Source organism: Triticum aestivum, chromosome 3B (assembly GCF_018294505.1).
Source record: "Triticum aestivum cultivar Chinese Spring chromosome 3B, IWGSC CS RefSeq v2.1, whole genome shotgun sequence".
Lineage (NCBI taxonomy): Eukaryota > Viridiplantae > Streptophyta > Magnoliopsida > Poales > Poaceae > Triticum > Triticum aestivum.
Window position 1 is genome coordinate 799,163,609 of NC_057801.1, and position 72,089 is coordinate 799,235,697.

The window sequence follows — 72,089 nt, forward strand, 5'->3', positions numbered from 1 at the left end:
AGAAAGTCATGAAAAGCTCTCAAGCTCTCATGATGATCTTCTAGTATCCCATAGTGTGCTAAAGATAGCTCATGAGGCCATGATTGCTAAGGTAACATCTAGTGAGCCTCATGTGGATACTAGCACTACTTCTAGTCAAAATAGTATATTGCCATGTGCTAGTCCTTGTAATTCATCTACTCACAATGTTGGTACATCTTGTGATGAATTGCTTTCCTTGCCTTGTTGCTCTAACGATGAAGCTTATACTTCCTCTAGTACTTGTGTTGAGACTAACCATGTAGAGGAAATCAAAGAGCTCAAGGCCCAAGTCACTTCTTTGAAGAAAGACTTGGAAAAGTGTCATGAAGGGAAGGCCACACTCAACAATATCTTGAGTGTGCAAAAATCCCCCAATGACAAAGGTGGACTTGGATTCAACTCCAACAAGAAGAAGAAGTCCAAGTTGAACAAGAAGAAGGGCCAAGAACAAGTCAAGAATTCGGCCAAGATTGTTTGCTTCAAGTGCAAAGTCGAAGGGCATCATGTTAGATCTTGCCCATTGAAGAAGAAGGCCATTAGTGTCAAGCAACAAGGGAAGAGGGCACAAGTTCAATCTCATGCTCAACATCAAGTTGAAGAAAGGCCTCTTCCCAAGAAGACTCAAGTTAATGCTTCTCAAATTGAGAAATCAAGTGAGAAGAAAGTGAAGAGTAGACGTTGCTACTTATGCCGTGAGAAAGGTCACGTCGCTTCTTCATGCACTAGTGGTAACTTATCCAACCCAATTATTATTGATGATATCTATTCTCTTGGTAAGGATAAGGTTGGCAATGTGTTTGCCAAGTTTGTTGGTACTCAAAGTGGTGTCAAGCAAAGAACCATTTGGGTAGCCAAACCTATTGTGACTAACCTCTTAGGACCCAACTTGGTTGGGGACCAACAAGCCCAAACTTGATCAATAGGTGTTGTTGGAGGTCATTGGAGACTTGGCTACATTATGAAGAATTAAGGGGACTTCATCTTTCTTGTTGTCTCAAGCCAAGTCAATTGGGTTGTCAAGTTTCTATCTTATATCCAATGTGCCTCCTTGCGGTAACTTGTACTTAAATTGTTTACATTGAAAGTTACTTGCCCCTTTGCATGTTTTGGTTTTGTTCCTTGCATGTGTTTGTATATGATGTGTCTCCAAATTGCCTTTGTGTATGTTGGTTTGCACATCATGTACTTGTGTGTCGTTCGTTGAGCCTTAGTGCATCTTGTTTATTTCTTAGTTGGCTCTTGTGAGAGATTAATGGAATATCCATTATGGGGGAGTGGTGTGCTTTGTGCACCTCACAATCCTATAAATGTGTGCACATGAGTAATACCATCTAGTATTGATATTTCAAGATTATCTAGTCGCTAGGTGGTATATCTCTCATGAGAAATTCAAATTCTAAAAATTCCATTGATTATCTCGTGTTGGATCCTCTTATTGCCTCTTGTTAAGTTTTCTTCATTGGTATCACATTATGGGGGAGTAATATGCTATGTATATTACTAGCCTAGAAAATGTGTACATTTGAGATGTTGTCACCTAGTGTTGATATTGTAGATTATCTTGTTCCTAGGTGGCATGTTAGCTCTACAAGTTGCAATTTGCTTGTGTGTGGTGTGAAGATGATGTTGGATATCCTTGCTATCTACCACCGGGAATTCTTTCCATCTACTTCTTGTCTTTTGACAATTGGTAGTCATTTATGTGTGGTAGAATTTATTGATCATCTTTACATTGGCTTTTGTTTTACTTGCCTTTTCTCTTGCCAAGGTTTGTGTCAACTCCCGTTGTCTTCCATACCACTTGTGGATCTTGTTTATTTCTTGTTCTTGTCTAGTGTTTTCTAGATATAGTGAAAGCGGTGATCCCACCTTGTGCATTTTGTATTCAAATACAAATCCTATATAATGCACAACTCGTGGGGGAGCTATCCTATTTTCTTTAGAACACTCTTCTTGTGATCCTTATCAAGTGTGTTTTGGTGGAAGGCAAGCCTTTTCTTTTTGGTACTTTGTGCCATCATGAAACTTTGTTGAGAGCTTGGTTTGTTTGGAACCATCCTCTCTTTGGGAGTTTGACATCTTTAGTTTAGTGTGTATCAATGGATATCTCATTCCTTGATGTATCTTTAATGATATCTTCCAAGTGATGATTTCTCCATTTGGTATCCTTTTCACTTGGCATTTCTTTGTCTTTTGGTTTCGGGTTTTGAAAGTCTTGAGCATGCATGTTTACTTCATGTATTTCATTTGGCATGCTTTCTTTCTTTGACTCAATATATAGGGGAAACTCCACCTAGTCTCAATTTGGATGAGATGTGCATGAAATTCATTTTCATATCTATATGCACATATTTATGTGGAGTTTGTCCTATGTATTGGTGTTTCTAACTATTTGGTCCCGATGAGTTTGGGTACCGTTTAGTTTGTGTTGTTCTTCTAGGAACATTTGGAGATGCATTGGATGCTCGGCTCACTCACAAGGAAGGTGTTGTCACCATGTGCATATTGGAGTCAAGCTAGGATGATCAATGAACTACTATCTACCTTCAATTGGTATCTACTACATCCTTCCAATGATATCTCGGTAACAAGTATCTATTCATGCTTTCCCTCTTGCATTCAACCTTGTGTAGGTTGCATCTTGGCATGATATTCATTTCATATCTTGTGATACTTGTTTCCTTTCTCAAAGCATCCCAACGATGATCTCTTGTTGCTAGTTGTGATGCCTTTGATGGATGTGTGTTGGACTTCATTTATATACAATAAGACCATATCTAGCCAAGTGCTATGCTTTCAAGCAAATATCTTATTGGTATATTTATGACTTCCTTGTGGATATCTTGTTCCTTCGTGTTGTAACTATTTCGGGTGTACATCCTTCTTTGTAGATATATATCATCATGATTTCGTCTACCTAGAACCTTATACACTTGAGAGAACTTACATCTCTAGTTGATATCCTTTCTTTCACGTCCACCTTGTCTTTCTTATGTTATTTCTTTGGTGGCTCCGTGAAAGCTTTTGCCTTGAGTGCGTGTCCTCTATCGTTGCATCTTGATGCACTCTTGTGTGGTGAAGATTATTTTCCTCATGCTTATCTTTACGAGGCTTTTGCCATCTTAATTGGTATCCCTCGTCTTGATGAGGCTTCCATCTTCTATCTTCACCACGGGTTGTCACAAGCATAGGTTCTCTTTATGCTTATTAGTAAGCTTGTGAACCCATTTGCTAGTTGTGTGTGGGAATGATAGGCCTTGCACCGTGTGCCTCATTCTTTCAAGACTATGTTGATGCTTAATGCTCATCCTAATTTTAGTCTTCTCAAGTGCTTCGCCATGACTCACACACATCATTTTGGTTGAGCCTATTCTTAAGTTGCCTCTTTTACTTGTTGCTCAACCATGTGCTTGTTGCAAGCGCTAGGCTTTGTTTCCTATATCCTCACTTGCACTGGATGTAAGTTTCTATTGATTTTGGGGGAGCTATGATCCTATTTTGTGCACTTTGTATCCAAATACAAATATTCTTATGTGTGCACAAATCATGGGGAGCTTCTCTAGCTTATTTAGAACACTCCTTTGCTCATATCATAATATCCTTCTTTCATGTGGCTCATAGGATCTTTGGTCTAGTTGGTTCAATTGATATCATTTGATTGCTTGCTTCAATTGGTATCTTTTGATTGCTCGATTGCTTGTTTCTCTCTTTGTTATGTCTTTGTGGCATATCACTCTTTTGCAATCTTTGGGCCTCAATATAGTTTTGTCTTCCTCCAAGTATTTACCATTGGATATGTGTATTGCATTCCACTCTATTTTTGAGAGATACACAATTTATGGAGGAACACTCTTTATATTGGCCTTCTAAGCTTTTCACCCATTTTGGCAATCGATGCCAATGGGGGAGAAGTTTCAGAGAGTTTTGTGGAGAAGTCTAGAGAGTTATCTCTTCTTGCTTTGTTTTTGTTCCTTAGCATTTGCATCTCATTCGCATGCACTATTAGTTGTTGCATTGCATGGTGATGCATAATTCCTTATATAAACTCTCTTGAAAGTGATTTTCATCAATTACCAAAATGGGGGAGATTGAAAGAACATACGGTGCCCCCATGTTTGGTTTTGGTAATTGATGACAATCTCTATGGACTAATGGTTGTCTTGAGTTGTATTTGAAGGATTTTTCCATAGGTTTTTCTTGAAGTCCATGTGTTGGTTTCAAGGAGTTTTTGAGTTGACCAAGGTGCTATTAAGGAATTATCCAAAGATTGGTCATGCGAGTGTTGAGCTTATTGCAAGCATGTCTTGAAGAAGAAGGTTGTGTGATCATTCATGTTTACCTTCAAGACATCATCCAAATGAAGAGAGTTGCAAAGATTCAAGGTTGATCAAGACTAAGTCAAGAGTGAATCAAGTTGATCAACTCACAAAGCGTAGAAGATGTACCGAGAGGGATCAAGTGATCCCATGGTATGGTAAGCATTGTCCATTACACTTCTTGTACTAACCCATGGTCTATGTGAGAGTTGTATGTGGGGTTAGGTACGTATCCATGGGCTTGCGTCAAGAGGAAGATATCATACAACCCATGGAAAGGATGACATCAAGTGGTGATCGTCATCAAGATTGCCGTGTGCAAGTTCAAGTGGAGCATCACGAAGAGATCAAGTGCTTGAATCTTGCCATCCATTGTGGTGTCAATGGACTTGTGAAGATGTGCCGAAGAGTGGCTCACCCATAGTGAACTATGGGGGAGCAATCATCTAGTCTTCATCGAGCCAACGCAATCAAGAAAGGTGGTCCAACTTGAGGGAGTCAAGATCGTCTTCATCTAGCTCGAGTGGACCATGTGCAAGGCAAAGGTTTTCCCTTGATAGGTTTTCTATTTTACCGGTCTTGTGGTGGTAGTTGGGAGACCGAGTTATAGGATTGTTTGCCGTACTATCAAGGGGGCTCTCAAGTTGGTAGCTTGATCGTATCGTTAGTAGAGAGCTCAAACCATTGCATCCTTGCATCATGTTTCTTGTTTCTTGTTTGGTTATCTTTTTGAGTCTTAGAGCTTATGGTCATCTTGATGACAAGCTTGAGTTCGTCGAAAACGGAGTTCGCATGTGTCTTCTATGATGTTTTCGGTGTTGGAGGTTTTACTGGTCTTATACGATGAAGGGTTCTCACCATTTTCTTATGGGACTTTTCTCATTTGCTTATTCTTGATATTTATATCAATATTGTGTTAGCCCATGTCGTTAGCTTTCCAAGAAACTTGGTTTCGTTGAATTCGGAGTCCGTTTGCAAAAGTTGTGGCTGTTTTGGTAAAGGCTGCAGCGGTACTACCGCGACTAGAGCGGATGTAATTTTTTACTACCGCTCTAGAGCGGTAGTACCGCTGCTCCTGAGCGGTAGTATCGCTCCAGAGCAGCACTACCGTGGCTCCTAAGCGGTAGTACCGCCCCGGACCAAAATCTCGTGTTTTCTCTCTCGTTTGGGCTGTTTTGGCCGTGCTAAGCGGTAGTACCGCTCCTCCAAGCGGTAGTACCGCTTGTGCACGACCTGAGCACATAACGGTTGGATTCGGGAGGTCCTATAAAGGGGGGTATTCTTCCCCAATGAACCTTATTCTTTGAGCTCGAGTTCTTCCCCCATTGTTGACCATCTTCGAGCTTGCTAACTCTCAATCCCTCCATGGATTCTTGCTAGTTTTTGAGGGAAAAGAGAGAGGAGATCTAGATCCACATTTCCACCAATCACTTTCTTTTCTATGTGAGGGGAACCCCTTGGATCTAGTTCTTGGAGTTCTTGGTGTTCTCCTTCTTGTTCTTCCTCTCATTTTCCTCCCTAGCATTAGTTGCTTCGGTGGGATTTGAGAGAGAAGGACTTGGGCACTCCGTGTGCCCTTGCCATCGCATTTGGTGCATCGGTTTGAGTTCTCCACGGTGATACGTGGAAGTTACAAGTTGAGAAGCTTATTACTCTTGGGTGCTTGGTACCCTTGAGCTTGTTCCTCTTGGGTGCTTGGGCGCCCTAGACGGTTGGTGGTGTTCTGAGCTCAATCATTATGGTGTAAAGCTCCGGGCAAGCGTCGGGGTCTCCAATTAGGTTGTGGAGATCGCCCCGAGCAATTTGACGGGTACCGGTGACCGCCCCCAAGGGTTGCCAAAGTGTACGGGTTCGGTGACCGCCCCCAAGGGTTGCCATTTGTACGGGTTCGGTGACCGCCCTCAAGGGTCCCTTAGTGGAATCACGACATCTTGCATTGTGCGAGGGCGTGAGGAGATTACGGTGGCCCTAGTGGCTTCTTGGGGAGCATTGTGCCTCCACACCGCTCCAAACGGAGATTAGCATCCGCAAGGGTGTGAACTTCGGAATACATCATCGTCTCCGTGTCCCTCGGTTATCTCTTACCCGGGCCCTTTACTTATGCACTTTACTTTGTGACAGCCATATTGTTTCTTGTCATATATCTTGCTATCACCTAAGTAGGTTTTCTTGCTTAGCATAAGTTGTTGGTGCACATAGGTGAGCCTAGTTGTAGTAGGTTTTGTGCTTGACAAATTAACCGCTAGGTTTATTCCGCATTTGTTCAAGCCTCAATCGTAATTATTTTAAAGCGCCTATTCACCCCCCCCCTCTAGGCGACATCCACGATCTTTCAGTGGGCCCAGCAACAGCAATCGTTGATCATTGGCAAGGTTCAAATATTCGTCTGCCGCTAGGTAGACGTTATCGCAATCACCAGAACCCTGTCATTCATTGTTGCTAGCCATGTTTCCTACGATTAAATCTAGTCAATTAATTCTAGACCTAATAAAATGAATAATGACATAAAAAGACCTATGCTTTGCAGGAACGCTGATTCCTTCCCAGTGCGGCAAATCCCGGGCACTCGATATGTCCTAGTTTGTAGCACAAGTCATCCCGAAGTTCACGGAAAATTTTGGCATGACCTTTGCTAAAAAGTGGACAAATCGAGCACCTGAAATTTGCCAAAACGGAAATGAATCAACATTCTGGCAAAACATAGGCCACTCGGCTTCATTCCCTGGAAACAACAAAAGGCCAGTTGTGCACAATCGAGGAATTTTCATATATCATGACCACTTCAATGTTTCACACTTCAAGAAAATCTACAACTACTTAAGCACCCATTGATGAACCCTAGGAATTATACAACTATATAAGTACTTAAGCAACTATATATACAACCCTATAATATATTTAGTTAACTACTTAAGCATATACAAGTCCCCCGTCAGCTTCCGAGGTGGGACTAAACTCCTTCGTCGGGCACGCGAGGCGACGGTGACTGGGCCGGGGAGGGACGACGCTGGGCCTGTCGTATTGGGCCGACATGGTCCGGGCGGCGACGTTGCACAAATTGAGCCTTGTCAGCATTGCGCCGACCGCATGTTGAGCCAGCTCTTATTTAGTCCCACCTCGCCAACGGAAGGACGCACCGACCGGCTTAAATAGCCGCGTCGGCTGGTACTCTCGAACTCCTCTCTTACAAGCTCCTTGTCAGCCCCCGTTGGGCCTCCTTGTGGGCCCTTGTGGGGTCCGCATCGACCGCCTGAGTCGCCTGTCGGCTATAATTTCGGTTCATTGCACAGTCCCCTATGGGCCCACAAGCGAAGGTCGGGCTGTTTTTTTCCCTAGTCAAATTTTTTTGAGCAAACTAGAAGGCGTCCGACTGCATTTATATGTGCATCTAAGCGGCGGCTGGCATTATTATCACATAATAATATTGCACATACAGCCAGCAGACGGCGGCATCATCATCACATAAGCATATAACACATAGCAACTGAACATATATAGTTGGAAAATAAATATTGTAGCTAGTACCGACGATGGCACCTTTATTTAGTTGGGGACGTGCATAATCGTGCCCATTACAATAAAAATGTCTTAATATCAAAATTGTTCCTAGTGCCGTCAACGGCACGTTTATTTAGTTGCGATAATAAGAAATAGAATGTCCTCGTAGCCAAAAACCCATCAACTGACTAATTTCTTGTCCATGATCTTCAAAATCTTGTCTTTCATAGTTTCCATCGTGTTAAACTCTGAAAAAAGTATTTCAGCTAGAATGTGTCCCCTTGAAGCATTCACCTCAGCTTGATCAAAGTCAAATATCCATTCATCTCCGTTCCAGTTTTGAATGCATTTCACCACAAACAGACCACAAGAAACTCTACAAAAAACCGTGAGTCAGGCATTGTTGTGTAAAAGAAGTACTTAGAACTTAAACAGTTGAACATACCCATCCTGTTGTAACGGCATATCGTACTCATTTATTGGCCAGGAAGATACGGCTGGATGTTCCATTTGTACAACGGAGTTGACCTCCAACGTATCTTTAGCTATTTCTTCCCTCTGAAATAAAAATGTGAAGTTCATATGAAGTACATAACTAATTACTACTATATATCTTGTTTCATGTAAAGAAAGAAATTTACCAGCTGCCTTATTTTTTTAAGAACTCCCTTGCTGCATTTACTAGTAGAATTTAAAACTTGAAACTCTTTTTTCTTGTTGTGCATGAGAATTGTTATCCAGTGATTTTCTTCCACATGAAAAGGAAAGTATGCCTACAACGGAGTTTATTCAAGTTCTTGGACACACAAATAGTTATGTACTATGAAGGATCATACAAAAGTGAAGTACCTTATCTGTAATGAAATACTCCTCATTAACTCTAGACACCATTTTAGTTTGGTTTGTGAAATGCTCCAGAAAATGGTGCTTAGAGTTCTTAACCTTTCCTTCAGCACGAAGAATAAGCCAGTGTGACACCCAAAATGATAAAATGTTGTTGGAAATATGCCCTAGAGGCAATAATAAATAAGTTATTATTATATTTCTTTGTTCATGATAATCGTTTATTATCCATGCTGTAATTGTATTGATAGGAAACTTAGATACATGTGTGGATACATAGACAACACCATGTCCCTAGTAAGCCTCTAGTTGACTAGCTCGTTGATCAATAGATGGTTACGGTTTCCTGACCATGGACATTGGATGTCATTGATAACGGGATCACATCATTAGGAGAATGATGTGATGGACAAGACCCAATCCTAAGCCTAGCACAAAGATCGTGTAGTTCGTATGCTAAAGCTTTTCTAATGTCAAGTATCTTTTCCTTAGACCATGAGATTGTGCAACTCCCGGATACCGTAGGAATGCTTTGGGTGTACCAAACGTCACAACGTAACTGGGTGACTATAAAGGTGCACTACAGGTATCTCCGAAAGTGTCTGTTGGGTTGGCACGAATCGAGACTGGGATTTGTCACTCCGTGTGACGGAGAGGTATCTCTGGGCCCACTTGGTAGGACATCATCATAATGTGCACAATGTGACCAAGGGGTTGATCACGGGATGATGTGTTACGGAACAAGTAAAGAGACTTGCCGGTAACGAGATTGAACAAGGTATCGAATACCGACGATCGAATCTCGGGCAAGTACAATACCGCTAGACAAAGGGAATTGTATACGGGATCGATTGAGTCCTTGACATCGTGGTTCATCCGATGAGATCATCGTGGAACATGTGGGAGCCAACATGGGTATCCAGATCCCTCTGTTGGTTATTGACCGGAGAATGTCTCGGTCATGTCTGCATGGTTCCCGAACCCGTAGGGTCTACACACTTAAGGTTCGATGACGCTAGGGTTATAAAGGAAGTTTGTATGTGGTTACCGAATGTTGTTCGGAGTCCCGGATGAGATCCCGAACGTCACGAGGAGTTCCGGAATGGTCCGAAGGTAAAGATTTATATATGGGAAGTCCTGTTTTGGTCACCGGAAAAGTTTCGGGTTTTATCGGTAACGTACCGGGACCACCAGGAGGGTCCCGGGGGTCCACCAAGTGGGGCCACCGGCCCCGAAGGGATGCATGGGCCAAGTGTGGGAGGGGACCAGGCCCAGGTGGGCTGGTGCGCCCCCCCCCCACAAGGGCCCAAGGCGCCTAGGGTTTGGGGAGGGGTGCTTCCACCTAACTTGGGTGGCAAGTTTCCCCCCTCTCCCCCCTTGGCCACCACCCTTAGATGGGATTGGGGCAGCCGCACCCCTTGGGGTGGAAACCCTAGAGGGGGCGCACCCCCCTCCCTCTCCCCTATATATACTTGAGGGTTTTGGTGCTGCCAACACATGAGTTTCACCTCTCCCTGGCGTAGCCCTACCTCTCTCCCTCCTCCTCTCCCGCGATGCTTGGCGAAGCCCTGCAGGATTGCCACGCTCCTCCATCACCACCACGCCGTTGTGCTGCTGCTGGATGGAGTCTTCCTCAACCTCTCCCTCTCTCCTTGCTGGATCAAGGCGTGGGAGACGTCACCGGGCTGTACGTGTGTTGAACGCGGAGGTGCCGTCCGTTCGGCACTAGGATCTCCGGTGATTTGGATCACGATGAGTACCACTCCTTCAACCACGTTCTCTTGAACGCTTCCGCTTAGCGATCTACAAGGGTATGTAGATGCACTCTCCTTCCCCTCGTTGTTGGTTTCTCCATAGATAGATCTTGGTGACACGTAGGAAAATTTTGAATTTCTGCTACGTTCCCCAACAGTGGCAACATGAGCTAGGTCTATTGCGTAGATTCGTTGCACGAGTAGAACACAAAGTAGTTGTGGGCGTTGATTTTGTTCAATATGCTTACCGTTACTAGTCCAATCTTGTTTCAACGGCATTGTGGGATGAAGCGGCCCGGACCGACCTTACACGTACACTTACGTGAGACAGGTTCCACCGACTGACATGCACTTGGTGCATAAGGTGGCTAGCGGGTGCCAGTCTCTCCCATTTTAGTCGGAACGGATTCGATGAAAAGGGTCCTTATGAAGGGTAAATAGCAATTGGCATATCACGTTGTGGTTTTGCGTAGGTAAGAAACGTTCTTGCTAGAAACCCATAGCAGCCACGTAAAACATGCAAACAACAATTAGAGGACGTCTAACTTGTTTTTGCAGGGTATGCTATGTGATGTGATATTTCCAAAAAGAATGTGATGAATGATATGTGATGTATGAGATTGATCATGTTCTTGTAATAGGAATCACGACTTGCATGTCGATGAGTATGACAACCGGCAGGAGCCATAGGAGTTGTCTTAATTTATTATATGACCTGCGTGTCATTAAACAACGCCATGTAATTACTTTAATTTATTGCTAACCGGTAACCATAGTAGTAGAAGTAATATTTGGCGAGACAACTTCATGAAGACACGATGATGGAGATCATGATGATGGAGATCATGGTGTCATGCCGGTGACGATGATGATCATGGAGCCCCGAAGATGGAGATCAATGGAGCTATATGATATTGGCCATATCATGTCACTACTATATAATTGCATGTGATGTTTATTATGTTTATGCATCTTGTTTACTTAGAACGACGGTAGTAAATAAGATGATCCCTCATTAAAATTTCAAGAAAGTGTTCCCCCTAACTGTGCACCATTGCGAAAGTTTGTCGTTTCTAAGCACCACGTGATGATCGGGTGTGATGGATTCTTACGTTCACATAAAACGGGTGTAAGACAGATTTACACACGCGAAACACTTAGGTTGACTTGACGAGCCTAGCATGTACAGACATGGCCTCGGAACACAAGAGACCGAAAGGTCGAGCATGAGTCGTATAGTAGATACGATCAACATGAAGATGTTCACCGATGATGACTAGTCCGTCTCACGTGATGATCGGACACGGCCTAGTTGACTCGGATCATGTAATCACTTAGATGACTAGAGGGATGTCTATCTGAGTGGGAGTTCATAAGATGAACTTAATTATCCTGAACATAGTCAGAAGATCTTTGCAAATTATGTCGTAAGCTCGCGCTTTAGTTCCACTGTTTAGATATGTTCCTAGAGAAAATATAGTTGAAAGTTGACAGTAGCAATTATGCGATCAGTAGAAAGCTCATGTCCTTAATGCACCGCTCAGTGTGCTAAACCCCAAACATCATTTGTGGATGTTGCGAACATCGGACATACACGTTTTGATAACTACGTGATAGTTCAGTTAAACGGTTTAGAGTTGAGGCACCAAAGACGTTTTCGAAACGTCGTGGAACACATGAGATGTTTCGAGGGATGAAATTGGGATTTCAGGCTTGTGCCCACGTCAAGAGGTATAAGACCTCCGACGTTTTTTTCTTAGCCTACAAACTAAGGGAGAAAAGCTCAATCGTTGAGCTTGTGCTCAGATTGTCTGAGTGCAACAATCACTTGAATCGAGTGGGAGTTGATCTTCCAGATGAGATAGTGATGTTTCTCCAAAGTCATTGCCACCAAGCTGCTAGAGCTTCGTGATGAACTATAACATATCAAGGATAGAGATGATGATCCTTGAGGTATTCGCGTTGTTTGACATCGCGAAAGTAGAAATCAAGAAGGAGCATCAATTGTTGAAGGTTGGTGAAACCACTAGTTTCAAGAAGGGCAAGGGCAAGGAGGGATACTTCATGAAACGGCAAATCAGCTGCTGCTCTAGTGAAGAAACCCAAGGTTTAACCCAAACCCGATACTAAGTGCTTCTGTAATAAGGGGAACAACCACTGGAGCAGAATTACCCTAGATACTTGGTAGATGAGAAGGCTGGCAAGGTCGATAGAAGTATATTGGATATACATTATGTAAATGTGTACTTTACTAGTACTCCTAGTAGCACCAGGGTATTAAGATACCGGTTCGGTTGCTAAAGTGTTAGTAACTCGAAACAAAAGAGCTACGGAATAAACGGAGACTAGTTAAAGGTGAGCTGACGATATGTGTTGGAAGTGTTTCCAAGTTTGATGTGATCAAACATCGCGCGCTCCCTGTACCATCAAGATTAGTATTAAACCTGAGTGGTTTATTGAATCTCGATCGTAGTGATACACATTTTCATGCCAAAAGATATAAGATAGTAATGATAGTACCACTTACATGTGGCACTGCCATGTAAGTCATATTGGTATAAATCGCATGAAGAAGCTCCATGTTGATGGATCTTTGGACTCACTCGTTTTTGAAAAGTTTGAGACATGCGAGCCATGTCTATTGGTGTATACGCATGAAGGAACTCCATGCAGATGGATCGTTTGGACTCACTTGATTCTGAATCACTTGAGATATGCAAATCATACCACATGGGCAAGATGACTGAAAGCCTCGTTTTCAGTAAAATGGAACAAGAAAGCAACTTGTAGGAAGTAACACATTTTGATGTGTGCAGTCCATTGAGTGCTGAGGCATGCAGTGAATATCGTTATGTTCTTACTTCACGGATGATTTGAGTAGATACTGAGTATATTTACTTGATGAAGCACAAGTCTGAATTATTGAATGGTTCAAGTAATTTCAGAGTGAAGTTGAAGATCATCGTGACAAGAGGATAAAATGTCTATGATATGATCATAGAGATGAGTGTCTGAGTTATGAGCTTTGGCACGCAATTAAGACATTGTGGAAATTGTTTCACAATTAATACCGCCTGGAACACCATAGTGTGATGGTGTGTCCGAACATCATAGTTGCACCCTATTGGATATGGTGCGTACCATGATGTCTCTTGTCGAATTACCACTATCGTTCATGGGTTAGGCATTAGAGACAACCGCACTCACTTTAATAGGGCACCACGTAATTCCGTTGAGACGACACCGTTTGGAGAAACCTAAGTTGTCGTTTCTTAAAAGTTTGGGGCTGCGACGCTTATATGAAAAAGTTTCAGGTTGATAAGCTCGAACCCAAAGCGGATAAAATGCATCTTCATAGGACACCCAAAACAGTTGGGTGTACCTCCTAATTCAGATCCGAAAGCAATAGGGATTGTTTCTTGAACCGGGTCCTTTCTCGAGAAAAAGTTTGTCTCGAAAAGTTGAGTGGGAGGATGGTGAAGACTTGATATGGTTATTGAACCATTACTACAACTAGTGTGTAGCAGGGCACAGGAAGTTGCTCCTGTGGCGCCTACACCAATTGAAGTCGAAGCTTATGATAGTGATCATGAAGTTTTGGATCAAGTCACTACCGTACCTCGTAGGGTGACAAGGATGCGTACTGCTTCAGAGAGTGGTATGGTAATCCTGTCTTGAAGGTCATGTTGCTAGACAACAATGAACCTACGAGCTATGGAGAAGCGATGGTGGGCCCAAATTCCGACAAATGGTTAGAAGCCATGAAATCCGAGATAGGATCCATGTATCAGAACAAAGCATGGACTTTGGTGGACTTTCCTGATGATCGGCAAGCCATTGAGATAAATGGATCTTTAAGAAGAAGACGGACGTGGATGGTAATGTCACCGTCTATGAAGCTCGACTTGTGGCAAAGAGTTTTTCACAAGTTCAAGGAGTTGACTACGATGAGATTTTCTCATCCGTAGCGATGCTTAAGTCCGTCGGAATCATGTTAGCATTAGCTGCATTTATGAAATCTGGCAGATGGATGTCAAGACGAGTTTCCTTACCAGTTTTCGTAAGGAAAGGTTGTATGTGATACAATCAGAAAGGTTTTGTCGATCCTAAGGATGCTAAAAGGTATGCTAGCTCCAGCGATCCTTCCATGGACTGGAGTAAGCATCTCGGAGTTGGAATATGCACTTTGATAAGATGATCAAAGATTTTGGGTTCATACAAAGTTTATGAGAAACTTGTATTTCCAAAGAAGTGAGTGGGAGCACTATGGAATTTCTGATGAGTATATGTTGTTAACATATTGTTGATCAGAAATGATGTAGAATTTCTGGAAAGCATATAGGATTATTTGAAAAGTGTTTTTCAATGGAAAACCTGGATTAGGCTACTTGAACAATAAGCATCAAGATCTATAAGATAGATCAAAATGCTTAATAATACTTTCAAATGAGCACATACCTTGACATGATCTTGAAGGTGTTCAAGATGGATCAGTCAAAGAAGGAGTTCTTGCCTGAGTTGTAAGGTATGAAGTTAAGAGTTAAAGCTCGACCACGGCAGAAGAGAGAGAAAGGACGAAGCCTGTCCCCTATGCTTCAGACATAGGCTCTACAGTATGCTATGCTAAGTACCGCACCTGATGTGTGCCTTGCTACATACCTGGCAAGAGGGTACAAAGGTGATCAAGGAGTAGATCACCAGATAGCGGTCAAAATTATCCTTAGAGGAATAAGGATATGTTTCTCGGTTATGGAGGTGATAAAGAGTTCGACGTAAAGAGTTGCGTCGATGCAAGCTTTAACACCTATCCGAATGACTCTGAGTAGCAAAACGGATACGTATAGTGGAGCAACCATTTGGAATAGCTCCAAGTGGAGCGTGGAAGCAACATTTACAATATGACCTAGAGATTTGCGAAATACATACGGATCTGAATGTTGCAGACCCGTTGACTAAAACCTTTCTCACAAGCAAAACATGATCAAACCCCAGAACTCATTGAGTCTTAATCACATGGTGATGTGAACTAGTTTAGTGACACTAGTAAACTCTTTGGATGTTGGTCACATGGCGATGTGACCTGTGAGTGTTAATCACATGGCAATGTGAACTAGATTATTGACTCTAGTGCAAGTGGGAGACTGTTGGAAATATGCCCTAGAGGCAATAATAAATAAGTTATTATTATATTTCTTTGTTCATGATAATCGTTTATTATCCATGCTGTAATTGTATTGATAGGAAACTTAGATACATGTGTGGATACATAGACAACACCATGTCCCTAGTAAGCCTCTAGTTGACTAGCTCGTTGATCAATAGATGGTTACGGTTTCCTGACCATGGACATTGGATGTCATTGATAACGGGATCACATCATTAGGAGAATGATGTGATGGACAAGACCCAATCCTAAGCCTAGCACAAAGATCGTGTAGTTCGTATGCTAAAGCTTTTCTAATGTCAAGTATCTTTTCCTTAGACCATGAGATTGTGCAACTCCCGGATACCGTAGGAATGCTTTGGGTGTACCAAACGTCACAACGTAACTGGGTGACTATAAAGGTGCACTACAGGTATCTCCGAAAGTGTATGTTGGGTTGGCACGGATCGAGACTGGGATTTGTCACTCCGTGTGACGGAGAGGTATCTCTGGGCCCACTCGGTAGGACATCATCATAATGTGCACAATGTGACCAAGGGGTTGATCACGGGATGATGTGTTACGGAACGAGTAAAGAGACTTGCCGGTAACGAGATTGAACAAGGTATCGAATACCGACGATCGAATCTCGGGCAAGTACAATACCGCTAGACAAAGGGAATTGTATACGGGATCGATTGAGTCCTTGACATCGTGGTTCATCCGATGAGATCATCGTGGAACATGTGGGAGCCAACATGGGTATCTAGATCCCTCTGTTGGTTATTGACTGGAGAACGTCTCGGTCATGTCTGCATGGTTCCCGAACCCGTAGGGTCTACACACTTAAGGTTCGATGACGCTAGGGTTATAAAGGAAGTTTGTATGTGGTTACCGAATGTTGTTCGGAGTCCCGGATGAGATCCCAGACGTCACGAGGAGTTCCGGAATGGTCCGGAGGTAAAGATTTATATATCGGAAGTCCTGTTTTGGTCACCGAAAAAGTTTCGGGTTTTATCGGTAACGTATCGGGACCACCGGGAGGGTCTCGGGGGTCCACCAAGTGGGGCCACCGGCCCCCGAGGGCTGCATGGGCCAAGTTTGGGAGAGGACCAGCCCCAGGTGGGCTGGTGCGCCCCCCCCCCCCCACAAGGGCCCAAGGCGCCTAGGGTTTGGGGAGGGGGTGCTTCCACCTAACTTGGGTGGCAAGTTTCCCCCCTCTCCCCCCTTGGCCACCACCCTTAGATGGGATTGGGGCAGCCGCACCCCTTGGGGTGGAAACCCTAGAGGGGGCGCACTCCCCTCCCTCTCCCCTATATATACTTGAGGGTTTTGGTGCTGCCAACACATGAGTTTCACCTCTCCCTGGCGCAGCCCTACCTCTCTCCCTCCTCCTCTCCCGCGGTGCTTGGTGAAGCCCTGCAGGATTGCCACGCTCCTCCATCACCACCACGCCGTTATGCTGCTGCTGGATGGAGTCTTCCTCAACCTCTCCCTCTCTCCTTGCTGGATCAAGGCGTGGGAGACGTCACCGGGCTGTACGTGTGTTGAACGCGGAGGTGCCGTCCGTTCGGCACTAGGATCTCCGGTGATTTGGATCACGACGAGTACGACTCCTTCAACCCTGTTCTCTTGAACTCTTCCGCTTAGCGATCTACAAGGGTATGTAGATGCACTCTCCTTCCCCTCGTTGCTGGTTTCTCCATAGATAGATCTTGGTGACACGTAGGAAAATTTTGAATTTCTGCTACGTTCCCCAACAAATGTGACGGTCAGGACGAGGATTATGGGTCTGCATATGGTTGCAATAACTATTGATGACCTGAAAATAACATAATAGCAATACTCCTCTTAGAAAAAAAATAAATATGACATGTACAACTTCATGTAATTGTTGTAATACTTACACCGCCATGCAACCATTTTTCGCAATGATGGCTTGAAGCATATCAGGTGTACATGTTTCCCCAGCAATTCCTGTCATGTGCACGACAATTTTCCTACTAATCTTCGCCGAGTTTGATAGTGTCTGGATATAAACCTTCACGGCCTCTATGTGATCCTCAGTAATGTAATCGGTATTAATCATAACATCTCTTATACCTAAAATATAATCAAACAATGGGTAAATAAATTATGCATGGAAGGACTGAAATATCTTCAAAACAAAGTACCTAACACTTACTTTTATTTGGACATTTACGTCGAGCAATCTGCTGGAAGGGTGAAAGAACGTACTTTGACTTTTTTTCTCTTGCGTTTCCCATCATTCTCCTCAGTGCCACTTTCTTTCGCATTTTTATATGTGTGTTCAGACTATCCATACTAATCTCCTCAGATTTATTGGCACTAGACCCTTCTGACACTGCATTTATATTCTTGGGGGTTGAAGTAACTGCTGGAAAGTCATTCGTGTCTACCGTTGCAAAAGATGGGTCGGTTGAATTACCATTCTCGACAATAACGAAGGGGTCCGCTTCATCTCCTGTACCGGGTGCGTTGAGATGCATACCTTTCTCACGTGCGGACTTCTTCCCGTTCCCATTGGTGAAGGATGCCTCCACCCCGTTGTCCATATTTTCCTTTGCAGGAGTTGATTTTACATTTGGAAAATATTTTGACGGACTATACTTCCTCATCCAGTTCTCACTATGCTCCACAAACTCAACATCACTAAACCCTCTATTTGTCTTGAACACAAGACCTTTGTTCTCCAGCTCCTCCACTACTATCTGCAATAACACATGGGAAGCATTAAGTACATGCAAACAATATGAATAATCTCATGTAATTTGAAGAACACATCACTAATTACCTCAGCACATTTTTTAGGGACAAGGCGAATTTCTTTTTGCACATCTTTCATGCTTTTCATAATTTGATCTAAGGTCGTGTCCTTGCTCGAGGAAGCCTCATCTCTATTATCTTTCCTTTTTCGTGAACGACCTGTTCTATCAACTGGCTCAAATTATTCCTCCACAAATTTCCCCTCTTGAGCAATTATCATCTGTCTGTGCTTCTCACTTATTATGTCATCAACCTGTGCCATGTTAAAACATTTTAAATTACTCACGATGAAAAATGTTCCATAACTGCATGCATGCAAACCATAAATACTTACCCTCCCATTCCCGCGGCCGTATGATGTGTCGTACGCATCACGCTTCATAGCCTCGACTTCTGGCTAGTTAAGCATCAGCGGATACTCATGCGCCAGTGGATCAAATGTCTCGTCATCAAGTGGCTGCACTTTCTCCCAAAACAAGTACTGCATGAACATGAAATATATTACCAATCTTAACAGTACAACCTATAGTTCGAAATAAAATATATAACATACAATTTACCTGTATGAGGGCAAGGTTTCCCACCGGCCATGTAAATTTCATAAGATCCGATACAGTCTTCGTGATGCCATCGACGCAATCGCATAAAGTAAACGCGTTCCAGTTAAATGATTTGATGCTCTCCACATCCTCCAATAGCTTGTAAAAAGCATTAGGAACTTCTACCGTGGAGTCTGGTGCAAGAACCGTGCCTAGAAGAACCAACATAATTCGACGCAGGAAATCATCATCATACAATCCACTAGTAGTGATGTCATGTATAAGCTGGTCTATCATTATTTCATTCGTACTCGAATCTATGAAACGACTCGGCACCTTCACCTTCGCCTTTAACCCCCCTTTACCTAAAGCTTTCATGGCATCTCTGCCCTTGTTCACTAGGCCAAAAATATCAAACACATCTTCAACGCGCAATGATATCGCACCGTTTCTTGATGGCATAATGAACCTTTTTCTGTCTAATGCATATGATTTAATAATAAACTTTAGCAAGCACTTGCGCATGAGCACACTAGGAATCATCAACATTTGTCCTAGTCTAGTGCTTGCAAATCATTTTTTTTGCCTAGAGGTCAGTTTGCTGACGAGGAGACACCACTTCTCAACAGAACAGAAAATCTCTCCGTACTCCTCCATCACTACGAATAGGAGCAAACAATATATTAGCTACTTTGCATGTCTAGATGATGAACATGATGACTGCACCATTGAAAAAACAAAAACATTACCTCCCACCATTACGGCCGTCGGTGGCCGCGGGGGGGGGGGGGTGCTGGTGGTGATGACGACGCGGACGGCGAGCTGTGGAACCGCGGCCGCCTACGTCAGAAACTCCGGGTGACGTGATGTACACGGACGACCTCGTTTGGATCGACGGACGGCGGATGAGGTGTTCTCCAACGGCGACGGACGGACGGCGGAGCGGCGTCACGGGGCCAGAGGGGATGGATTGACGGCGGCGTGCTGAAGAGGACAGGGTGAGGGGTGTCAGGGGATCGGTGGCAGATGGCGGCGTCGGTTAGGGCTTGGGGCAGGGAGTCGTGGGTGACGAGGGCATATGGCGGCGGGCGTGCTAGGTGCTAATCACGATAGATTCGGTCAGCCCCGCGTCGCCTCTGTCTCCACTGCCGTCCGCAATGATTGGGCCGGGCCCCAGACGACATGGGTGGATTAGCGTCGGCGTGCAGCAGCCATTCTAATTTAGTCCCACCTCGGCCGCCGAAGGATGTACCGACCAGTTTATATAGCCGCCTCCGGTAGTCCATGCATGGTCATATCTTATATTTTGATATGGCTCTACATAACTGCCCGACAGTACACTATCAGGCAGTGAACTGCCCGGGCAGTTAGGTAAAGTCACATCACAGTATTAAATATGTTTATTTTCTCATTTTTTTTAACTTCAAACGGAAAACAATTTTTTTGAAATATGGTTCCCAACTCCGTTTTTTTTCGACTCCGTCAAATGTCATGACACTTTTTCCACACGTTGGCATCACCATCCACAGCACCCACGCCAATTCGCGTATTTTTTTGACGCTCGACGCATTTTCTAGGGTTTTCTAGGTCGAAAATCCCAAAAACACTGCCCGGACGTGATGCAATGTCCGTTTTGTGTCCGTTTTCGTTCCAACCTTGCGTGGGGGCCTACGTTGGCCGTGCCCACATGTACGCACACTTTGGTGCAATTGCATGCATGCGATCACGTAGCCCCAGTGCAACCAGCTACTTCTCGCTATGCCGGGGAGAGGGTTGCCAACTACTATTTTTTTCTACTCCGTCAAACATCACGACACTTTTTCCCCACGTTGGCATCACCATCCACAGCACCCACGCCAATTCGCGTATTTTTCCGACGCTCGACGCATTTTCTAGGGTTTTCCAGGTCGAAAGTCCCAAAAACACTGCCCGGACGTGACGGGACATTTGTTTTGTGTCCGTTTTCGTTCCAACCTTGCGTGGGGGCCTACGTTGGCCGTGCCCACATGTACGCACACTTTGGTGCAATTGCATGCATGCGATCACGTAGCCCCAGTGCAACCAGCTACTTCTCGGTATGTCAGGGAGGGGGTTCCCAACTACTGTTTCTTTTCTACTCCGTCAAATGTCACGACACTTTTTCCACACGTTGGCATCACCATCCACAGCACCCACGCCAATTCGCGTATTTTTCCGACGCTCGACGCATTTTCTAGGGTTTTCCAGGTCGAAAGTCCCAAAAACACTGCCCGGACGTGACGGAACGTTCGTTTTGTGTCTGTTTTCGTTCCAACCTTGCGTGGGGGCCTACGTTGGCCGTTCCCACATGTACGCACACTTTGGTGCAATTGCATGCATGCGATCACGTAGCCCCAGTGCAACCAGCTACTTCTCGGTATGCCGGGGAGGGGGTTCCCAACTACTGTTTTTTTCTACTCCGTCAAACGTCAAGACACTTTTTCCACACGTTGGCATCACCATCCATAGCACCCACGCCAATTCGCGTATTTTTTCGATGCTCGACGCATTTTCTAGGGTTTTCCAGGTCGAAAATCCCAAAAACACTGTCCGGACGTGACGGGACATTTGTTTTGTGTCCGTTTTCGTTCCAACCTTGCGTGGGGGCCTAGGTTGGCCGTGCCCACATGTACGCACACTTTGGTGCAATTGCATGCATGCGATCACGTAGCCCCAGTGCAACCAGCTACTTCTCGGTATGCCGGGGAGGGGGTTCCCAACTACTGTTTTTTTTTCTACTCCTCAGACGTCACGACACGTTTTCCACATGTTGGCATCACCATCCACAGCACCCACGCTAATTCGCGTATTTTTCCGATGCTCGACGCATTTTCTAGGGTTTTCCAGGTCGAAAATCCCAAAAACACTGCCCGGACGTGACGGAACGTTCGTTTTGTGTCCGTTTTCGTTCCAACCTTGCGTGGGGGCCTACGTTGGCCATGCCCACATGTACTGATGAGGACTTTGCCTCTATCATGTACGCACACTTTGGTGCAATTGTATGCATGCGATCACGTAGCCACAGTGCAACCAACTACTTCTCGGTATGCCGGGGAGGGGGTTCCCAAACTACTGTTTTTTTTCTACTCCTCAAACGTCACGACACTTTTTCCACACGTTGGCATCACCATCCACAGCACCCATGCCAATTTTCGGTATTTTTTAACCCTAGACGTATTTTCTAGGGTTTCCAAGGCAAAAGTACCCTACACCGCTGTCCGGACGTGACGTGACGTGTGTTTCATGTCTGATTTCGTTCATATCGTGCGTGCAGGACTACATTCGGGATGCAATCACGTAGTTTCACACTGAGCGTCCTTACTATTTTCTTATATTTTAGCATATATTCGTGTATCAAATCAAAACTCTCATAAGAAATGGACAAAATAAATTTAATTATATGTCACCCTATTTTTTTCATTTAATTATATGTCACCTTATCTTTTTCTTCATTTAATTATATGTCCTCATCATCAAATCAAAACTCTCGTAAGAAATGGACAAAATAAATTTCACTCAAATTTCATTGAACATAGATAAAATATTTTACATAGTCGAGCGAACTCGATGATTACAAGTTCATACATAAAGTCTAGTACTTAGGCTTACAATGACATAACCAAATTAAATAAAAAACACAGTAAAAAAACTACTCGTCGTCGCTATCAACGAGGTCAATCACGGCCGGGCCGTCGCCACCGTCATCGTCGCTGGTGGACCGGTTCGTGACGTCGTCCCAGTCCACCGGATCGTCGTCGGAATCCTCCTCCTCCTCCTCCGCCGGCGCCTGCTGCCACTCCGTCGACGCCTGCTCCCACTCATGCTGCCACTCCGGCGCCGGCATCGCCCCCTGCTGCGCCGCCATCGCTGCCTGCTGCGCCGCCTCAGCCGCCTGGATTGCGGCCGCAATCTCGGCGGCCTCCATCGCCTCCGCCTCTGCCGCTGCAGCCTCCGACGCCCGTACGGCGACGTGGTACCCCGGCGTGTCATCCGGATCGCCGTCCTCGCGAAGGATGACCTGTTCCGGCGGCAAGTCTATCCCCGATGGCGAGGGAGGGGCGGCCGGCGCGGGCGCCGGTGCCGGGTGCACACCGTGGCCGCCGCCGTGTCTGCGGCGATCGTGCGGTGGAGGCGGTGCGCGAAGATGGCCGCTGCGGCCCGTCAGGTCGGGGGTCTCGCCGACCGCCGCAAGGCGGAAGGCGGCCATGACCTCCCAATAGTCCTTCCGGCACCAAAACCGCTTGCGGCCTTCGATGTTGTGCCGGCCGCCGCTGTGGTTGCGGAGCTCCTCCTATGTCGCGCCGGGACCCGGCGTCGCGAAGCCGTCCGCGTCGATCTTCCAGTTGCGTGGAAGACGGCAGCCTGGCGGCACGGGGAGGCAGTAGCGGTGGAGCTCCTCCGTCTCTGGCACTCCGATGCTCGTCGGCCATGCGCCGGGGACGTCGGCGGCGGCGCCGCCGCTGGTGCTGCTGCTGCCGCGGAAGAATGCCATCGGGTGCGGGGAGGTGGCATGGAGGTGGCAGGCAGGCGGCAGAGGGACGGGTGTGGGCGTCGGAGGGACGGCTTGCCGTTTTATAGCGGGGCGGGGAGGAGGCGGGCAGGCGGCACCGTGGCTATTAATGCCGGCGCGTTAATGACCGCGCGGCAGGTGAAGCGACCGCGCGGCAGGCGAGGCGATGCTTTGACCATCGGGCGCCGCGAACGGCGCGTCCGGAGGGGGCATGCCAGGCGGCGGGCCGGTCGGGTGGCAGGTGAGGCAACAGCGGCAGCAACGGCGCGGCAGGCGAGGATCTGACAGCGACGGCAAGCGGCAGCAGTCGCGCGGCAGGCGAGGAGGGGGCAACGGTGGCGTCCGGCAGGCGGCAGCGGTGGCGCGGCAGGCGAGGAGGCGGCAGCGGTGGCGTCCGGCAGGCGCGGCTGCAGGCGGCAGCGGAGGCGCGACACGCGAGGAGCCGACAGCGGCAGCAACGGTGGCGTCCGGCAGGCGGCACGCGCGTGCAACCACCTGTGTGCATGCGCGCCTCGGGCGCCGTGATTGGCGGGCGTCAGGGCACGCGACAAGTGCGGGCTGGCGTGGGGTCGGGGGACGTGGGGGGTGAGACCGTGACGGGTGCGGCGCGACGCGAAATACGACGCCTTGACTGCGAGGGCTACCACCGTGATCGCGGGCGGGCACGTCTGCATTCCTGCCACGTCACCAGGCGCGTGCGGCCGGCCGGTTTAATTTTTTTCCCTCCCGGACGGGCGGGCTGTATTCATATACGTATACCTCCGCCTTTTTTTTGCGGGCCGGCGGGGGAAGCTTTTTCAAAATATGCCCATCCTACCCTCTGTTATGAAGGGGTATTGGGCAATCTCAGCCCTCCTTGTGTTTACAGGGGGTCTACCGAAACGGAAGTGTATAAATAATAGGTTGCAGAACTAACAATAGGTTGATAACTACTCCTATATACGTACTAGTAGAGTGCCCGTGCGTTGCCACGGGCTCTTAAAATAGTTTGCAAGAATTACATGTTAAATTTCACACGTACAAACAATATAACACAAACACAATTATTAAATAATTGAAGTCCATTTTTGCAATATAAATTGATAAAAGAAAAAGATTAACGACATGTCCATGTACCAAATTGAGCGATGTTCGACCTTCACATCTATTACAAAACTATTAATATCTAGATGATGCGCCTAAGAAATTCTTCACAATATTAGGAAAGTTGCATTTAGCTTCACTCGCACGATGTTTTAACAAGTATAATAAAAACTGCTTCCTCAACTCATACCCATCCTGCACAAACAATATATGTAGTTAGTATGAAAATTTCATGCTGAAGGTCTTAAAACATATAACGGACAATACTCACCGCGCAAACCGGCTTGACCAATGCATAAAATGAAAAACAAAATAGCCAGACACATTCCTGCAATTTTTTAAATTAATAATATAAAGAATATAATGATAACAAAAATAAATATTTTTATTATGAATTCATTACCCCTCTATACTCGTTGGAATACCAAATGGAAATAAACGTTGTCATTTAGATATATCGGAATTCCAACCAGGCAGCTTTATTTCGAGTGCTTCTTTGAAATCTCTTGCAAAACTTTTAAATTTTAGTGCATGACTCAAATTTTTGTCCTCTGACGATTGTGATGTTTGAATAGGGTCCATAATATATAGACGACATGCCTCTTTGTCGATGAATGCCTAGGAAAGATAAATCTACAAGTGGAGCTATTAGAAATAACAATAAACCATGATAACATTAGACAAAATACTTACCATGTTGCACGATGAGATGTCTTTGTCTATCCCAGGCCAGCTATCAAATTATGTTGCCAACGTCTGGAAAGTTTCCTTCTCGCAAAACTTTTGACCTCGTGTTGACTCTAGTATCATGGACTATGTAAAAAAAGAAATAGTGTTTCAACATGTTGATACTAATGCCACATAGAATGAAGAGTTACGATAACTTACACAAAATCTTAGATCCATGTAGTGTATAGGAGGGTCTATGAACAATACTCCCTCGTCACATGGCAGTATACCCACAGCGGTGTTGAAGCAACCATTGTCCACTTCTCTCTCCCACCCTCGCTCTTTCTCTCTTTCCCACCCTCTCTCTCACACCCCTCCCCTCTCCCTCTCTTTCTCACCCTCTCTCTCACACCCCCTCCCCTCTCCCTCAACTGTGGACCAGCTTAATTTGCTCAGTGTTACTATACTATAGTATCCTGGAAGCCTAAACATTAAAGAGAAAATTTAACCTTTATAGGGGCTAAGACAACTGAGTTCAGAATTTATACCATCAAATAATCTTAAGTTAATTCATTTGCTGGCCTAGAAAATCGATACAGTGTTGTCTTACTTGCCTAAACTGGATATGTTTCGCTGTTCAGCTGAGTTCAGAATGTCAAATATATTATCCCGAGAAGATAATTTTAGCAACATGCAGGTAATAGCTCATAGGAACACTTGACTAAACATCCCTACTGTAATCAAGTCCAGTTAAAACAAATCAAGTATATTAGGCAGCATTGCTCAAGAAGCAGTAGAAAGTATATTCTAATTAAAATTCTGGAAGCCTGAGATGATCCCAGATGGCCAAAACTTTTAGTGATTGCATACTTCACTATGAAGCCATCGCTTAAATTTCTGAAACAACAAAAATGGGTGATTGTTTCAGACATTATGTCCAGCATAACCTATCTGGAGCACTCTCATGCGGAGAGATCATTGTGCGGACCTAACTTAACAGTCAAACGTCCATAACGTTGAACCTAAATTTTATAACTATCATTTCTCTACTTCTAGTGCCAGTGTGCCACACGCTCACCAGGAAATAAACAAGTGCAGGAAAGTATGGTTGTTATAATCATATAAGATGCAATCTGAAAAACATTTACATGCTATTTGTCACCACATTTTTATAAAAGAGGGCTAAAGTAAAACCAAGTTGCAAGTAAATGCACTATTTGTATTTTCCAAAATGAGAGGAAAACTACTATTCATTCATGACAATTGCCAATTTTACCACGCTCTCAAAAATCATGACAGTGCAGAGGCTGGAGGTCTGGAAGAAACAGAGACCTTCCTTTGAAGAAAAGAATTCATAACGGAAAACTATACCATCTGAGACAGTGAAGCGTTACTCTGGGAAGAAGCTGCGGCATTCACCTCCCCCTGTACTATGGAGGATGGAGAAGCGCTCAAGGGATCCATCCCAATATTCAAGTTCGGTGCAGCACTGGTGAGTGCCGCCCTCCCAGGTGCCAAAACTAACAGTTTGGATGTAGACCTCTCCTTGTCTTCCAATGGCGGCTCGGTTACAGCATTCTGCACTGTGGCAGCCTGAGATGGCTCACCTGAAAATGCCAACTGTCATTCTCACATACTACCAACATAGACAAACTACTCCATTACAGCACTCTCATGGTGCCCGCACAAGGATGCGAACCGACACAATGACACAAATCCAAGCCCACTTCTTCCTTTTTACCAAGTGTAACGGGTACTGTCATTGTCTTTCCAAACTAACCCATCATACCTTGTATCCAGGAATTATGGTTTGTGATAACTGATAACCCATCTTCTGTATTTGCAGCGCCGGACTTCCTCCTCTTCGCAGATGATGATGAGCCCTGGACAGAATACATAAGCATACGTGAAATTGTGGATCAACCAAAACTAACAATCAAATATTGCTAGAAAAAGCATAATCCAGACAATGCCAAACGAGGCACCTTCTGATTGGCGCCCGTATCTCCCTTCTCCGATGACCCCTGGCTCCCGGCATCGCCGCTGTGCAAGCCATATCAGTTGATTTCAGTTCAGCCCACCCGGCCAACAGACAAACAAGAGCACACCGCACACATGCAAGCACAGAAACCACGCCGTACCTCCCGGAGCTGGAATTGATCTCGCCGGAAGGGACACGTCGTGTCTTCCCCACCCTCTTCCCTTTCCCTGCCGCCGAGGCAGACTCGCCGGCCATGTAAGGCACCCCCTGCACAGAGCAGAATGCAGCAGACAATTTCACAACACGGACGCACAACGTACGGTCAGGTCCAATGCGCTAGAATATAAACGAGGGAGGGGAGCTCGGCATTTACCGCGGCCATGGAGGCGTGCGCGTGCGCGTAGTACGCCGCCGCGGGGTGGTGGTACATGGGGAACGGCACCGGCGCGCCATACGCGGCCCCCGGCCCGGCCGCCACCAGGCCGTGCTGCTGCGTCCTGCCGCGAAAGAGGAAAGAAAACTGATCAGAACTCAAAGCCCGCCATCAACAAGGCAACGCCACCACCAGCGCCGCGCCGCGGGTCTGCGGCTCCGGAGCGGCTCTAGGAGAGGAGGATCGCATCGCGTACCTGGGCCTGCGGCGGCAGCGGCCACGCGGCATAGGGGATCCCGGCGGCGGAGGCGGCGGCCGCGTAGTAGGCGTGCATCGAGGCGGCCCACTCCGTGTGGGTTGGGGGTGGCTGGCGGCGGGGCTCGCCGAGCCTGGAGACGAAGGGCGCACGCGGCAGCGGCCACAGCTGAGCCCATCGCGGCTCGGGCCCGAGCTGTGCGTGGCAGTGGATCCGCGGTGGCGTCGGCGTCCTGGGGATCCTAATCCGCAACGGGCGACGTATCCGAGGCGCCGGTGGTGGCGGTGTCCTCGTGATCCACGACGGCCGCGTCTGCCTGGATCGGCATCGGCGGATCCAGCTGCGTATCCTCGGGAAACGAGGAGGAACGGATCGGAGGGCGACGGCAGCGAGATCGCACGAGGACGGCGGCTCTGTGTCCTCGACGGATCGATAGGAGCGGTTTTTTGCGGGGTGTTTTTTCGCTACGTGGGTGGGGTGGGGCGGGGAGGGGACGAAAAAACCAGCGAAAAAAACTCGGACGAAAGTAGTGGGACGAAAAAAACCTTGGAAGTTTGGGCGTGTGCGGACTCGATCGCGGGGTTTTCTTTGATTTTTCGCGGTTGAAGGGATGGTGGGAGGAAGTACCAAAGAAGTACCAAAAAAGACCGAGTGAGGTGGGACGAAAATAAAACTCGAAACGCGACCTACCAACTGAGACATTAGGAGTAGAGATAACAAATATTGTGTATCACCAAAATCTGTATCATTATCGATCGACATAAGCACACAGATCAAGCATATATACCTATAGCGGAAAATTCAGTAACCAATCTAGTCCCCAAGTCCTCAACATCACAGACTTGCAAAGATAATCAATCTCATCTATGTTCAACGAGATATACAACACTCCCTAAAAAACGAGGTATTCAACACTACCTTTGAGAAGCAATTCCTCTGTTCATTCCTCGGTGAAGAGGCTAGTCGTGGCTGCTCTGCTGCCGCCGAATCAGCCGCCACCAATCTGTCGTTCATTCCTTTCCCTGCCAAATCAGCCGCTGACGCTTGTTGTTGACACTGCTACTTGCTTCTCTCCTCTTGATCCCGTCTCCTTCCGCCACCTCGCTGCTCCTCCTCCCATCACCGCCATCAGATTGGGAGAGATGAGAGAGAGGCAGCGACATCCGACGGGGTGAGAGAGAGATCGGAGTGGCAGCGGCGACGTCGTGCAGATGGTTTGTAGGGCGAGTTTGTCTTTGTCGGGACCGGGAAGGAGGTGAGAGCGAGACACGATGGGTATGAGTGTGTTCGGCATATCTATCGACGATGGTGGCGGAGCCGGGCGATGGTGGTCGTCACCTTACTCCAGCGGAGGCCTGGACGGCGAGATCCGCTGACCCCATGACCGACCACAAACCGGAGGAAGGCCGGGGCGTGGTAGCAGGCGACTGTTGCTGCTAGCGGAGAGCCGGAGACCCATCATGCACTCGACAAACTCCCACGAGGCCTGGCGGGGCGTGGCCGCGCGGGGACGGTGATGGCGGCGGTGGCTGCTCGAGGTCGTGCAGGGAGAGTGCATCTTCATCGAGGGGATCGAATGCGAGGCTGCACCCGTGCAACAAAAAAAATTAAAACAAATACTAGAAAAATTCAAAAAATTCTAAGAAAAACTTGTACGGTAGACAATTTGATGTGTGAGGTCCGCTTCAATTTTCAAATCATTTGGACATCTCAACAGCTCTCAGCAAAAAAGACAAATTGATGGTCTGTAAAAAAGTTTACTGTTTATGTACTGTTTTGGTCCGATTTGTTTTTTTTGCTGAGAGCTGCTCAAATGTCCAAATGATTTGAAATTTAAAGCGGGCCTCACGCATCAAATTTTCTACCGCACTATTTTTTTGATTTTTTTAAAGTCATTTACCCTTTTTTCAATGAGTTTTTTGGCTGCAGCTGACTCTTAATCTACAACTCGTTTCTCTTAGCTATCATTTCCTCTCTTTCAGCTCAACAAAAATATAATATTTAAATTCAAATGCTTACAACCTGCTTGTATTATCTTATTATAAGTGTTCTAAGGTATTCCCTTCTCATAATACAATCAGGCCTCTTTGATTCATAGGATTGCAAAAACACAGAAATAGGGAAAACGTAGGATTGAAATGGCATGTCCATTGGATCCCTGTAAGATTTGGGTTTGTTTGATTGTATCACGGGAAAAACAAAGGATTTCTTCCAAGAGATTGGAGTGGATGTTAGAATTCCTATAAAATATAGTACAAATGAATCCTTAGGAAAAAATCCTACAGAATTCAACCCTATGAATCAAACGATCAACGTAGGAAAAATTTCTAAGGATTCTAATCCTTCAAAGATCCTATAAAAATCCTTTGAATCAAAAAGACCCTCAATATACTCGCATGTTCTATATTATGGGATGGACGGAGGAGTGACAAATATGACTGATTACAGCACAGCCTGCTCCTGAGCCCACTTCTACCAGGCCGGCAGGCCCCTTCACCCCAAAAAAAGGACACGTCAGGTCCCTTATTATTTCATACAGTATATTTTTGCAGCAAGCACTACACCTGTCAACTGAGCACTGAGCACATGAACATACACTGTGTGCTGTGCCCGACATGTACAGTACAATCAATAAAGAGAACATGGTAGCAGAACAGCAACAGGGCTTGACACTTGCACCGATGAGGCCATCTTCTAAAAACACCCCTCGGAAACCTGCATCGTCAGCAGAAAGGCCTTTTTGATGCACAACTTTGACTGCTAATATAAACAAAATTATATGGATCTAGCTTGTATAAATGATATCATCATATTTGTCTTACAAATGGTTTTATTTCATAAACCTTTATATTAATTCTATCGACATACTATAAGCGAAAATCATAGTCAAAATTGTGTCAAAGATCAGAAAACGTTGACCGCGCCTTATATTTTGGGAAGGGGGAGTAGTTAGCTAAAAATATGTATTCTTTATTAATATATAGCCCACATCACAATTTCGCCGAGTTCTTTGAAGTTCGTGCTGCAGTTGACTCTTAATCTACAACCCGTTCTCTTGTCTATCATTTCCTCTCTTTCAACTCAACCAAAAATATGTCATTTAAATGCTTACAACCTGTTTATATTATCTTTAATTGCTCTAAGGTATTCCCGTCTCATAATACAAGATGTATATACACAACCATCTTAGGGAGTAACAAATATGACTGATTACACTACAGCCTGTTTCTGAGCCCACTTCTACCAGGCCCCTTCACCCAAAAAAAAAAGGACACGTGAGGTCCTTTTATTATTTCATACAGTATATTTTCAGAGCGATGCTATACACACGACGAAATTGCAGCCGACATGCGCACGATCCCATGTGGCAGCATCAGCAGCGCTCGTACATGCAGGAGGTAGTTGGTTTTCGTGTTAGGTGATGCATGCACACTGTGTATCGTCCGCAGATCGTCCAATCATGCCGTGTGTGAAGCCATTTCGTTTTTGCAGCAAGCAAAGCGCCTAATTACTACACCTGTCAACTCAGCACATGAGCATACTGTGTGCTGTGCCCGACTTGTACAGTACAATCAATAAAGAAGAGCAGCAACAGGGCGCTTACACTTGCACCGATGAGGCCATCTTCTAACAACACCCCTCGGAAGTCCGCATCGTCAGCAGAAGGGCCTCTTGTCGCCGCCGCCGGCCGTGCCGTTCCGCCGTGACACCGGCGGGATCCTGAAGTGCCACAGCCGGCCGGTCTCCCCCACCCGGAACCTCTCGCAGAGGAACTCCTCGGCGTACATCCTCTCCACCCTGCGGTCCACGTCGTGGAGGAACACGTCGGTGTCCCCCTCGCCGCGCCTGGCCCGCGCCATCGCCGCCGCCGTCCATATAGCCGCCATCCTGCCGGGCGCCGACGGGAAGTACCCCTTGGGCGCATCCACCATGAGCATGTCCCACTCGTTCTGGTACACCTCCGGCGGCAGGTTGTGCAGCGCCAGCGGGCAGTCGGCGTTGCCGCGGACCCGCAAGGGGGCGTCCCCTTCGGCGTCGGCGCCGGGGACGCAGGAGGGGAAGTTCCGGTAGGAGCGGAAGAGGACGTCGGCGTGGTCGAGGCGCGTGCGGTACCTGACGAGGTGCGCGCGCAGGAACGGCGACTGCGCGCGCACGATGCGGTACCACTCCGGGTCCTCCTCGAGGAAGACGGTGACGCCGCCGGGGTTGAGCGCGTGCCAGAGCGGCGAGTCGTGGCCGAGCCCGAACACCAGCAGCCGCAGCGGCGCGCGGCGGCGCAGCACGGCGAGGGAGAGCGAGATCTCGTCGCGCGACTGCTGCGGGACGTCGGGCGTGGTGGCGTAGTAGAGCGCGGCTTCGGCGAGCGCGGCGAGGCCCGGGGGCGCGTACCCGTCGCCCGAGGGCGCGGTGACGGCCGGCAGGCACGGGAGCAGCGGCAGCAGCGGCAGCGGCGAGGTGAGGAGGGTGATGACCAGCAGCGACGCCGCGACGAGCAGCGCGGCGGCCGCGGCGGTGGCGAGGCGCCCGGGGGGCTTCATGGCGTTTGCTGTTTGCGGTGGCGGTCGACGCGGTTTCCCCTCGCGCGCCCTGGACGATAATGCCGCGCGGCCCTCTCTTTTTCTGCCACCACGTCCCGGTGTCGGCCCGCCCAACGATGCGACGTCTCTTTCTCTCTGCCGATCGTTGATTGGCTGCGTCCTGCATGCATGCCCATACGGGGCCCTCGTGCGGACACACCAACCACGTGGGTTCGTCTGCTGGGATTATTCGAGTGCTCATGGAATAATTACTTTTGACAAAAATGCTGATGCCTTCGAAGTTCATTTCAAAAGCCAAAGGCCAAAGGTTGTTATTTTCCAAGGAAATTTCTATACTTTTTCGTGAGCAGGAGGTCTGATCATCTAAGCGGAAAGAAAGCACTCTGTTCTTCGGAGATGAGAAAAGGAAGAATACCCTTCAGTCTGTTTGCCAAGACCTTAGTAGTTATCTTATGCAAAACATTACATAAGCTAATGGAACGGAACTGCGAAAGTAGCTCCGGTGAGTTAGCTTTCAGGATCATCACAATGATCGTATCATAGAATTCAGAAGGAGTCATTGCCCCGTAAAGAAAATCACAAACTGCCGTGCACACATCATTCTTTACCAACGACTAGTGTCGCTGGTAGAAGAGGGCAGGGAGACCATCTGGTCCCGGTGCCTTCGTCGGGCCCATTTGAAACAACGCCGCTTCAATCTCATCATCTAAAATATGGGCTGTGAGCTTTCTATTCATATCATCCCAAAACCAAATGCTAAATGTTATCTAGTAACGCATGTGCATCAACGGATCCCTCTGATGTGAACAAAGTCTCATAGAACTTGGCTTACATCTCCCTCATCTCTTCATCCACCATGCATCTCGAGCCATCCTCACGACGAAGCGCGCGAATGGTGTTTTTTCACTTGCAATGCAACCCTTGTTCTGGAAGTACTTCGTGTTCTGGTCACCGGCCCGCAACCAATCAACACGCGATCGCCGTCGGTACAGCAGTTCCTCTCTCGCGTATATCTCTCGCAACTGTTTCTCAATATCTCGGACCTCCAGTGAGGATCTGGTAGCGTCAGCCCTGCTGCGTGCTTCCGCCAGCTCCGTCTTGAGCTTCGCAATCTGCCTCCTAATGGACCCAAAAACCTCCCTTGCCCACTGTTGCATGCTTCCCGTTAGCTTGCTCAACTTTTCCCACACTGCAGCCACCGTATTTTCGTCTGTCCCGGCATCTGCCAAGGCTTGTTCAACCATTATATCATATTGTTCATGCCTCGTCCATGCTTCTTCAAACTGAAAGGGTCGCGGTCCTCTATCCTTTGTGCCTGGAGCTGTCTCCAACGCTCTTACCAAGATAGCTTGGTGGTCAGATTCCTCAGTCACAAGGTATTCAACATATGTCTCCAGGAACAAGTCCAAAAGGTTGACGGTGCAAGTAGCTCTATCGAGTCTGACCTTAACATTATCCACCCCATCGCGCTTATTATCCCATGTATATGGATATCCTGAGAAGCCTAGGTCCGCAAGTCCACACTCCGCCAAGCAGTCCCTAAAATCATCCATCTGAGAAAATGGTCTTGGATTACCTCCTAGTTGATCCGTTTGGAAAAGGGCCTCGTTGTAGTCTCCAACACATATCCATGGGAGGTCGTCTTGTGCTTTTAGATACCGAATAGCATCCCACGACTTCTTGCGCGGGTCTGTCTTAGGCTCCCCATAGAAATCAGTGAATCTATAGGTTTTGCCCACCCACACCATTTGTGCATCAATGAAGCATTGGCTCCATGGCCTTACCGTGACATGCAAATTTTCTCTCCACCACAGCGCTAGACCCCCACTCAACCCTTGACAATCCACGCAACACCACTCCTGAACCCAAACTCCATTTAAGTTTCTCCATTGCTTGCGCCTTCTTCTTCGTCTCCGAAAGAAACACCACCGTTGGGTTGTATGACCGTATCAAGTCCCGTAGTTCGCCAACTGTCGAGTCCAACCCCAACCCTCGATAGTTCCAGGCCAGGAAATTCATGGCGACCGGCGGTCCCCTGCTTCGAGGTCCATCGATGATTTATTGTTTTCAGATAAGCTATCAAACACCGTGGATGTCTTCCTTCTTGTATCGTGAACGAACACATCATTTGCCATCTATTTATCCGGGTTGTTCTTCGTCACCCAGTACTGTCTAGGACCTCTCTTCCTTCCTTCAGATTCAAACCTTGAATGGTAATTGCCGTGTTGCACCGGGCGGTACTCCTGTCTGGGCCTCCGGACAAAGTGACCTCTCCTCCTTTCCTCTCTCCCACCGTACCTCTCTTTGTCAAACTCCACTTCACTCCTCCTTATATCGCATTGGTTCTCAAAAGTAGCAGATCCTTCCTCGAAAGTGCTATTCTGAGCTCGAGCTCAGATGTACCCTTTATCTCAGCCGTTGTCTAGCGTCAAGATTCACACCACCACTAGTATTTTACTCTGTATTTGGAGTAGTATGTGCGGCTTTTTCACAGCATGTGGCCCACCCAACTACCGCATTCGATGTAACGGCCGTCATCCTCGCAGCCACGGCTCAGATGGAGCATTGCATCGTAGGCCACGGCCCAGTCGTTAGCCAGCAAACGGACGTCGTCCCTCGTCCCACAGCTCCCATTAATTTAGCTACTGCATCCTCCCACTCCCAGATTCCTCTGCCACCCTTGCTCGCCCCCTCTCTTCCCTTATCCCCTTCATCCTCGCCTGAAAGAACTAGATCGGAAACGATGGCGGCCTCCTGCTCTAGCTCGCAGGCCGACGAGGTGCTCCGCTGATTCCTTGCCCAGCTTGTGGCGACAAGGTGGTCACCTTCGTATCCCGAGCTGGCAACGCTTCTACAAGTGCGTCAGAAAGATGTAAGTACTCCATGCTAAGGAAAATCAAATGCCTATCCCTTTTATCTCATGATCAAATCACTCTTCCTACAGGCTGGTATATGCAAGTTTTTGAGATCGACCGAACACCTACCCGCCTGAGCTTAGTCGCCGCGGCTTGACCCAGCTGTACATGCTGCATCACTCTGTAGCTGTGCACCCGTCCGCTTCCCTTCAGCATAGATCCAGGCGAGACCACCAGTTCGTGGACGGCAGTCAGGCTAAGATCCAAGCAGCGCATGCACGCATCCAGCCGCAGATGCAGCAAGCTAGCCCTCCCTACGCCGCTGCACTGCTGCGCTGCTCCGCCGATAGCCAACACACGGCGGTGCTGTTGGCCGGAATGAACTTTATCCTTGTCCTGGGTCTGCTCTTCTTAATCTTCGTGCAGCGGAGCAGCTAGTTTCCTGTGCAGGAGGCTTGTAATAGGGATAGCCATCTAGTTTGGTGTACTAGTTAATTTCATAATCCCAGTTTGTAATCCGGAGTCGTCTATAACCTGGCAATCACTGCCAACTACTAGTGTTCTCTTTTCTGTTATCCCAATCATATGATCCTTGTTAGTCCATTTTGTACGCAATCATGGTTATCTATGAATTATTTTAGTAGTAAGATTATTTTGTTAAATACCCATGCTCCCCACCTATTTGTCAATTTCTGTCGGTGGCCACTCTTCTTGGCGTGGCGCACCCGGAGACGCACGCCTTTGTCCCCCGCCTTCCGGTTTCCTCTCTTCATCTTATTTTCAATCTGCCTGTCCAGGGTGATTTCCATTCATGAAATTTTTGCAGATGCACTTCTTTTGCAGATCAAAAGCTATTTAGCTTCACAGATTGAAAGGTCCAGTTTGACATTAAGATTGTTTATAGATTCATAGGTTCACAGATTTATTTTTCTTTAGCAACAAAAAATGCATGCATTCATTCATGGATTATACGATCCAGGGCACGAAAATCATTACAAGTCCATAATGTTTTATTGATCCATATATATTACATCCAGTTTTTGCAATGCAGCAACACTGTCCTACACGATCCATTTTACCTTATATGCATAGGGCGACATTGATTCAGTCTGAAACTTCAGTTCAGAACTATATTTCTAGTTTCAGTCTCTAGGAATAAAAAGTTTCAGAACTTTCAAATCCACACTGTCTACACATGCATTGTGTATTGGATTCAGTTGTGGAAAGCACCGGAATTTTATATAGGATCCATTTCATAACTGTATATCAGAGAAAAGGTAATATGTTTTTTGAATTCTCTGAAAGTCTGAATCCCAGGTTTATATTTTTTAGTCCACAATACCAGGCTTATTTTTTTTCCACCAATGCTGCAGCGTAAAATGTCAGTTGAAGGCAGCTGTGAGGGAGAGATGGGCGACAAGAACCTGCAGGCAGCTAGCCAAGATTTAGGACAGAGCAGTGACCCAGCCGTGCCCCCAGCACCAACCTCTCGTATATCTGTCAAGCACGCTGTCGATGTCATCTAGACATTCAATGAGTTCAAGCGATTTCTTGTTATGAGCATTGGGTTTGGTGGTATGCTCGACCTTCAAATGCTGCAGAAACTAAACCTGAAATTCAGTGCATGGACAATGAGTAAGGTAAGCACCACCCGCTGCACCATTGTCCTGGCAGAGAACAAGATACTGAAATTTTCAGAAAGCATGATATGACATTATTGATTTCTAGGGAACACTGGCTAATACTGAGACGATTAAGCAGTTCAACTGGTGTGAGTATGTGATTCAATGCCTGCTCGCTGGTGTTAGGAGGCTAAATAATAATATCCGGTCAGGCAACCCCGCCACCAACTTAGTCGGATGCTACTTGTTTCTCCAGGTAATACTGTGTATGGAGGCCCCAAATTCATGACACTAGTTACTTTCATTTTTTGGGAGCTAACAAACAGTTGCACTCACAGATATTCCCGCTGGACAACCTCGCCCTTGGGTTGTTCAACAAGAAAATGCGGAGGATGCCAACCATGGCTACTGATGTTGGAAAGCCGGTCACATCTTACAGTGGCACATCAGTAAGTGCTGGCCATATCTCATGGTAGTGCCGCTTAATTTTCAAATGTTTTTTTGCTGGCCCTCATGCCACTGCACACATCGTGTAGTTATGCCACCACTCCACTGTGTGCTACGCCCGTTCCAAGCACTCTGCCGCGGAGCAGTCATCGTCAAGGAACACAGCAAAATCTCCATTCTAGCAGCTCCGTCCGGTGGTGGTAGCACAGCCAAACCATCTCAGAGGGATCTTCCCAGCCCTTCATCTGCAAATTGTGTAGTTACCTTGTATGACATTTGCACCACTTCTCTCTCTTTTCTGCTTCACTATGGATTGCATGATATGTCTTGTGTTTCTCGACCTCTTCCACCTGATAAGCTCCACATTGTACAATATATGCCCAAACTGTTGGAACATGGCCCTTGTATATATCTTGCTAGCATGCCTCTCCACTGCCAGGTTTGCCCTCATGAGTGGCCTCCCTGCACATTTTATCAAACACCACCACATAAAGTAAAATTTCTATGCAACAAGTATCACAATGTTGTAACTAGAGAACACATTATAAAAAACACTTACAATTCACATTCTTTTTCTTCATAGTTCTCCGATTCCCGGTCGAATTGTAGCCTTGTGTACTTCTACACAAACATGTGCATTGGGCACCCAGGAGGCACATAATTTTTCAGCATATGGTTCCCGCTCTCACTCCTCTGTGTGCTGGTCATCTTTGCACAAAAACACCCTTAAAATAAGGATTAGCCCATTTCTTCTGAATCTCAAACAGCTGAGTCATGTATGGATTAGTCCAGCAACATTTCCTACCCTTTCTCAAATTCATCTTCTTTCAGCATATGGTTTATCACTTTATAAAATTCAGCCCTGAAATCGCTCTTCTTTGTTACAGAGCACCCAATGACTCTTGCTTTATTCAGGACGTGCCATTTGCACCATCTGTGTGTTGTCCCCGGCATAATGTTTTTGATAGCCAGCTCCATGGCACAGTTTTCGTCTACAAAACAAGTGAGCAAAATGTATACAATCACCACTCTGTACGATGACAAGATATACATCAGCTAACAACTGTAGGACAATTGATCAGTTTCCAAACATAAATAATACCTTTGAGTATGGTCATGGGTGGAGAACCACCTATCATTCTTAGGAATTCTGAAAAAAAACCACTCGAAACTCACTTGGGTCTCATCGCGAACAATAACACCAGCCAGGATCATGCTCTGAAAGTGATTGTTAACCCCAACAAAAAGGCCGAAAGGCATGTCATATAGGTTGGTCCTGCATGTCGTGTCGAATGTTATGACAACCCCAACTAAATTGGGACTATCGAAGCAGTAACACTAGCAAAATTTTGTACTCACCAAGCATCCATAAACTATTTCTTGCATGCATTTTGTCCTCTTGACATTCAGGCGGCTCTTACCGTATTGAATACCAAATCCTTTCTCCCACGAGTAAAAATTGTAGTAGTCGTATGCCTCACCCACTGAGTCAAACGTAGTGCCAACAACTGGGGTAATAACACTCTCAGTTGGGTTCTCGGCAAAACTCCTGCCAGCCTTCTCAAATGCACTAACGCGGTTCGGACAAGGTGCTCTGCTAGGGGCTGCAGCTCAAATGTGTAGCTTTTTTTGCAAAAACAACAAGTATGATATTAGCTTACAAAGGTTCAACAACCATCAGTTAACACTAACTAGATGCGCTTTTTTTAATTGACTTGTTTGCACTCATCATTTTACCCTACAGGAACTAACCATGTTGTTCTGTGGTTGTCCTAATCCAGCAAGCAACATTTTTACTGCCAGCAAGTTTATGTAATCCTGTACATTTATTTTTGCAAGTCCTGATACATTTTTTCACCTTCAGCAAGCATAATTTGCACTAACTAGATGCATGTAATTCACTGGTTCCGCAAGAATCTTTTTTACCTGCAGCAAGTGAATATAAATTATGTACTTGTTATAATCCACGGAATCATTTCTCTGAAAGTCTCGGTACTTAACTGATGGTAACCACACAAATCATTGAATACATACGCATACATGTGTTTTGCCAGGGCCACAAATGCATACACTAATTCAGCCAATTCAGGTCATCTATGCCAGAACATTACTGCCCCAATTTATGAGCATTACCAGCTCTAAAAACACTAACCTTTTGTTCCATCTAGGAGCCCGGGGGTTCATCTTCCCAGTTGACAGCTCCGAAGCCGCGGGAGAGCTCTCCTCTTTCTGCCGCCGCTGAGCCGCCGCCGCCAGCTCCTCAACAACCTGCTCCGTCGCCATGAAATCCGCCATCGCGAGAGCTTGTTCGGCCGCCAGGGAACCTTCTCCGCTTCACCCGCTCCTACCAATTGCTGCTCCGGCACCTTTACATCCCCAATCGCCCCTGCCCGCCCCACCGCATCATGTTCTGCCGCAGGAGCCAGCACCATACTCTCGCCGACCTCCTCCACGAAAGTAGATCTAATGGATGACGAACGAAATCCGTTCCAAACTATCAATCCACGAACCTAATCCAAGAAGTCAACCACGAGAAAAGGGGAGATTTTACGAACCCGCTTATCGGCTGCATCAGGAACTCCATGGCTTGCCGCCGCCGCTGCCGCGTCCTGTCTCGACGACTCACTACCCAAGCACCCAAAGTTTGGAGAAGGCACTAGAATAGTACATCCATCTGACCCCATGACCCCAATGGCAGGAAAAAACAACGCCCTGAGCCACGGATCAGACGTCAACGACTATTCTGGGCCACGGCTCGCATCGTCTCACCCCAACGGCCGTCCGCTCTCCGGTTAATTTATGGCCCACCATCCACCTGCAGTGCGTACGTATTACTGAACAATGCACCTTTTCCAGCAGCCCACGCCCTCCTGTATAAAGAAATGGCACAGATCTTCACACAGAAATCAACGCCCACGATAAAGAGCTCATTTGAGCTCGAGCTCAATAACTCCACATCCGTCCTTCCTCCTTTCCTTTCCATCCATCCTCTCCGGCGCAGGAGCCGCTAGCATAGCGGTGTTGCTCATGTAGTCTGTATCGCAACTCCCTCTTCTCTTCTATTCCAGATCCTGCCTAAGATCATGCTCCTCTCTCTGACTAACCTTGTGCTTGTCCTTCAAAGGGCTTGTAATCTCTCCTCTATCAACTTTAGCAGCACCGCCAGTGCGTGTGCCTTCAGATTGGGCAAAATCATCCTGCAAGTTACGTTTTGTTGGAGCACCAGGATTATCTGTGTTGGGCTGGTGCCTCGGGTCGTTGTCGCTCGTACGCCTAGTGGCCCAACTATTGCTGCTTCCAGTTGGTCCTTGTGAGCCTCCTTTTACACTTCTATGCCTACCTGGTGACGCTCGCAGCCATCCTCCCCATTGAGATGTCGAGTCGAGAGGCGGAACACAAGTCCCCCCAACGTGAACCATCCGGCCACACTCGAAACAGAAGTGTGGCACCTTCTCATAGTAGAAGTCAAACCAAGTGCCAAATTTCTCCTCCTTAGATGTTTTGACATAAAAACCCCTCACTAGAGGTTCATAAACATAAATTTTTGCCCTGACTCTGAGGTACTGTCCCCTGGCTACTCCATCCTTATCAGTATCTACCGACACAATCTCTCCCAGCCAATTCCCAAGAGCTCTCCCGAATGATTCAATCTTCCTGTCCGGTGGAAGATCGTCCACCCGGACCCAAATATCCGTCTTGTCAAAGACCATCTCTGACGGCCTAGTCTTGCCTTCATACTCCTTCAAGATCAGCACATCGAAATCATACTGCCATGGTCCCTTATTCATTGCATGCTTGCAATCAACCTCGCTGCCAAAGTGAACCTCAAAAGTGTTAGAGCCAAGGTCAGCAAACTTAGCTACTTTGTGAAGTCCCCAGGCTCGTTGCATAGCTCGGTCAATGGCACTCATAATCATCGGCCTTGGTGAGCAAACCTTGCCCACCGCTGACCAGCGAGAGTTTTTTGGAGTACCCTTCTCTGGATCGTCAAACACAAGACCCGTCGCTTCCTTATCCAACAACACCATGCCACCTAATCTTGCCTATAGGCTTGACGTGGGATCCGGGATTTTACTTTCAACCGGGGACTTCGAAGAAGCCCGGCTTGCCGTGTCAGCCATCTTGCGTGCCGGCGTAGACATCACCCCCCTACCGTGGCTGGGGTGTTCTTCCTGTTTGAGGCCAGTGCCTCTATATCTCCATGCATGACATTTGCTCTCTTGTAATTTGTCGTTCCCGAGCCCGATGCATGGCTAGATCTGCTTGATTGCTTCTTCTGGTTCGCCTCGTCGATCGCTATTGATGTCTTGTTTTGATTCCTCGGTGAAGCCGCCGCCGCCGATGAAGATCACATCTGCCTCAAAACCCTAGTCGACTTTCCCCCTGCCTTCTCCGCCATCAGCTCCGCCTCCAACGGAGAAGGAAAGATCGCCGGTCAGTCACGCGGGTTGCACCGTCGGCGCCCTTGTGACCACCGTATCCTCTCTCACCCCCGTAGTTCGAACCCTAACCCTAGCAGCAATAAGCAATCGCCATGCAATCGCCTTCCGTCGCCTTAGAGTTTTCCTGTGTGGTGGACCCCGTCATACGCACACTTGTTCACACCTCACGGTTTTATGAGTTGAAAGTCCATATATCCGACTACAAGGTTTCTCATCCAATTCTCTAGTCGAGATGTACTATCTAATCAATATTATGTATACTCGTGGTGGAAAGTCTATAGTTTCGAACTAGAAATTCCATTATACTTATTGAGTATAAATGCACTATCTAAGTAAAAAAACTGGCATTTTTTGTATTTACATTCATTCGTAGATAGAAACATTTTGCTAGGCAAATAGAATGTCTTTGTTTCGAAGTAGAGAGACTATATTACCACCTAGTAGAAATATATTCTCTACAATTAAAGTTTCTGAAATTCGATTAGAAAGCTTTTACCTTACAATGAGAATGTTTGTGTTTTTTAAGTAGAAAGTCTACATATGAAACAAGAAAAGTCTTCTATAAAAATGATTTAAAAATTCAATTTTGTGGATTATATATTGAAATTCCATATTGTCTAGTATGATGGCATTTTGTAAGTCAAAAGCTTGTGACTTTTGAATAGAAAGTGTGTGTTTTCCAAATAGAAATTTACTATCACCTAGTCACTACCTTGAGGTAAATAGTGACATGAATAGTAATGTGTTTAACACAAAAACTAGCATCAGTTACCACATGTCCAAATCAGGAGTGTCTAGAACGCGGGTGACTAAAAATTTCCGAAGCTCCAATCACATGCACAAACAAAAATGGGATCGCGTGAAAGTTAAAGTGTAATTGCACACAAAAATGCAACTGCAATAAAAAAAACAAGATATTAACCAAAAGGTGAAAGTACAATTGTATTAAGGACAAGGTGAAATTACACATAATAAAAGTGTAACTTTTTGCAAAAGGGGGAAACTAAATACAAACTAAAAATGAACAAATATAAAAGTAATCATGCCAGACGCATTTGAGCAGGGAGTCCACATGGATTTCGCTTAGCCAAAATGAGAAATCCACAGGGCCATATTAGGGATTGATTGCCCGACAAATCTTCAGGAGATCATTCATATCTTTATAGGTGTTGTGAGAACATTTAATCCTTATTAGCATAGCAGTTTGTTCCATTCCATGATCTTCTTTGAAGCAAGTACATGCACACTTGTTAGCTAGCCAAATTAAATTTCACAAACTAAATTTTAGGTGCCATTGATGATCAGCCTGACCAGATGTGAATCTCAATTTGATCTAATAGTATTAGGGTAAGGAATTGCATTGGCCTCCAAAGGATAGTGTGAGTTTCATAGATATGTTTCTTCTAGAGTACTGGTGTACATACTTGTAGGGCCCTATAAGCTCTTGGGAAATGTAGCTTGTTGGGAAACGTAGCATGCAATTTCAAAAAAAATCCTATGCTCACGCAAGATCTTTCTAGGAGATGCATAGCAACGAGTGGGGGAGAGTGTGTCACGTACCCTCAATGACCGAAAGCGGAAGCGTTTGCTTAACGCGGTTGATGTAGTCGAACGTCTTCTCGTTCCGACCGATCGAGTATCGAACATACGGCAGCTCCGAGTTCTGCACACGTTCAGCGCGATGACGTCCCTCAAGCTCTTGATCCAGCAGAGGGCTGAGGAAGTAGATGAGTTCTTCAGCACGACGGCATGGTGACGGTGATGCTGATGTGATCTGCGTAGGGCTTCGGCTAAGCACCGCAAGAATATGACCAGAGGCGTAAACTGTGGAGGGGGCGCCGCACACGGCTTGGAACAATTGATGTGTGTTCTAGCCCCCCCCCCCCCGTATATAAAGGAGGGAGGGAGAGGAGGCCGGCCCTAGGCGCGCCCCAAGTAGGAGGAGTCCTACTTGGTGTCCTAGTAGGATTCGGCCCCCCTTCCTTTTACCGGAGGGGGAAAGGGGGGAGGAGAGGGAGAGGGAGAAGGAAAGGGGGGCGTCGCCCCCTCCCCTTGTCCAATCCGGACTCCTCCCTGGTGGGGCACGCCACCCCTTTGTGGGCTGGTATGCCTCCCTCCTATGGCCCATATGGCCCATATCTTTCCCCAGGGGGTTCCGGTAACCCCTCCGGTACTATGATACGTACCCGATACATTCCGGAACACTTTCGGTGTCTGAATACTACCTTACAATATATCAATCTTTACCTCTCGACCATGTCGAGACTCCTCGTCATGTACGTGATCTCATCCGGGACTCCGAACAACCTTTGGTCACCAAAACACATAACTCATATAATACATATCGTTATCGAATGTTAAGCGTGCAGACCCTACGGGTTCGAGAACTATGTAGACATGACCGAGACACCTCTCCGGTCAATAACCAGTAGCAGAACCTGGATGCTCATATTGGCCCGTACATATTCTACGAAGATGTTTATCGGTCGAACCGCTATGTAAACATACGCTATTCCCTTTTTCATCGGTATGTTACTTGATCGAGATTCGATCGTCGGTATCTTCATACCTGTTTCAATCTCATTACCAGCAAGTCTCTTTACTCGTTCTGTAATGCATCATCTTGCAACTAATTCATTAGTCACATTGCTTGTAATGCTTCATATGATGTGCGTTACCGAGAGGGCCCAGAGATACCTCTCCGATACTTGGAGTGACAAATCCTAATCTTGATCTATGCCAACCCAACAAACACCTTCGGAGATACCTATAGAGCAACTTTATAATCACCCTGTTATGTTGTGACGTTTGATAGCACAGGTGTCTAGGAGTTGCATAATCTCATAGTCGGAGGAATATGTATTTGACATGAAGAAAGCAGTAGCAACAAAACTGAACGGTCATTATGCTAAGCTAACGAATGGGTCTTGTCCATCACATCATTCTCCTAATGTTGGCATCCCGTTCATCAAATGACAACACATGTCCATGGCTAGGAAACTTAACCATCTTTGATGAATGAGCTAGTCTAGCAGAGGCATACTAGGGACACGACGTTTTGTTTATGTATTCACACATGTATCAAGTTTCCGTTTAATACAATTCTAGCATGAATAATAAACATTTATCATGAATGAGGAAATATAAAATAACAACTTTATTATTGCCTCTAGGGCATATTTCCTTCAGTCTCCCACTTGCACTAGAGTCAATAATCTAGATTACATTGTAATGAATCTAACACCCATGGAGTCTTGGTGCTGATCATGTTTTGCTCGTGGAAGAGGCTTAGTCAACGGGTCTGCCACACTCAGATCTATATTTATTTTGCAAATCTCTATGTCTCCTGCCTTGACCAAATCTCGGATGGAGTTGACGCGTCTCATATGTGTTTGGTATTTTTGTAAAATCTGGATTCCTTCGCCAAGGCAATTGCTCCAGTATTGTCACAAAAGATTTTCATTGGACCCGATGCACTAGGTATTACACCTAGATAGGATATGAACTCCTTCATCCAGACTCCTTCATTTGCTGCTTCCGAAGCAGCTATGTACTCCACTTCACACGTAGATCCCGCCACGACGCTCTGCTTGGAACTACATCAACTGACAACTCCACTATTCAACAAAATACGTATCCGGTTTGTGACTTAGAGTCATCCGGATCAGTGTCAAAGCTAGCGTCGACGTAACCACTTACGACAAGATCTTTGTCACCCCCATAAACGAGAAACATATCCCTAGTCCTTTTCAGGTACTTCAGGATGTTCTTGACCGCTGTCCAGTGATCCACTCCTGGATTACTTTGGTACCTCCCTGCTAAACTTATAGCAAGGCACACATCAGGTCTGGTACACAGTATAGCATACATGATAGAACCTATGGTTGAGGCATAGGGAATGACTTTCATTTTCTCTCTATCTTCTGCAGTGGTCGGGCATTGAGTCCGACTCATCTTCATACCTTGTAACACATGCAAGAACCCTTTCTTTGCTGATCCATTTTGAACTTCTTCAAAACTTTATCAAGGTATGTGCTTTGTGAAAGTCCTATCAAGCGTATTGATCTATCTCTATAGATCTTGATGCCCAATATATAAGCATCTTCACCGAGGTCTTTCATTGAAAAACTTTAATTCAAGTATCCATTTATGCTATCCAGAAATTCTACATCATTTCCAATCAATAATATGTCATCCACATATAATTTTAGAAATGCTATAGAGCTCCCTCTCACTCTCTTGTAAATACAGGCTTCTCCAAAAGTCTGTATAAAACCATATGCTTTGATGACCTCATCAAAGCGTATATTTGAACTCCAAGATGCTTGCACCAGTCCATAAATGGATCGCTGGAGCTTGCACACTTTGTTAGCACCTTTAGGATCGACAAAACCTTCTGGTTGCATCATATACAACTCTTCTTTAAGAAATGCATTAAGCATTGTAGTTTTGACATCCATTTGCCAGACTTCATAATCATAAAATGCGGCAATTGCTAACATGATTCAGACAGACTTAAGCATCGCTACGGGTGAGAAAGTCTCATCGTAGTCAACTCCTTGAACTTGTCGAAAACCTTTTGCGACAAGTCGAGCTTTATAGACAGTAACATTACCATCAGCGTCAGTCTTCTTCATGAAGATCCATTTATTCTCTATGGGTCGCTGATCATCGGGCAAATCCACCAAAGTCCACACTTTGTTCTCATACATGGATCCTATCTCAGATTTCATGGCCTCAAGCCATTTATCGGAATCTGGACTCATCATAGCTTCTTCATAGTTCATAGGTTCGTCATGGTCAAGTAACATGACTTCCATAACAGGATTACCATACCACTCTGGTGCGGATCATGCTCTGGTTGACCTACGAGGTTCTGTAGCAACTTGATATGAAGTTTCATGATCATTATCATTAGCTTCCTCTACAGTTGGTGTAGGCATCATGGGAACAAATTTCTCGGATGGGCTACTTTCCAAATTGAGAGAAGGTACAATTACCTCATCAAGTTCTACTTTCCTCCCACTCACTTCTTTCGCGAGAAACTCCTTCTCTAGAAAGGTTACATTCTTGGCAACAAAGATCTTGCCTTCAGATCTGTGGTAGAAGGTGTACCCAATTGTTTCCTTAGGGTATCCTATGAAGACACACTTCTCCGATTTGGGTTCAAGCTTATCAGGTTGAAGCCTTTTGACGTAAGCATCGCATCCCCAGACTTTAAGAAATGACAGCTTAGGTTTATTGCCAAACCATAGTTCATACGGTCTCATCTCAACAGATTTTGATGGTGCCCTGTTTAATGTGAATGCAGCTGTCTCTAATGCATAACCCCAAAACGATAGTGGTAAATTGGTAAGATACATCATAGATCGCACCATATCTAATAAAGTGCGGTTACAACGTTCGGACACACCATTACGCTGTGGTGTTCCAGTTGGCATGAGTTGTGAAACTATTCCACATTGTTTTAAACGAAGGCCAAACTCGTAACTCAAATATTCACCCCCACGATCAGGTCGTAGAAACTTTATTTTCTTGTTACGATGATTCTTCACTTCACTCTGAAATTCTTTGAACTTTTCAAATGTTTCAAACTTGTGTTCCATTAAGTAGACATACCCATATCTGCTCAAATCATCTGTGAAGGTCAGAAAATAACGATACCCGCCACGAGCCTAAACACTCATCGGACCACATGCATCGGTATGTATTATTTCCAATAAGTCATTAGCTCTTTCCATTGTTTCGTAGAATGGAGTTTTAGTCATCTTGCCCATAAGGCATGGTTCGCAAGTATCAAATGATTCATAATCAAGTGATTCCAAAAGTCCATCTGCATGGAGTTTCTTCATGCGCTTTACACCGATAAGACCTAAACGGCAGTGCCACAAATAAGTTGCACTATCATTATCAACTTTGCATCTTTTGGCATCAATATTATGAATATGTGTATCACCACGATCGAGATTCAACAGAAATAGACCACTCTTCAAGGGTGCATGACCATAAAAGATATTACTCATATAAATAGAACAACCTATTCTCTTATTTAAATGAATAACTGTCTCGCACTAAAAAAGATCCACATATAATGTTCATGCTCAACGCTGGCACCAAATAACAATTATTCAGGTCTAAAACTAATCCCGAAGGTAGATGTAGAGGTAGCGTGCCGACGGTGATCACATTGACCTTGGAACCATTCCCGACACGCATCGTCACCTCGTCCTTAGCCAATCTTCGTTTAATCTGTAGTCCCTGTTTCGAGTTACAAATATGAGCAACCGAACTGGTATCAAATACCCAGGCACTACTACGAGAATTAGCAAGGTACACATCAATAACATGTATATCAAATATACCTTTGCTCACTTTGCCATCCTTCTTATCCGCCAAATACTTGGGGCAGTTCTGCTTCCAGTGACCAGTCCCTTTGTAGTAGAAGCACTTAGTTTCAAGCTTGGGTCCAGCTTTGGATTTCTTCCCTGGAGAGACAACTTGCTTGCCATTCTTCTTGAAGTTCCCCTTCTTTCCCTTGCCCTTTTTCTTGAAACTAGTGGTCATATTAACCATCAACACTTGATGCTCCTTCTTGATTTCTACCTCCGCAGCCTTTAGCATTGCGAAGAGCTCGGGAATAGTTTTTTCCATCCGTTGCATATTGTAGTTCATCACGAAGCCTTTATAGCTTGGTGGCAGTGATTGAAGAACTCTGTCAATGACACAATCATCTGGAAGATTAACTCCCAGCTAGTCAAGTGATTATGGTACCCAAACATTCTGAGTTTGTGTTCACTAACAGAACTGTTCTCCTCCATCTTGCAGCTATAGAACTTGTTAGAGACTTCATATCTCTCAACTTGGGCATTTTCTTGAAATGTTAACTTCAATTCCTGGAACATCTCATATGGTCCATGCCATTCAAACCGTATTTGAAGTCCCGATTCTAATTAAGCTGTAAAGCACGGCACACTGAACTAACAAGTAGTCATCAACACGCGACTGCTAGGCATTCATAATGTCTGCAGTTGCTGGGGGGTGGTACACCTAGCGGTGCATCAAGGACATAATTCTTCTATGCGGCAATGAGGATAATCCTCAAGTTATGGACCCGGTCCGTGTAGTTTCTGTTGGGGAACGTAGCAGAAATTCAAAATTTTCCTACGTGTCACCAAGATCTATCTATGGAGAGACCAGCAACGAGTAGAAGGAGAGTGCATCTACATACCCTTGTAGATCGCTAAGCGGAAGCGTTCAAGTGAACGGGGTTGATGGAGTCGTACTCGTCGTGATTCAAATCACCGATGATCCTAGTGCCGAACGGACGACACCTCCGCGTTCAACACACGTACAGCCCGGTGACGTCTCCCACGCCTTGATCCAGCAAGGAGAGAGGGAGAGGTTGAGGAAGACTCCATCCAACAGCAGCACAACGGCGTGGTGGTGGTGGAGGAGCGTGGCAATCCAGCAGGGCTTTGCCAAGCACCATGGGAGAGGAGGAGTAGGGAGAGAGGTAGGGCTGTGCCAGAACTTCGTGTATAGCTCCCATGCGCCTCCCCACTATATATAGGGGTGGAGGGGCTGGTTTCTTGCCCTCCAAGTCCATTGGGGCGTTGGCCAAGGTGGGAGGAAAGAAATCTCATTATTTCCTTCCCCACCGATTGTTATCCCCCCTTTTTAGGGATCTTGATCTTATCCCTTCGGGATATGATCTTATTCCTTCTAAGGGGGGATCTTGGTGCGCCTTGACCAGGGGTGTGGGGCCTTGCCCCCACTACCCACGTCCATGTGGGTCCCCCCATGCAGGTGGGCCCCACTCCGGAACCTTCTAGAACCTTCCCGGTACAATACCGAAAAATCCCGAACATTTTCCGGTGGCCAAAATAGGACTTCCCATATATAAATCTTTACCTCCGGACCATTCCGGAACTCCTCGTGACGTCCGGGATCTCATCCGGGACTCCGAACAACATTCGGTAACCACATACAAACTTCCTTTATAACCCTAGCGTCATCGAACCTTAAGTGTGTAGACCCTACGGGTTCGGGAGACATGCAGACATGACCGAGACATTCTCCGGTCAATAACCAACAGCGGGATCTGGATACCCATGTTGGCTCCCACATGTTCCACGATGATCTCATCGGATGAACCACGATGTCAAGGACTCAATCGATCCCGTATACAATTCCCTTTGTCTAGCGGTATGTTACTTGCCCGAGATTCGATCGTCGGTATCCAATACCTTGTTCAATCTCGTTACCGGCAAGTCTCTTTACTCGTTCCGTAACACATCATCCCGTGATCAACTCCTTGGTCACATTGCGCATATGATGATGTCCTACCGAGTGGGCCCAGAGATACCTCTCCGTTTACACGGAGTGACAAATCCCAGTCTCGATCCGCATAAAACAATAGATACTTTCGGAGATACCTGTAGTGCACCTTTATAGTCACCCAGTTACGTTGTGACGTTTGATACACCCAAAGCACTCCTACGGTATCCAGGAGTTACACGCTCTCATGGTCAAAGGAAGAGATACTTGACATTGGCAAAGCTCTAGCAAACGAACTACACGATCTTTGTGCTAGGCTTAGGTTTGGGTCTTGTCCATCACATCATTCTCCTAATGATGTGATCCCGTTATCAACGACATCCAATGTCCATAGCCAGGAAACCATGACTATCTGTTGATCACAACGAGCTAGTCAACTAGAGGCTCACTAGGGACATATTGTGGTCTATGTATTCACACGTGTATTACAATTTCCGGATAATACAGTTATAGCATGAATAAAAGACAATTATCATGAACAAGGAAATATAATAATAACACTTTTATTATTGCCTCTAGGGCATATTTCCAACAGTCTCCCACTTGCACTAGAGTCAATAATCTAGTTCACATCGCCATGTGATTAACACTCACAGGTCACATCGCCATGTGACTAATACCCAAGAGTTTTAGGTTTGATCATGTTGCTTGTGAGAGAGGTTTTAGTCAACGGGTCCGAACCTTTCAGATCCGTGTGTGCTTTACAAATCTCTATGTCATCTCCTAGATGTAGCTACCACGCTCTATTTGGAGCTATTCCAAATAACTGTTCTACTTGGAGCTATTCTAAATTGTTGCCCCATAATACATATCCGGTATCTCTTCTTAGAGCTATCCGGATAGGTGTTAAGCTTGCATCGACGTAACCTTTACGACGAACTCTTTTACCACCTCCATAATCGAGAAAATTCCTTAGTCCACTAGTTACCAAGGATAACTTTGACCGCTGTCTGTGATCCATTCATGGATCACTCTTGTACCCCTTGACTGACTCATGGCAAGGCACACTTCAGGTGCGGTACTCAACATGGCATACTGTAGAGCCTATGTCTTAAGCATAGGGGAAGACCTTCGTCCTTTCTCTCTTTTCTGCCTAGGTCGAGATTTAAGTCTTAACTTCGTACCTTACAACTCAGGCAAGAACTTCTTCTTTGACTGATCCATCTTGAACACCTTCAAGATCATGTCAAGGTATGTGCTCATTTGAAAGTATTATTAAGCATTTTGATCTATCCTTATAGATCTTGATGCTCAATGTTCAAGTAGCTTAATCCAGGTTTTCTATTGAAAAACACCTTTCAAATAACCCTATATGCTTTCTAGAAATTCTACATCATCTCTGATCATCAATATGTCAACAAGATATACTCATCAGAAATTCTATAGTGCTCCCACTCACTTCTTTGGAAATACAAGTTTCTCATAAACTTTGTATAAATCCAAAATCTTTGATCATCTCATCAAAGCGTACATTCCAACTCCGAGATGCTTACTCCAGTCCTTAGAAGGATCGCTGGAGCTAGCATACCTTTTAGCATCCTTAGGATCGACAAAACTTTTCTGATTGTATTGCATACAACCTTTCCTTACGAAAACTGGTAAGGAAACTTGTCTTGACATCCATCTGCCAGATTTCATAAATGCAGCTAATGCTAACATGATTCCGACGGACTTTAAGCATCGCTATGAGTGAGAAAATCTCATCGTAGTCAACTCCTTGAACTTGTCGGAAAACACTTCGCCACAAGTCGAGCTTCATAGATGGTGACATTACCATCCACGTCCGTCTTCTTCTTAAAAGATCCATTTATCTCAATGGATTGCCGATCATCGGGCAAGTCCATCAAAGTCCATGCTTTGTTCTGATATATGGATACTATCTCGGATTTCATGGCTTCTAACCATTTGTCGGAATTCGGGCCCACCATCGCTTCTCCATAGCTCGTAGGTTCATTGTTGTCTAGCAACATGACCTTCAAGACAGGATTACGTACCACTCTGAAGTAGTACGCATCCTTGTCATCCCACGAGGTTTGGTAGTGACTTGATCCGAAGTTTCATGATCAATATCATAAGCTTCCACTTCAATTGGTGTAGGTGCCACAGGAACAACTTCCTGTGCCCTGCCACACACTAGTTGAAGAGACGGTTCAATAACCTCATCAAGTCTCCACCATCCTCCCACTCAATTCTTTCGAGAGAAACTTTTCCTCGAGAAAGTACCTGATTCTAGAAACAATCCCTTATTGCTTTCGGATCTGAGACAGGAGGTATACCCAACTGTTTTGGGTGTCCTATGAAGATGCATTTTATCCGCTTTGGGTTCGAGCTTATCAATCCTGAAACTTTTTCACATAAGCGTTGCAGCCCCAAACCTTTAAGAAACGACAACTTAGGTTTCTCTAAACCATAATTCATACGGTGTCATCTCAACGGAATTACGTGGTGCCCTATTTAAAGTGAATGTGGTTGTCTCTAATGCCTAACCCATGGACAATAGTGGTAATTCGATAAGAGACATCATGGTACGCACCATATCCAATAGGGTGCAACTATGATGTTCGGACACACCATCACACTATGGTGTTCCAGGCGGTATTAATTGCGAAACAATTTCCACAATGTCTTAATTGTGTGCCAAAACTCGTAACTTAGATATTCACATCATAGACATTTTATCCTCTTGTCACAATGATCTTCTACTTCACTCTGAAATTACTTGAACCATTCAATAATTCAGACTTGTATTTCATCAAGTAAATATTCTCAACATCTACTCGAATCATCTGTGAAGTAAGATCATAACGATATTCACTGCATGCCTCAGCACTCATTGGATTGGACACATCAAAATGTGTTACTTCCAACAAGTTGCTATCTTGTTCCATCTTACTGAAAAACGAGGCTTTTCAGTCATCTTGCCCATGTGGTATGATTTGCATGTCTCAAGTGATTCAAAATCAAGTGAGTCCAAACGGTCCATTTGCATGGAGTTTCTTCATGCATATACACCAATAGACATGGTTCGCATGTCTCAAACTTTTCAAAACGAGTGAGTCCAAAGATCCATCAACATGGAGCTTCTTCATGCGTTTTATACCATTATGACTTACATGGCAGTGCCACAAGTAAGTGGTACTATCATTACTATCTTATATCTTTTGGCATGAAAATATGTATCACTACGATCGAGATTCAATAAACCATTCAGGTTTAATACTAATCTTGATGGTAGAGGGAGCGTGCGATGTTTGATCATATCAAACTTGGAAACACTTCCAACATATATCGTCAGCTCACCTTTAGCTAGTCTCCGTTTATTCCGTAGCTCTTTATTTCGAGTTACTAACACTTAGCAACCGAACCGGTATCTAATACCCTGGTGCTACTAGGAGTACTAGCAAAGTACACATTAACATAATGTATATCCAATATACTTCTATCGACCTTGCCAGCCTTCTCATCTACCAAGTATCTAGGGTAATGCTGCTCCAGTGGTTGTTCCCCTTATTACAGAAGCACTTAGTCTCGGGTTTGGGTTCAACCTTGGGTTTCTTCACTAGAGCAGCAGCTGAATTGCCGTTTCATGAAGTATCCCTTTGTTCCCTTGCCCTTCTTGAAACTAGTGGTTTCACCAACCATCAGCAATTGATGCTCCTTCTTGATTTCTACTTTCGCGGTGTCAAACATCATGAATATTTCAAGGATCATCATATCTATCCCTGATATGTTATAGTTAATCACGAAGCTCTAGCAGCTTGGTGGCAATGACTTTGGGGAAACATCACTATCTCATCTGGAGGATCAACTCCCACTCGATTCAAGTGATTGTTGTGCTCAGACAATCTGAGCACAAGCTCAACGATTGAGCTTTTCTCCCTTAGTTTGCAGGCTAAGAAAATCGTCGGAGGTCTTATACCTCTTGACGTGGGCACGAGCCTGAAATCCCAATTTCAGCCCTCGAAACATCTCATATGTTCCGCGATGTTTCGAAAACGTCTTTGGTGCCTCTACTTAAACCATTTAATTGAACTATCATGTAGTTATCAAAAGTGTATGTCCGATGTTCGCAACATCGACAAACGACATTGGGGTTCAGCACACTGAGCGGTGCATTAAGGACATAAGCTTTCTACTGATCGCATAATCGCTACTATCAACTTTCAACTATATTTTCTCTAGGAACATATCTAAACAGTGGAACTAAAGCGCGAGCTTACGACATAATTTGCAAAAGGTCTTTTGACTATGTTCAGGATAATTAAGTTCATCTTATGAACTCCCACTTAGATAGACATCCCTCTGGTCATCTAAGTGATTACATGATCCGAGTCAACTAGGCCGTGTCCGATCATCACGTGAGACGGACTAGTCATCATCGGTGAACATCTTCATGTTGATCGTATCTACTATACGACTCATGCTCGACCTTTCGGTTTCCGTGTTCCGAGGCCATGTCTGTACATGCTAGGCTCGTCAAGTTAACCCTAAGTGTTTTCGCTGTGTAAAACTGTCTTACACCCGTTGTATGTGAACGTAAGAATCCATCACACCCGATCATCACGTGGTGCTTAGAAGCGACGAACTGTAGCAACGGTGCACAGTTAGGGGAGAACACTTCTTGAAATTTTGTAAGGGATCATCTTATTTACTACCGTCGTCCTAAGCAAACAAGATGCATAAACATGATAGACATCACATGCAATCAAATAGTGACATGATATGGCCAATATCATTTTGCTCCTTTTGATCTTCATCTTCGGGGCTCCATGATCATCATCGTCACCGGCACGACACCATGATCTCCATCATCATGATCTCCATCATCGTGTCTTCATGAAGTTGTCACGCCAACGACTACTTCTACTTCTATGACTAACGCGTTTAGCAATAAAGTAAAGTGGTTTACATGGCGTTCTTCAATGACACGCAGGTCATACAATAAATAAAGACAACTCCTATGGCTCATGCCGGTTGTCATACTCATCGACATGCAAGTCGTGAATCCTATTACAAGAACATGATCAATCTCATACATCACATATCATTCATCACATTCTTCTTGGCCATATCACATCACATAGCATACCCTGCAAAAACAAGTTAGACGTCCTCTAATTGTTGTTGCATGTTTTACGTGGCTGCTATGGGTTTCTAGCAAGAACGTTTCTTACCTACGCAAGACCACAACGTGATATGCCAAATTCTATTTACCCTTCATAAGGACCCTTTTCATCGAATCCGTTCCGACTAAAGTGGGAGAGACTGGCACCCGCTAGCCACCTTATGCACCAAGTGCATGTCAATCGGTGGAACCTGTCTCACGTAAGAGTACGTGTAAGGTCGGTCCGGGCCGCTTCATCCCACAATACCGTCGAAACAAGATTGGACTAGTAACGGTAAGCATATTGAACAACATCAATGCCCACAACTACTTTGTGTTCTACTCGTGCAAAGAATCTACGCAATAGACCTAGCTCATGATGCCACTGTTGGGGAACGTAGCAGAAATTCAAAATTTTCCTACGTGTCACCAAGATCTATCTATGGAGAGACCAGCAACGAGTAGAAGGAGAGTGCATCTACATACCCTTGTAGATCGCTAAGCGGAAGCGTTCAAGTGAACGGGGTTGATGGAGTCGTACTCGTCGTGATTCAAATCACCGATGATCCTAGTGCCGAACGGACGGCACCTCCGCGTTCAACACACGTACAGCCCGGTGACGTCTCCCACGCCTTGATACAGCAAGGAGAGAGGGAGAGGTTGAGGAAGACTCCATCCAACAGCAGCACAACGGCGTGGTGGTGGTGGAGGAGCGTGGCAATCCAGCAGGGCTTCGCCAAGCACCATGGGAGAGGAGGAGTAGGGAGAGAGGTAGGGCTGTGCCAGAACTTCGTGTATAGCTCCCATGCGCCTCCCCACTATATATAGGGGTGGAGGGGCTGGTTTCTTGCCCTCCAAGTCCATTGGGGCGTTGGCCAAGGTGGGAGGAAAGAAATCTCATTATTTCCTTCCCCACCGATTGTTATCCCCCCTTTTTAGGGATCTTGATCTTATCCCTTCGGGATATGATCTTATTCCTTCTAAGGGGGGATCTTTGTGCGCCTTGACCAGGGGTGTGGGGCCTTGCCCCCACTACCCACGTCCATGTGGGTCCCCCCATGCAGGTGGGCCCCACTCCGGAACCTTCTAGAACCTTCCCGGTACAATACCGAAAAATCCCGAACATTTTCCGGTGGCCAAAATAGGACTTCCCATATATAAATCTTTACCTCCGGACCATTCCGGAACTCCTCGTGACATCCGGGATCTCATCCGGGACTCCGAACAACATTCGGTAACCACATACAAACTTCCTTTATAACCCTAGCGTCATCGAACCTTAAGTGTGTAGACCCTACGGGTTCGGGAGACATGCAGACATGACTGAGACATTCTCCGGTCAATAACCAACAGCGGGATCTGGATACCCATGTTGGCTCCCACATGTTCCACGATGATCTCATCGGATGAACCACGATGTCAAGGACTCAATCGATCCCGTATACAATTCCCTTTGTCTAGCGGTATGTTACTTGCCCGAGATTCGATCGTCGGTATCCAATACCTTGTTCAATCTCGTTACCGGCAAGTCTCTTTACTCGTTCCGTAACACATCATCCCGTGATCAACTCCTTGGTCACATTGCGCATATGATGATGTCCTACCGAGTGGGCCCAGAGATACCTCTCCGTTTACACGGAGTGACAAATCCCAGTCTCGATCCGCATAAAACAATAGATACTTTCGGAGATACCTGTAGTGCACCTTTATAGTCACCTAGTTACGTTGTGACGTTTGATACACCCAAAGCACTCCTACGGTATCCAGGAGTTACACGCTCTCATGGTCAAAGGAAGAGATACTTGACATTGGCAAAGCTCTAGCAAACGAACTACACGATCTTTGTGCTAGGCTTAGGATTGGGTCTTGTCCATCACATCATTCTCCTAATGATGTGATCCCGTTATCAACGACATCCAATGTCCATAGCCAGGAAACCATGACTATCTGTTGATCACAACGAGCTAGTCAACTAGAGGCTCACTAGGGACATATTGTGGTCTATGTATTCACACGTGTATTACGATTTCCGGATAATACAGTTATAGCATGAATAAAAGACAATTATCATGAACAAGGAAATATAATAATAACACTTTTATTATTGCCTCTAGGGCATATTTCCAACAGTTTCTACCATCATCTTTCAACTTAGCTTTCTCTATGAACGCATTAAAATTCAAGGGAACGGTAGCACGTGCCATTGATCTACAACATAGATATGCAAAAACTATCAGGACTAAGTTCATGATAAATTAAGTTCAATTAATCAAATTACTTAAGAACTCCCACTTAGATAGACATCCTCAAGTCATCTAAATGATACTTGATCCAAATAAACTAAACCATGTCCGATCATCACGTGAGATGGAATAGTCATAAATGGTGAACATCTCTATGTTGATCATATCCACTATATGATTCACGTTAGACCTTTCGGTCTCCAGTGTTCCGAGGCCATGTCTGTACATGCTACGCTCGTCAAGTTTAACCCAAGTATTCCGCATGTGCAAAACTGGCTTGCACCCATTGTATTTAAACGTAGAGCCTATCACACCCGATCATCACATGGTGTCTCAGCACGAAGAACTTTCGCAACGGTGCATACCCAGGGAGAACACTTATACCTTGAAATTTAGTTAAGGGATCATCTAATAATGTTACCATGGTACTAAGACAAATAAGATGCATAAACATAAACACCACATGCAATGAAAATATGTGACATGATATGGCCATCATCATCTTGTGATTTTGGTCTCCATCACCAAAGCAACGACATGATCTCCATCGTCACCGGCTTGACACCTTCATATCCATTGTAGCGTCGTGGTCGTCTTGCCAACTATTGCTTCTAGACTACCACTACCGCTTAGTGATAAAGTAAAGCAAATACATGGCGTTTGTATTTCATACAATAAAGCGACAACCATAAGGCTCCTGCCAGTTGCCGATAACTTCTACAAAACATGATCATTGATACGCCCATTTTTGCATCATGCTTTTATATCAATATTTATTGCATTATGGGTTGTTATTACACGTTATGTCATAATACTTATGGCTATTCTCTCTTATTTTACAAGGTTTACATGAAGAGGGAGAATGCCGGCAGCTGGGATTCTGAGCTAGAAAAGGAGCAAATATTGGAGACCTATTCTGCACAGCTCCAAAACTCCCGAAACTCCACAAAAGTAGGTTTTGGAATTAATGATAATTATTCAGCGGAAGAAATACCGGGGGGGGCACCCACCGTCCACGAGGGTGGGGGCGCGCCCTACCCCCTGGGCGCGCCCCCCTTCCTCGTGGGCCACCTGGCAGCCCTCCGGTGCCCATCTTCTGCTATATGAAGTATTTTACCCTGGAAAAAATCATAAGCAAGCTCACAAGACGAAACTCCGCCACCACGAGGCGGAACCTTGGCGGAACCAATCTAGGGCTCCGGCAGAGCTATTCTGCCAGGGAAACTTCCCTTCGGGAAGGGGAAATCATCACCATCGTCATCACGAATGATCATCGCATCGGGAGGGGGTCAATCTCCATCAACAACTTCACCAGCACCATCTCCTCTCAAACCCTAGTTCATCTCTTGTATCAAATCTTTGTATCAAAACCTCAGATTGGTACCTGTGGGTTGCTAGTAGTGTTGATTACTCCTTGTAGTTGATGCTAGTTGGTTTATTTGGTGGAAGATCATATGTTCAGATCCTTAATGCATATTAATACTCCTCTGATTATGAACATGAATATGCTTTGTGAGTAGTTACATTTGTTCCTGAGGACATGGGTTAAGTCTTGCTATTAGTAGTCATCTGAATTTGGTATTCGTTTGATATTTTGATGAGATGTATGTTCTCTCTCCTCTGGTGGTGTTATGTGAACGTCGACTACATGACACTTCACCATTATTTGGGCCTAAAGGAAGGCATTGGGAAGTAATAAGTAGAAGATGGGTTGCTAGAGTGACAGAAGCTTAAACCCTAGTTTATGCGTTGCTTCGTAAGGGGCTGATTTGGATCCATATGTTTCATGCTATGGTTAGGTTTACCTTAATACTTCTTTTGTAGTTGCGGATGCTTGAAATAGGGGTTAATCATAAGTGGGATGCTTGTCCAAGAAAGGGCAGTATCCAAGCACCGGTCCACCCACATATCAAATTATCAAAGTAACGAACGTGAATCATATGAGCGTGATGAAAACTAGCTTGACGATAATTCCCATGTGTCCTCGGGAGCGTTTTTCTCATTATAAGAACTTGTCCAGGCTTGTACTTTGCTACAAAAAGTATTGGGCCACCTTTCTGCACCTTATTTACTTTCATTGCTTATTACCCGTTATAAATTATCTTATCACAAAACTATCTGTTACCTACAATTTCAGTGCTTGCAGAGAATACCTTACTGAAAACCGCTTGTCATTTCCTTCTGCTTCTCGTTGGGTTCGACACTCTTACTTATCGAAAGGACTAGGATAGATCCCCTACACTTGTGGGTCACCAAGACTCTTTTCTGGCGCCGTTTCCGGGGAGTGAAGTGCCTTTGGTAAGTGGAACTTGGTAAGGACACATTTATATAGTGTGCTGAAATTTACTGTCACTTGTTACTATGGAAACTAATCCTTTGAGGGCTTGCTCGGGGTATCTTCACCCCGACCAGTAGAGCAAAGAGTTGCTCCTCAACCTACTGAACCTACTAAAAAAGTTTACTTTGAAATTCCTTCGGGTATGGTAGAGAAACTGCTAGCTAATCCCTTTGCAGGAGATGGAACATTGCATTCCGATTTACACCTTATCTATGTGGATGAAGTTTGTGGATTATTTAAGCTTGCAGGTATGCCTGATGATGTTATTAAGAAGAAGGTTTTCCCTTTATCTTTGAAGGGAGGCGCATTGGCATGGTATATGCTATGTGATGATATGGGATCTTCGGACTATAAACGATTGAAATTAGAATTTCACTAGAAGTTTTATCCTATGCATCTTGTTCATCGTGATCGCAATTATATACATAATTTTTGGCCTCACGAAGGAGAAAGCATCGCTCAAGCTTGGGGAAGGCTTAATTCAATGTTATATTCATGCCCCAATCATGAGCTCTCAAGAGAAATGATTATTCAAAACTTTTATGCTCGGCTTTCTCTCAACAATCGCACCATGCTCGATACTTCTTGTGCTGGGTCTTTTATGATGAAGACTATTGAATTCAAATGGGATTTATTGGAAAGAATTAAACGCAACTCTGAAGATTGGGATTCCGACGATGGTAAGGAGTCAGGTATGACACCTAAGTTTGATTGTGTTAAATCTTTTATGGATACCGATGCTTTTCGTGGATTTAGCACTAAATATGGACTTGACTCTGAGATAGTAGCTTCTTTCTGTGAATCATTTGCTACTCATGTTGATCTCCCTAAGGAGAAGTGGTTTAAATATAATCCTCTCATTGAAGTAAAAGTAGTTGCACCTGTTACAGTTGAAGAAAAGACTATCACTTATAATGATCCTATTGTTCCTACTACTTATATTGAGAAACCACCTTTCCCTGTTAGGATAAAGGATCATGCTAAAGCTTCAACTGCGGTTCATAAGAGTAATACTAGAGCATATACACCTCCTAAGCAAATTAAAGTGGAACCTAGTATTGATATGGTTAAAGATCTCTTGGCTGATAATATTGATGGGCATGTTATTTATTTCTGTGATAAAGCTGCTAGAATTGCTAGACCTGATGCTAAAAATAAACATAGACCTATTGTAGGCATCCCTGTTATTTCTGTTAAAATAGGAGATCATTGTTATCATGGCTTATGTGATATGGGTGCTAGTGCTAGTGCAATACCTCATTCCTTATACAAAGAAATTATGCATGATATTACACCTGCTAAGATAGAAGAAATTGATGTTACAGTTAAGCTTGCCAGTAGAGATACTATTTCACATGTTGGGATTGTTAGAGATGTTGAAGTCTTGTGTGGGAAAGTTAAATATCCTGCTGATTTTCTTGTTCTTGGTTCCCCACAAGATGACTTTTGTCCCATCATATTTGGTAGACCCTTCTTGAATACTGTTAATGCTAGGATAGACTACAAAAAGGATGTTGTTACGACTGGCTTAGGAGACATGTCTCATGAGTTTAATTTTGCTAAATTTCGTAGACAACCCCATGATAAAGAATTGCCTAGTAAGGATGAAATTATTGGTCTTGTTTCTATTGCCATGCCTCCTACTGATCCTTTAGAACAATATTTGCTAGACCATGAAAATGATATGTTTATGAATCAAAGAAGGGAAATAGATGAAATATTCTTTAAACAGGGTCCTATTTTGAAACACAACTTGCCTGTTGAAATCCTAGGGGATCCTCCACCACCCAAGGGTGATCCCGTGTTTGATCTTAAACCATTACCCGATACTCTTAAATATGCTTATCTTGATGAAAAGAAGATATATCCTGTTATTATTAGTGCTAACCTTTCAGAGCAGGAAGAGGAAATATTATTGAAAACTCTGAAGAAGCACCGCTCTGCTATTGGATATACTATTGATGATCTTAAGGGCATTAGTCCCACTCTATGCCAACACAAAATAAAATTGGAGGAAGACGCCAAACCAGTCATTGATCACCAACAACTGTTAAATCTAAGATGAAAGAAGTGGTAAGAAAGGAAATACTAAAGATCCTCGAGGCAGGTATAATTTATCCCGTTGCTGATGGTAAGTGGGTAAGTCCTGCCCATTGTGTCCCAAGAAGATCCCACGAAGAATTATTATAGGTTATAGGATGGTAATTGATTTTCGCAAATTAAATAAAGATACTAAGAAAGATCATTAGCCTTTACCTTTTATTGATCAAATGCTAGAAAGACTATCCAAACATACTCATTTTTTCTTTCTAGATGGTTACTCTGGTTTCTCTCAAATACCTGTGTCAGCTGAGGATCAAGAAAAGACCACTTTTACTTGCCCTTTCGGTACCTTTGCTTATAGACGTATGCCTTTTGGTTTATGTAATGCACCTACTACTTTTCAAATATGCATGATGGCTATATTTTCTTACTTTCGTGAAAAGATTTGTGAGGTATTCATGGATGATTTCTCCGTTTATGGATCCTCTTTTGATGATTGCTTGATCAATCTTGATCGAGTTTTGCAGAGATGTGAAGATACTAGTCTTGTTTTGAATTGGGAGAAATGTCACTTTATGGTTAATGAAGGCATTATCTTGGGGCATAAAATTTCTGAAAGAGGTATTGAAGTTGATAAGGCTAAGATTGATGCTATTGAAAAGATGCCGTGTCCCAAGGACACTAAAGGTATAAGAAGTTTCCTTGGTCATGCCGGTTTTTATAGGAGGTTCATTAAGGACTTTTCTAAAATTTCTAGGCCTCTGACTAATCTATTGCAAAAATATATTCCTTTTGTCTTTGATGATGATTGTGTAGAAGCATTTGAAATACTTAAGAAAGCTTTGATTTCTGCACCTATTGTTCAGCCACCCGATTGGAATTTACCCTTTGAAATTATGTGTGATGCTAGCGATTATGCTGTAGGTGCTGTTCTAGGACAAAGAGTTGATAAAATACTAAATGTTATTCAATATGCTAGTAAAACTCTAGACAGTGCTCAGAGAAATTATGCTACTACTGGAAAAGAATTCTTCGCAGTTGTATTTGCTTGTGATAAGTTCAGACCTTATATTGTTGATTCTAAAGTAACTGTTTACACTGATCATGCTGCTATTAAATATCTTATGGAAAAGAAAGATGCTAAACCTAGACTTATTAGATGGGTTCTCTTGCTACAAGAATTTGATCTGCATAGTATAGATAGAAAGGGAGCTGAGAACCCCGTTGCAGACAATTTGTCTAGGTTAGAGAATGTTCTTGATGACCCACTACCTATTAATGATAGCTTTCTTGATGAACAATTAGCTGTCATAAATGCTTCTCGTACTGCTCCATGGTATGCTGATTATGCTAATTACATTGTTGCTAAATTCATACCACCTAGTTTCACATACCAACAAAATAAAAAGTTCTTCTATGATTTAAGACATTACTTCTGGGGTGACCCACACCTTTATAAAGAAGGAGTAGACGGTGTTATTAGATGTTGTGTACCTGAGCATGAACAGGAACAGATCCTACGCAAGTGTCACTCCGAGGCATATGGAGGACACCACGCTGGAGATAGAACTGCACATAAAGTATTGCAATCCGGTTTTTATTGGCCTACTCTCTTCAAAGATGCCCGTAAGTTTGTCTTGTCTTGTGATGAATGTCAAAGAATTGGTAATATTAGTAGACGTCAAGAAATGCCTATGAATTGTTCTCTTGTTATTGAACCATTTGATGTTTGGGGCTTTGATTATATGGGACCATTTCCTGCCTCTAATGGGTATACACATATTTTAGTTGATGTTGATTATGTTACTAAGTGGGTAGAAGCTATTCCAACTAGTAGTGCTGATCATAACACCTCTATTAATATGCTTAAAGAAGTTATTTTTCCAAGGTTTGGAGTCCCTAGATACTTAATGACTAATGGTAGTTCACATTTTATTCATGGTGCTTTTCGTAAAATGCTTGCTAAGTATGATGCTAATCATAGAATTGCATCTCCATATCACCCACAGTCTAGTGGTCAAGTAGAATTGAGTAATAGAGAACTGAAATTAATTTTGCAAAAGACTGTTAATAGATCTAGAAAGAATTGGTCCAAGAAACTTGATGATGCATTATGGGCTTATAGAACTGCATATAAAAATCCTATGGGTATGTCTCCATATAAAATGGTTGATGGAAAATCATGTCACTTACCTTCGAACTTGAACATAAGGCTTATTGGGCCATTAAAGAGCTCAATTATGATTTCAAACTTGCCGGTGAGAAGAGGTTATTTGATATTAGCTCACTTGATGAATGGAGAACCCAAGCCTACGAGAATGCCAAACTGTTTAAACAAAAAGCTAAAAGATGGCATGACAAAAGGATACAAAAGCGTGAGTTTAATGTAGGTGATTATGTTTTGCTTTTCAACTCTTGTTTAAGATTTTTTGCAGGAAAACTTCTCTCTAAATGGGAAGGCCCTTACGTTATCGAGGAGGTCTATCGTTCCGGTGCCATAAAAATCAACAACTTCGAAGGCACAAATCCGAAGGTGGTGAACGGTCAAAGAATCAAACATTATATCTCAGGTAAACCAATAAATGTTGAAACTAATATTATTGAAACCGTGACCCCTGAGGAATACATAAGTGGCACTTTCCAGAACGTTTCAGACTCCGAAAAGGAATAGGTATGTGGTACGGTAAGTAATCGACTCCAAAACAATTCTAATAGCAATGTTTCTCCGTTTCGGAATATTTAAGAAAATAGGAAAATAAGAAGTAGTTCGGGAAGGACATGAGGCGTCCACGAGGGTGGAGGGCGCGCCCTACCCACCTGGGCGTGCCCCCTGCCTCGTGGGCACCTCGTGTGCTCTCCAGACTCCGTTTTCTTGCACGATACTTCTTTTGGTTTGTAAAAATTCATTATATAGTCTCCCTAAGGTTTTGCCTACCGTATCACGCAAAAATCTCCTGTCTTTGTTTCGAGCTGTTTTCTGTCAGATTTGTCAAGGCCAGGCATCATGACGTCACCCTCCTCCAACAATGAAGATAAGGATGCTTGGCTATTGAAGATAGAGCTGAAGAGAGAAGAACCTGGGGAGATCAACAAGGATGAAGGGATCAAGAAGGCCATGGAGGATCAAGCTCCTGCGCAGAAGAAGAAAACATCCCTCAACCTCTTCCTAACCTCTTTACCCCAACTGAGATTGAAGCTTTCAAGATGATTGAGTTAGATCGCATACAAAACAAGTATCTCACATAGGAAAATATTTTGTTGAAGGATCATATCATCGCACTTAAGGGCATAATCCGCAAATTGGAAGAGCTTCTACACTCGATGTGCGACTATCCATCATCATCACCACCTTCTTCACTAGCAAAGGAGACATAATTACATGGGTACACTCCCCTTGGCAACTGCCAAGCTTGGGGGAGTTGCCCCGGTATTGTATCACCATCACACTCCTATCTTTACCGTTTTTCTTAGTTCGATCCTTTTGGTAATATCTTGATCTAGTAGAATAAAATTTTGGTATGAATTAGTTTTGAGTTTTGCTTTGTGACCCCTCTATGTAATCGAGTCCGTGAGCTAATTATAATAAAGATTAGTGTTTAGTCAAGGGCTCTGCTATGTTGCTATGATCTTAAGTGCATAAAAGAATAAAAAGAAACGAAAGAGATCATATTGATCTTATGGATAGTAATGAATTCACATATAGAGAGTATGATGATTAAAAGTTGTTGAGAGTTGGCAAACATAGTTTTGGTCATCGTTGCAATTAATAGGAAGTAATAAAGAAAGAGAGGTTCTCGCATATAAGTATACTATCTTGGACATCTTTTTATGATTGTGAGCACTCATTAAAGTATGACATGCTAAAGAGTTGATGTTGGACAAGGAAGACAATGTAATAGGTTATGTTTTCTCACATCTCAGTTAAAGTATATTGTCATGGATCACTCAAACATGTTGAACTTGCCTTTCCCCCTCATGCTAGCCAAATTCCTTGCACCAAGTAGAGATACTAGTTGTGCTTCCAAATATCCTTAAACCCAATTTTGTCATGAGAGTCCACCATATCTACCTATGGATTGAGTAAGATCCTTCAAGTAAGTTGTCACGTTGCATGCAACAAAAATTGCTCTCTAAATATGTATGACTTATTAGTGTGGATAAAATAAGCTTTATACGATCTTGTGATATGGAAGTAATAAAAGCGACGGACTGCATAATAAAGGTTCATATCACAAGTGGCAATATAAAGTGAGGTTCTTTTGCATTAAGATTCCGTGCATCCAACCAAAAAGCACATGACAACCTCTACTTCCCTCTGCGAAGGGCCTATCTTTTACATTATGCAAGAGTCAAGGTGATCTTCCCCTTTCCTTTTTACATTTTATCCTTTGGCAAGCACCTCGTGTTGGAAAGATCCTGATACATATATCCAATTGGATGTAAGTTAGCATGAACTATTATTGTTAACATTACCCTTAAGGTAAAAGGTTGGGAGGCAACACTATAAGCCCCTATCTTTCTCCATGTCTGAGTAAAACTCCATAACCATAATTATTGCATGAGTGTTAGCAATTGTGAAAGACTAAATGATAGTTGAGTATGTGGACTTGCTGAAAAGCTATATTATTGACTCTTTCTGATGTTATGATAAATTGCAATTTCTTCAATGACTGAGATTATAGTTTGTTAGTTCTCAATGTTGTTTCTGAATCATACTTGACATTGTGAATAGATTGTTACTTGAGCATAAGGAATCATATGACAATATATATATATATATGTGTGTGTGTGTGTGTGTGTGTGTGTGTGTTGTTGTTATAAGAATGATCATGATGCCCTCATGTCCGTATTTTATTTTATCGACACCTCTATCTCTAAACATGTGGACATATTTTTCGATATCGCCTTCCGCTTGAGGACAAGCGAGGTCTAAGCTTGGGGCGGTTGATACGTCCATTTTGCATCATGCTTTTATATCGATATTTATTGCATTATGGGAAGTTATTACACATTATGTCACAATACTTATGGCTATTCTCTCTTACTTTACAAGGTTTACATGAAGAGGGAGAATGTCGGCAGCTAGGATTATGAGCTGGAAAAGGAGAAAATATTGGAGACCTATTTTGCGCAGCTCCTAAAGTCCTGAAACTCCACGAAAGTCATTTTTGGAATTAATGATAAATATTCAGTGGAAGAAATAACTGAGGGGGCCACCCACCGTCCACGAGGGTAGGGGGCACGCCCTACCCCCCTGGGCGCGCCCCCTGCCTCGTGGGTCACCTGGCAGCCCTCCGATGCCCATCTTCTGCTATATGAAGTCTTTTACCCTGGAAAAAATCATAAGCAAACTCACGAGACGAAACTCCACCGCCACAAGGCGAAACCTTGGCGGAACCAATCTAGGGCTCTGGCGGAGCTGTTCTGCCGGGAAAACTTCCCTCCGGGAGGGGGAAATCATCACCATCGTCATCACCAACGATCCTCTCACAGGGAGGGGGTCAATCTCCATCAATATCTTCACCAGCACCATCTCCTCTCAAACCCTAGTTCATCTCTTGTATCAAATCTTTGTATCAAATCCTCAGATTGGTACCTGTGGGTTGCTAGTAGTGTTGACTACTCCTTGTAGTTTATGCTAGTTGGTTTATTTGGTGGAAGACCATATGTTCAGATCCTTAATGCATATTAATACTCCTCTGATTATGAACATGATTATGTTTTATGAGTATTTACGTTTGTTCCTAAGGACATGGGTTAAGTATTGCTATTAGTAGTCATGTGAATTTGGTATTCGTTTGATATTTTGATGAGATGTATGTTGTCTCTCCTCTAGTGGTGTTATGTGAATGTCGACTACATGACACTTCACCCTTATTTGGGCCTAGAGGAAGGCATTGGGAAGTAATAAGTAGATGATGGGTTGCTAGAGTGACAGAAGCTTAAACCCTAGTTTATGTGTTGCTTCGTAAGGGGCTGATTTGGATCCATATGTTTCATGCTATGGTTAGGTTTACCTTAATACTTCTTTTGTAGTTGTGGATGCTTGCAATAGGGGTTAATCATAAGTGGGATGCTTGTCCAAGAAAGGGCAGTACCCAAGCACCGGTCCACCCACATATCAAATTATCAAAGTAACGAACGTGAATCATATGAGCGTGATGAAAACTAGCTTGACGATAATTCCCATGTGTCCTCGGGAGCGCTTTTCTCATTATAAGAACTTGTCCAGGCTTGTCCTTTGCTACAAAAAGGATTGGGACACCTTGCTGCACCTTATTTAGTTTCATTGCTTGTTGCCCGTTACAAATTATCTTATCACAAAACTATCTGTTACCTACAATTTCAGTGCTTGCAGAGAATACCTTACTGAAAACCACTTGTCATTTCCTTCTGCTCCTCGTTGGGTTCGACACTCTTACTTATCGAAAGGACTACAATAGGTCCCCTACACTTGTGGGTCATCAATCATCTCATACATGGCTGCTACGGGCTTCTAGCAAGGACCGTTCTTACCTACGGTACAAAACCACAACGGTGATTTATCAAGTTTGCTATTTTAACCTTCACAAGTACAGGCCATAGTCAAATTTGATTCAACTAAAGTTGGAGAAACAGACACCCGCCAGCCACCTTTATGAAAACCTAGTTGCATGTCTGTTGGTGGAACCGGTCTCATGAACGTGGTCATGTAAGGTTGGTCCGGGCCACTTCATGCAACAATACCGCTGAATCGGAATAAGACATTGGTGGTAAGCAGTATAATGATCACCGCCCACAACTCTTTGTGTTCTACTCATGCATATCATCTACACATAGACCTGGCACGAATGCCACTATTGGGAAACGTAGCATGCAATTCCCAAAAAATTTCTACGCTCACGCAAGATCTATCTAGGAGATGCATAGCAACGAGAGGGGGAGAGTGTGTCCACGTACCCTCATAGACATAAAGCGGAAGCGTTTGCTTAACGCGATTGATGTAGTCGAACGTCTTCTTGTTCCAACCGATCGAGTACCGAACGTACGGCACCTCCGAGTTATGCACATGTTCAGCGCGATGACGTCCCTCGAGCTCTTGATCTAGCAGAGGGTCGAGGAAGTAGATGAGTTCCGTCAACACGATGGCGTGGTGACGGTGATGGTGTGATCCGCTCAGGGCTTCGCCTAAGCACCACGAGAATATGACCGGAGGCGTAAAGTGTGGAGGGGGCGCTGCACACGGTTTGGAACAATTGATGTGTGTTCTAGCCCTCCCCACGGTTTATAAAGGAGGGAGGGAGTGGAGGTCGGCCCTAGGCGTGCGCCAAGTAGGAGGAGTCCTACTTGGGGTCCTAGTAGGATTCGCCCCTCCTTCCTTTTACCGGAGGGGGAAAGGGGGGAGGAAAGGGAGAGGGAAAAGGTGTGCCTCCCCTCCCCTTGTACAATTTTTGGTCTGGTGTGCCTCCCTCCTATGGCCCATTTGGCCCATATCTTTCCTCGGGGGGTTCCGGTAACCCCTCCGGTACTCTGATATGTATCTGATACATTTTGGAACACTTCCGGTGCCTGAATACTACCTTCCAATATATCAATCTTTACCTCTAAACCATTTAAAGACTCCTTGTGATATCCGTGATCTGATCCGGGACTCTGGACAACCTTCGGTCACCAAAACACATAACTCATATAATACATATTGTCATCAAACGTTAAGTGTGCGGACCCTATGGGTTTGAGAACTATGTAGACATGACTGAGACACCTCTCCGGTCAATAACCAATAGAGGAAACTGGATGCTCATATTGGTTCCCACATATTCTACGAAGATCTTATCGGTCGAACCGCTATGTCAACATACGTTATTCCCTTTGTCATTGGTATGTTACTTGCCCGAGATTCGATCGTCGGTATCTTCATACCTAGTTCAATCTCGTTACCAGCAAGTCTCTTTACTCATTCCGTAACGCATCATCGTACATCGCTTGCAAGGCTTCATATGATGTGCATTACCGAGAGGGCCCAGAGATACCTCTCCGATACTCGGAGTGAAAAATCCTAATCTCGATCTATGCCAACCCAACAAACACCTTCGAAGGTTCCTGTAGAGAATCATTATAATCACCCAGTTATGTTGTGATGTTTGATAGCACACAAGGCAATCTTCCGGTGTCCGGGATTTGCATAATCGCATATCGGAGGAATATGTATTTAACATGAAGAATGCAGTAGCAATAAAACTGAACGATATTTATGCTAAGCTAACGAATGGGTCTTGTCCATCACATCATTCTCCTAATGATGTGATCATGTTCATCAAATGACAACACGTGTCCATGTCTAGGAAACTTAACCATCTTTGATCAATGAGCTAGTCTAGTAGAGGCATACTAGGGACATGGTGTTTTGTCTATGTATTCACACATGTATCAAGTTTCCGTTTAATACAATTCTAGCATGAATAATAAACATTTATCATGAATAAGGAAATATAAAATAACAACTTTATTATTTCCTCTAGGTCATATTTCCTTCATAGCTTGTAGAAAATAGTGTCACGTGGCCATGGGCCGATCAACTGATTGACGCTCAATCATATCAGATAGCAAATAGTGTCACGCGGCCATGGGCCAACCAACTGATTGACCCTCAATCATATCACATAACTACTGGCTTGTAGCAAATAGTAGCAAAAAGTGTGACACAACAACTAATTGCTCAGCCAAAAAACAACTAGTTGCTAATATCACAACCATTTTATCAGGGAGTGACAAAAGTAGGTCACTGAAAATTTTCAAAATTTAAAAAGTATTTGGGCCTCATTAATAAAATGCAATTACACACATTAAAATGATATGCGCGCAAAATAAAGTGTAGTTTCATAGAAAAGTGCAATTGCAACAAATACAAATCTAACAAAATGTAAAACAGATGACTAAAACTTCACCAGAGTGACTAAAAATTTCATATAAGTGGATGAATGTCACAAAAATGATAAAAATTACATTAAATGCATTTTCAAAAGTAAAAACAAATTTAGAGGTGAAAGTGCAATTGCACTAGGTACAAAGGACAAGTACACAAAATATAAGTTCAATTGCACAAAAAAAGTCTAAGTGTAACAAATACAAAACTAACAAAAATGACTAAAATAGGGATGACTAAAATTTCATATCATTGACAGAAACTTTAGAAAGTGACAAAAAAATCATACAAGTGACAAAAGTTTCGCACAAAGTGATTGAAACATTAAAAAACTACCACCTACATTTTAGCAATTTAATTTTAGTTTAGGTTAAGGTTAAAATTAATAATGATCCTTTGGTAAAAGAGCCTGACTCATGTTTTTATTTCCTCGATCTCAATGCTACCAAGAATATTGTTCAAACGGGAAAAAATGTAAAAGGAAAAAACATCTAGTCAGTGTCTATGTGATATGCCAAAGCTTGGCATGCACTTCTTTATGTTTATATCAGAATGCCATTTAATGCTAGGGAGTGTTTAGTTTTGTAAAATCAATCAATTTGGGACCATGTTTAAAGTGCAAATCCACAAATAAACAATGCAATCGCAACAAACAAACAAAAAGGAAGTAAAAAACACAAGTGAGCAAAAATGAAAAGTGCAATTGCACTATGCAAATGAAAAAATTATTGTCGTGCAAGAAATAAAAAATAAAAAATAGGCAAAATCATATAACAGAAAAATGTAATCAGAACTTCAAAAGGTGACTCAAATTTCACAACAAGCATTAACAATAGCTATGTTTTAGCAATTTCGCTAAGGTTATCCTTTTGATTTAGCTCATATATGTTGGTATTGTCTATTTTCAAGTTACATGAATTTTATTTCTCGAGTAACTTTATATGATCCATGCGATTGAATTGATGTTTTCTTTCTAGTTAGGGAAAAGTGATTGGGGCAAAAGAATCTCTAGGAGATTTTACTTTAAAGTACCGAAGACCACGAAATAGAAATAGCCTAGATATAAAACACTAGTAGATAAAAAAAGGTATGAAATACCCCACAAATGACAAAAACATAAGAACATGGTTATAAAAACTGGATGTTGATGAAAGTTATTCTAACCTTAACCAAATAGTGTGTTTTTCAAACTTTTTCCCCGATTTTTTGTGTGCAGACCTACTCAAATGTCAAAACACCACCAGATTTGGGACGAGTATCACGCATTCGAGCTTCTTGCATGCCAAAATAGTCAGGTTTTTTTTACTATTCATCTGCGGGAGAAGATAAGCCGTGGAGCCAAATCGTCACGTCCTAGGAAAAGCAAATACAGTAACTACAAAACTAAAAATAAAAAATAATGTTGATACTAGTTATTCTATAGT

At 44.4% G+C, this 72,089-nt stretch overlaps 2 protein-coding genes across 10 annotated transcripts; both read right to left on the reverse strand.

Moving 5' to 3' along the window:
• Nucleotides 1-24,458: 24,458 nt before the first annotated feature.
• On the reverse strand, nucleotides 24,459-28,245 carry LOC123072512 (DNA-binding protein EMBP-1-like). Of its 8 annotated transcripts, none has more exons than XM_044496073.1 (10): nucleotides 27,792-28,245; nucleotides 27,536-27,659; nucleotides 27,323-27,429; nucleotides 27,167-27,224; nucleotides 26,971-27,064; nucleotides 26,553-26,788; nucleotides 25,206-25,325; nucleotides 24,916-25,130; nucleotides 24,784-24,840; nucleotides 24,459-24,707 (listed from the first exon to the last, which is right to left on the reverse strand). In XM_044496073.1, exons 1-7 carry the CDS (start codon nucleotides 27,821-27,823, stop codon nucleotides 25,254-25,256), a joined length of 723 nt encoding a protein of 240 aa, XP_044352008.1. In that variant the 5' UTR covers nucleotides 27,824-28,245; the 3' UTR covers nucleotides 24,459-24,707; nucleotides 24,784-24,840; nucleotides 24,916-25,130; nucleotides 25,206-25,253. The 8 variants fall into 8 exon arrangements, with proteins under 8 accessions (XP_044352008.1, XP_044352007.1, XP_044352010.1 ...); XM_044496072.1 differs by having other exon boundaries at nucleotides 24,916-25,145; XM_044496075.1 differs by having other exon boundaries at nucleotides 25,401-26,788.
• Nucleotides 28,246-30,065: 1,820 nt separating this feature from the next.
• On the reverse strand, nucleotides 30,066-32,443 carry LOC123072513 (probable methyltransferase At1g27930). Of its 2 annotated transcripts, none has more exons than XM_044496078.1 (2): nucleotides 31,396-32,442; nucleotides 30,066-30,506 (listed from the first exon to the last, which is right to left on the reverse strand). In XM_044496078.1, the coding sequence occupies exon 1, from the start codon at nucleotides 32,327-32,329 to the stop codon at nucleotides 31,448-31,450; it is 882 nt and encodes a 293-aa protein (XP_044352013.1). In that variant the 5' UTR covers nucleotides 32,330-32,442; the 3' UTR covers nucleotides 30,066-30,506; nucleotides 31,396-31,447. The 2 variants fall into 2 exon arrangements, with proteins under 2 accessions (XP_044352013.1, XP_044352014.1); XM_044496079.1 differs by lacking the exon at nucleotides 30,066-30,506 and adding an exon at nucleotides 30,866-31,308 and having other exon boundaries at nucleotides 31,396-32,443.
• Nucleotides 32,444-72,089: the final 39,646 nt, after the last annotated feature.

Coding starts and splice junctions, on each gene's coding strand:
- LOC123072512 (XM_044496071.1), bottom strand. CDS start 27,823: ATGCCGCGTGGCCGCTGCCGCCGCAGGCCCAG. Junction 27,660..27,791: donor CGCTGCCGCCGCAGGCCCAG/GTACGCGATGCG, acceptor CTTTCGCGGCAG/GACGCAGCAGCACGGCCTGG. Junction 27,430..27,535: donor CGCACGCCTCCATGGCCGCG/GTAAATGCCGAG, acceptor TGCTCTGTGCAG/GGGGTGCCTTACATGGCCGG.
- LOC123072513 (XM_044496078.1), bottom strand. CDS start 32,329: ATGAAGCCCCCCGGGCGCCTCGCCACCGCCGCGGCCGCCGCGCTGCTC.